Genomic DNA, 64,550 nt, shown 5'->3' with positions numbered 1-64,550 from the left:
AGCGCTGACTATTGCTTTCCCGCGCAGCATTTTCTGCTGTAATATGCGCGGGCAGGTGTAAGTCTTCTAGTTTATGTGAATCCCTCCTTGAAGGATATCTATGCGACCCTTCATTAGGATTATATCTTCCCTTAGTACAATCTTTCCTCATATGTCCTTCTTCTTTGCAATTATAACATCTCAACATTCTGCGTTTCCTGTTATGTGGGTTATAGGCTGGTGGTCGTGTATGCATTCCCTCTATTGCTTGTATACTCACCGTCATCAACTTGTCACTCTTTTCTTCCTTTTTCCTAAAGATATTTTTATCATGCTCCACAGCAGAATCCCTAAGGGAATCTGCCGTGATGAGTCTCCAATTAGGTAATGAGGTTTGTACTCTGGTTTTAAATTTTCCCTAAGACCATCCATTAGTACTCCTACATCTACTTCCCTGTGATGTGGATCCTCACCTATGTTTGATATCCCAGTGAACCGTGTTATCGCTGCTATAGCTCTACTAAAGTAATCTGATGCTGTTTCACTATCTTTTTGTTTTATAGTGAAAATCTTACTCCAATTCACTACTACTGGAAAATAGATGGCTAAATGTTTGACAATCTGTTCTATATTCTCTTGATTAATCTCATCTGTCAAGGTGTCGTCTTCCTCCAACAAACAATCTTTAATAAATTGTTGTACGTTAGTATTGGGAGGAAGACAAGCCCTCAACACTACACGCCAATCCTTATTGGTTGGTTCGTGTGCATTTCTCAAGTCTTTAACAAACTTCTGACACTTAGCCAACTCTTTTCTAGGATCTGGGAATTCAGTCATAATGGAACGTAATTCTGATCTAGTCCAGGGACAATGCATTGTAACATTTCTTAAAGGAACTACACCATCCTTATCCGCCTTCCCATTGGCAACTGATATTGTGCGGACTGGATACGTACCCACTGGTTCACTATCTTCAGGGTTAGCTACTTCAGTACTTTGAATATTGTCTCTCCTAGTGGAAACACTACTATCACCTATCTCAGCCATTGCCCCCTTTCCATACTTACGCTGAACCTCTAACATATTAACAGCATGGGCAATGGCTGAAATTGCCGTGGGTTCATCCTCTTCTTTAGAAACACTTGCTTTAAACTGACTTAAAGTAGGATATAACTTAGCAATTTCCTTTTTTCATTTTTAATAACAACTGTACTTACTCCCCCCGCCACATAGGGTGACGGGGGCGCGCTTGCGCTGAGTTTTCCACGCTTCTCAATGGCTACTTCCGTTGTGCGCGCGCTTTTCGCCACGCCTACTTCCGCTGTGCACTCGCTGCTCTGCCACGTGTTGCCTTCCATTTGCCACAATTTTAAACAGTCATTATGTTTATTTCTCACTTTTGTTGACTTAATCAACCACACTTTATCTTTTACGTTATTTAGTACCTCTGCATTAAAACTCCCTATTTTTGGGAAAGGCCTAACACAATCTTTGGTCATCTTGACCCAAGTGTCGCAATACGCAGTTGCGTATGCACCATATTTCTTATGCATGAGAAATCCCGCTGAACCAATAGGCCCTTCCTTAGGCAGTACCTCGGCCATCTCTAGCGTCTGCTTAGCACCCATGTTGAACAAAAGGGTCCCAGTAATATCACAATATCCTGCCACAAAAATAGGGTTCCAGAAATATCACAATATCCTGCCACTAATTTCAACACTCTGCTACCCGCAATCTACCGCTAGAGATATTTTACTGGCCCGTGAACAGTTTTGCTACAAGTCGCGTCCACTCGCTTCCTCTCGTATTTAAATATCAATGCGGACTAAAGCTCCTCGATTACCCCTGACTCTTCAACAAAATCTGTTAAGTTTATTACGCTGGCAGCATCCGGTAAAGTCAATTACCAGCCTTACCAACGTAATTCCTCCCCGTTACCTCCAAGTCGCAATCACGGCTTTCCTTGCCGTGCGGTGCAATCGCAAAGCTTAAAGCTTATCAGTAAGCGATGCGATTACCCTTGGGTGCACGTCGCTAAAACTCGCTTAGTTTCCGCCCCCGGTATACCTGCCTTGTATACCGTACACCAGTTGGGCACCTGCCTCGCCAGACAGCAACTGACACTCTATTCAACAATAGATCAAACCTTAGTGTATTTAAAGTCAACAAATCACACGACATACACCTTTTCTGCGCAGAAAATCAAAGTTCCCAACAACAGTAATAATGTCCCAGAGGTTTTAACAAGTAATTATACTATGCATGTATAACAACTATCAAAACGATTGTTTAACCACGTGGAAAATCTACTGGAAGTTCGCGTACGCAAAGCAGGAAGTACACTTATGCTAAGCAATGCAATACAGTTAAAATTAGAGATGGTCACTGACCCCCGTGTTTTGGTTTTGGATTCGGTTTTGGATCTGGATTACCGTCGTGTTTTGGTTTTGGTTTTGGTTTTGCAAAACCGCCATTGCGTGTTTTGGTTTTGGTTTTGGTTTTGTTTGGTTTTGTTTTGCTATTTTTTTGGAAAATCCATGTTTTTGGGCCTAAATTAACCCAATTTAGTGCTCCAACTGTTTTAGAGACAAGTAATCTAATTGTTGAGGTAATAAATCATCCAAAAAAACAGTTTAATTCTTCGTTTGTAGGCCTATTCTACACACAAAACAGATTGTCTTCCTCTCCATCTATGCATATTGGCAATGCAGCCATCGTCTTTGAATGTATATTACACCCTACACTTATAGTTAAATATGTAAAGAAATGGAAAAAGCCAGTTTGGTTTCTGTCTCTCAAGGCCCCCCTCCACTTGTATAAAATACCCAAAAATTCAGCCATTATAGACTGTACAATATTAATTGACATGGAGAAAGCCAGTTTGGTTTCTGTCTCTCTAGGCCCCCCTCCACTTGTATAAAATACTAAAAAATTCAGCCATTATAGACTGTACAATATTAATTGACATGGAGAAAGACAGTTTGGGGTCACTCTGTCTCTCTAGGCCCCCCTCCACTTGTATAAAATACCAAAAAATTCAGCCATTATAGACTGTACAATATTAATTGACATGGAAAAAGCCAGTTTGGTTTCTGTCTCTCTAGGCCCCCCTCCACTTGTATAAAATACCCAAAAATTCAGCCATTATAGACTGTACAATATTAATTGACATGGAGAAAGCCAGTTTGGTTTCTGTCTCTCTAGGCCCCCCTCTACTTGTATAAAATACTAAAAAATTCAGCCATTATAGACTGTACAATATTAATTGACATGGAGAAAGACAGTTTGGGGTCACTCTGTCTCTCTAGGCCCCCCTCCACTTGTATAAAATACCAAAAAATTCAGCCATTATAGACTGTACAATATTAATTGACATGGAAAAAGCCAGTTTGGTTTCTGTCTCTCTAGGCCCCCCTCCACTTGTATAAAATACCCAAAAATTCAGCCATTATAGACTGTACAATATTATGAAAAATGGACAAAGCCAGTTTAGGGTCACTCTGTCTATGACACCCTACCCTTAAGGATAAATTGCCCTAACAGCAGCCTTTCAAGATGGTATGTGATATGGAAATGCCACAAGTCCCTTTCCTCTTTGGGGGTAGATTGCACCCTACACTTACATAGAAAGTTTTAAAAAGATGTTATCGGCATCATCTTCAGCTTAATCCTCACCCTCATCAGTGTGTATGTCATCATCACAGACTATCAATTCATCGCTGCTTGAATCCGCCATTAGAGAACAGTCAGAGCTTGAATGTCTTGGATGGTGAAGGCCTTCCTCGTGGAAGATGTAGTTCATTTTTATAAACATCATTTTCTCCACATTTTTGGGAAGTAACCTTCTACGGCGATCACTGACTAAGTTCCCTGCTGTGCTGAACACTCGTTCAGAGTACACACTGGAGGGTGGGCAGCTTAGGTATTGCAAAGCAAGTTTGTACATGGGTTTCCAAATGGCCTGCTTTTCTTCCCAGTAAGGAAAGGGACTGTCTGACATTTCCATATCAACTACCTCTTGAAAGTAATCCTCCACCATCCTTTGCATGTTTATACTCATATTGGATGGAGTTATGGGCAAAGTGACACATTTTTTTGAAAAATCCTTCAAACCAGCCCAGATGTTAAATTGTTCTGGTCTGCCCCCTGTGTCTTCCCTGCTTCTTTTTTGGAAATTTAATTTTTTACGAGCAACAGCTTGAGAAAGTGAAGGAGGACACGTCGTCAAGCCGAGGCCCATTTCAGCGGCCAACTTGCTGAGCAATAGCTCCTTGCAAAAGTTCACATCTCGCTCATTTACAAGTAAAGACTCAATGTAGGTTTTAAACCTTGGATCAAGCACAGTGGCCAAAACGTACTGATCCGAGTTCAAGATCTTAATAACTCGAGGATCATTGTGAAGCGAATTAAGTACTTGATCGACAAGGCCAACATACTTTGCTGAATTGCTTGCTTTCAGCTCCTCCTTGATTTTCTCAAGCTGCTTTTCCAATAGTCTAATTAAAGGAATGACTTGGCTCAAACTAGCAGAGTCTGCACTGACCTCACATGTCACAACTTCAAATGGTTTCAGCACCTTGCACAGCACTGAAAGGATTCCCCACTGTGCAAGAGTGAAATACATCCCCCCTCCTTTCCCAATGTCATGACTTGTGCAATATGCTTGGATGGCTTTGCGCTGTTCCTCCATCCTCTGAAGCATGTACAGGGTGGAATTACACCGAGTTACCACCTCTTGCTTAAGTTGGTGGCAGGGCAAGTTAAACTGCTCTTGGAGCTGCTGTAATCTCCTACATGCTGTGGCTGAATGCCTGAAATGGCCTGAAATTTTACGGGCCACCGAAAGCATCTCCTGCACCTCACGGTTATTTCGTAGGAAGCTCTGCACCACCAAGTTGATGGTGTGAGCAAAACAGGGAATATGTTGGAAATCACCCAGCTGTAATGCTCGCACTATATTGTTGGCGTTATCTGAAATGACATACCCTGGGGAGAGTCCGAGTGGTATAAGCCATGCATCAATCACATCTCTCAGTTTGCGTAACAAGTTGTCAGCCGTATGCCTGTTAGTGAAGCCGGTGATACAAAGAGTGGCCTGCCTGTGACAAATGTTACGTAGTGGTGTACATGCTGCTGCTGTTCCTGCTGGTGAAGGTGAATGACCAACCCAGTGGGCTGTCACAGTCATATAGTCTTTGGTTTGGCCACTTCCACTTGTCCACATATCTGTGGTTAAGTGAACAGTGGGCAGAATGGCATTTTTCAGCGCAATCTCTACATTTTTACACACTTTTTGGTATAGTTGTGGAATAACTTTACGGGAGAAATGGTGTTTCGATGGAATTCTGTAACGCGGACACAAAACCTCAATTAACTGTGAAAAACCAGCTGCGTTTATTGTGGAGATTGGACGCAGATCTAACACTAACATGGTAGCCATGGCGTCTATAATTCGCTTGGCGACTGGGTGACTGCTGTCATATTTGCTTCCCCTAGCAAATGATTGTTGCACAATTAATTGTTAAATGTAGGGCTGCTCTTTTTCTTGGCCTTCTTCTGGGATGACGATTCACCCCCAACAGCAGCAACAGTAACATTGGGACTAACGCTTTCTTCAGAGGAATCAACTATAGTGCAGGAGTCATCCAGCCTTACTAAGTGACTGCTGTCATATTTGCTTCCCCTCGCAAATGATTGTTTCACAGTTAATTGCTGAAATGTAGGACTGCTCATTTTATTAACCTGCCTCTGGGATGACGATTCACCCCCAGCAGCAGCAACAGCAGCAGCAGGACTAACGCTTTCTTCAGAGGAATCAATAATAGTGCCGGAGTCATCCAGCCTTAAGTGGGATGCCGGGCTAACTCCGAGCGCTACTGAGGATATTGATGAGGATGGTGTGGTGGGTGTATTTTGTAGCCGTCGGTATGTCGGTGAGCGGAGGGTCTTAGCTGATGAGGGAGTGCTTGTATTCTTTTGGGAAGAACTTTCAGCTTTTCCCAACACTTTGCCATGAACTCTCGTTAAATGGCGTAACATAGACGAGGTTCCAAGATGGTTAAGGTCCCTCCCTCGACTGACTGTGGCTTCACATACACTACAAATGGCTATACAATTGTTGTCTGGATTTGGGTAGAAATAATTCCACACATAAGAAGTGGATTTTTTTGTTTTATGCCCAGGCATGACAATGGCCTTTTTCTTGTCACGTGCCAGAACTGCTGCCACTGGTGCAGGACTTACACAAACAACCTCATCCTCATCAACATCCTTATTAGCGCCCTCGTCGCCTACACAAATCTCCCCCTCGTCCTCTTCTAATTCCAAAGTGGCATCCTTAATTTGGGTATCACCGGCTACACTCGGGCTATTAAGGCACACATCAGCAGAATGCTCACGATTAGACATCCCACTGTTGGATGGACTCTCCACAGGGATTGTTGTCATTTGTGAATCAGAGCAAATATTCTCCTGTAATGCCTCACTGTTATCTTGCAGCTCGGCTTTGACGCGTAACAGTAGTTGTGCACCAATTGTAGGCTGGGTAACTTTTTGGGATCTGCCACTAATAGCCAAAGGTGAAGGCCTCATTCTCTCTTTGCCACTGCGTGTGTAGAATGGCATGCTTGCAATTTTTTTTTATCGTCACTTAACTTTTGCTCAGTTACACTTCTTTTTCGCTTCAATACAGTAAAAAAAATTTTGTTTTTTGTTTTTTGCACTAATTTGAAAACACTCTGTTGTTTGACATCGCCTTGGCCAGATGACGTACTGGGAACACTAACATCAGGACTGGTGATAGAACCTGGTTGCTCATTCAGATCATATGTGGACTGCTTTGAATCCATTCTGAGCGCAAACCACTGGGGAGTGCTAAAAATTATTTAGTAGATACTGCTGACAGATATGACTTTTGACAGCCAGAAATATTAATGCACAATTAGGGAGGACACCCCAAAAGCACTGAGGTTCGCTAAAAATTATTTAGTAGATACTGCTGACAGATAGCACTTTTGAGAGCCAGAAATATTAATGCACAATTAGGGAGGACACCCCAAAAGCACTGAGGAGTGCTAAAAATTATTTAGTAGATACTGCTGACAGAAATGACTTTTGACAGCCAGAAATATTAATGCACAATTAGGGAGGACACTCCAAAAGCACTGAGGAGTGCTAAAAATTATTTAGTAGATACTGCTGACAGATATGACTTTTAACAGCCAGAAATATTAATGCACAATTAGGGAGGACACCCCAAAAGCACTGAGGAGTGCTAAAAATTATTTAGTAGATACTGCTGACAGATATGACTTTTGACAGCCAGAAATATTAATGCACAATTAGGGAGGACACCCCAAAAGCACTGAGGTGTGCTAAAAATTATTTAGTAGATACTGCTGACAGAAATGACTTTTGACAGCCAGAAATATTAATGCACAATTAGGGAGGACACCCCAAAAGCACTGAGGAGTGCTAAAAATTATTTAGTAGATACTGCTGACAGATATGACTTTTGACAGCCAGAAATATTAATGCACAATTAGGGAGGACACCCCAAAAGCACTGAGGAGTGCTAAAAATTATTTAGTAGATACTGCTGACAGATATGACTTTTGACAGCCAGAAATATTAATGCACAATTAGGGAGGACACCCCAAAAGCACTGAGGAGTGCTAAAAATTATTTAGTAGATACTGCTGACAGATATGACTTTTGACAGCCAGAAATATTTATGCACAAATATGGGGGACACCCCAAAAGCGCTGGGGAGTGCCAAATATGAAGAAAAAATAATAAACCTCTAATCTCCTCTCTGCACTAGCGATTTTGGTTAGAGCAATTGCAAGAACAATATTGTATTCTCTGTCCCTGCTCTAATTAGCCTATGACTACACCCTGCTCTCTCCCTCTGTCAAATGGCGATGGATTGCTGTGGAGGCGTGTATTTATAAAGTTGAAGTATCGCGAGAACCGAGCCCCGAGATCCGACGACGTCACAATGACGTTCGGCCTCGATTTGGATTCGGAATGGGCGGGAGAGTACCGAGCTGCTCAGCTCGGTACTCGGATACCCAAAGTTCGGGTGGGTTCGGTTCTCGGAGAACCGGACCCGCCCATCTCTAGTTAAAATGCACAATGACAGTAAAAAGAAACAGTTTTCTCTTTTGTCCCTAGATTCAGTTAGCGTACCTTAGATAATGCAAAACGGACATTCGGTTTCACAACACAGAGTAAAATTCAGGTTTTGAACATATTGCGTTCTTATCCGTATATAATGCATCTCCACCCTTTGTTGGGGAACCGAAATCCATTGGTCTTGCGTATCGTCTGGCAACGAAACCTCCAAACTCAAGAGCCCCCATATTGTTATGAGCGTTTTGTCGCTATCCAATAACGATTGTCGAATCTCGATTTGTTTTTCCAACGCACAAATATTTATTCTCAAAAAGTAGCAGAATATATTCAAGCGAAATAATAATAAGTACAGCCGTTACTTATCGCAGGCGCTCTGGATCCAGTGAACAGTCTTTTAGTCCTGAAGTCTGTGGTCAAGGTGACTGAACACTACATGAGAGCTACTACTTATATGCAAACAGAGATACAGTGAAACAATGCAGGTGGTATAGCTTGCTTCTATTGGTCCAGGCATCAGGAAGGGTCCAGGGGGTTACACATCATAGGCTGATTCAATGTATGGAATCCAAAGGTGGGGGTCTCTCCAGGGGATGAGCTCTGTTCTTCCTGCCAAACTGCTCTGTTCTTCCCACCACACTCCAATTACAATCAGTCCATTTGCATTTGACAGTTAATATCATATTAAAGGTTTATTCCCTAACATCAATAACTAGAGTATGCAATGTGCAATCTCTTTGCCGAATGCACCGAACAGCTGCTGATGTAAAGGGGACTAATATGATATTAGACATGACACATTTCTTTTAACCTGAACCATATGTATCACTAATATGCATATAACTTATAATATTACACATAAACACTACTATATTTCGACATAAATAACTATGTGTTGCAACTACCATTAATGTGTACTATTTACAAATGTGTGTGTTGGTGCGAATGTATGTAAAAGCGTAAATACTGCTGTTGATGTTGCCACGTGTTGCAGCTGCGTACGCCCTTCCATGCCGCAGCGTGCCATACGCATCTTTTCAGACAAAGGCAACCAAGTTTGCTCGATTTTAATTGAAATGACTTTATCCAATTTACTGACTTCGACAGTACAAATACATTGAGGGTCAATACAAAGAACTTTCATGGCAACATTTTACCCTAAGGACTATACACAGGACATGTGGTCACCCCCTAAGGTTAGAGGAGAGAAAGATTCACAACCAGCAAAGGAAGGGGTTCTTTACAGTAAGGGCAGTCAAGATATGGAATTCATTGCCAGAGAAGGTTGTGATGGCAGATTCAATAGATATGTTTAGGAAAGAAAAAAATTTTTAGCGGGAAAGTGTATCCAGAAATACAACCGTTAATTAAAATGAAGGACAGTAGTGTATATAGGGAAAAAATAGGACTGCAATATTGGGTCTGAAGGGATTTTTCCCGATTGAAACAGATTGGCGGTTGCTTAATCTGGATCAATTTTAAATATAAGTGAGGGATCACAAGAGATCCAAAATAGGTTGAACTTGATGGACTGGTGTCTTTTTTCAACCTCATCAACTATGTTACTATGTTACTGTGACAGGATGGACCGCTTATGCCACCCTGTCTGTTGTTGCTGGGAACCGGCTGGGCTTAGTTTTCCACCGTTCCCTTTTGTTATCCCAAATGCGCCCTCTTTCCGCAGTAGGAGGGGCTTACAAAGGCTGCCACCACTGGACTCCTATACCGGCATCCAGAAACGGGTTTCTTCTGGGTTACTGACGCTGCTAGCTTACCTCGTTGCTAGTGTACCTGGGCTGGTACTCCTGACCTCTCACTATAGATCAGGGTTGCTGTGGATGGATTTCCCCCTGGCATATCACACTGACCAGGCTGCATGAGTAGCAGGCAGAGCGGTGGTATTGGAAAGCTTGGGTCCAAACCGCAGAACAGCCAGTGAACGGATTAGACTTAAGGTCTAATCGGCAGGTCACAGGAATACAGCAATATTGAAGATGATTTCAGCAGGTCTTGAAACAAGATGTTTATTTGCTCTCACACTGGTGGAAGGTACCAGTGTGATCAGGTCAGATGAAAATCAGAAGAACAAGTTTCAAATACAAGCTAGTTCCTTTTATACAGTTCAGACACTGGCTATTTTTAGCATCATGATGTCCTCTATTTACATAAACATGGATTTACATGCATTGGAAAGCTAACAATATTTACACTTATGTGTGAAATTCTAGAAATGCTGTGATGTCCTGCATCTGGTTTTCAGATGCAGAGAATCTAGGAGCCAGTCTTAATTAAAGGTTCCTGCCTTTAATGTTGGACCTTCACACATCAAAAGATCTAATTAGCATGGGTCCTTTCTTCAGACCTGTCGGGGTACAGAGGCTTGGTGGCCCCATTATTGATCTCTGATAGCCTGATTTCCTATTAGCATAATTCTGTTGACAGGAGAGTGAAGAAGTGAAACATAAACAAGGTGTTGCAGTTTCAAAATCAGCTCTGAGGGTCTTTTCAAGCTGGCCCTTTATTTATACCTAGGGTCCAGAATTAACTGGTTAACAAGTACATATAAGGAAATCTCTTTAGCTCAGCAAATATTTCTTTGCAACAATAATACATATAAGGCAACATCCTTTGTTCAGTACTATGTGGTTTTCCTCCCGGCCATTTCCTTCAGTCTGGCGTCCTGCTATTGTCTGTTCAATAGGAAACACTTGTTTTTCTTCAAGACGTAGTCCTGCATCTGAAGTATAGTTTTAAAGTATTTCACACATATATTTGTACATCTTAATAGCTAATAATTATTTTATACTCACACAGACCGTTCGGAATACATATTCACACAGAACAACAAAAACCAAAAACAAGTCAGTTTCCCACATCACAATACACAAAAGTCTTTGTAAACAAAGGCTCATTGTGTCAGATATATACATCAGAAATAGGCATATCCAATAGCAAGGTTAAACAGGAAAAACAAATTTTTACCCTGGTCTCAGAAATAACAATTTCCTAACTCAAAATATATACAATATTAAAAATAAGTGCATTGGCAATTTATATAATTTATATATCTAAGCGCCCTGCGAAATTTCCCTTAAATAAATTGATACCATAAGTTATTTATATGTGATCCACTCACAGTTACTATGTAAAATGGATCATTCTGAAGAGCTCAGTGACTTCAAGCGTGATACTGTGATAGGATGTCACCTTCTCAATAAGACGGTTCGTGAAATTTCATCCCTGCTGCATATTCCACGGTCTACTGTGAGTGATAATATTAGAAAGTGGAAGCATTTAGGAACACCAGCAACTCAGATACGAAGTGCAAGACCACACAGAATCACAGAGCAGGGTCAACGACTGCTAAGGTGCATGGTGCGTAAAAGTCGCCAACTCTCTGCTGATTTTTATAGCTGTAGAGTTCTGAAATTGCACTGGCATTAATGTAAGCACAAAAACTGTGCAGTGGGAGCTTAATGGATTGGGTTTCCATGGCCGAGCAGTTGCATGGAACCCTCACATCACCAAGACCAATGACAAGCATTGGATGAAGAGGTGTAAAGCACACCAACACTGGACTGTGGAGCAGTGGAAACAAAACATCTTGTGGAAAGCCTTCCAAGAAGAGTGAAAGCTGTTATTGCTGCAAAAGGGGGACCAACTTCATATTAAAGTACAGTTGAATACAATGTCATAATGTCATTAATAGTCTCTGTTGGTGTAATGGTTAAGCATCCGATAATACAGCTAACATGGGAATGGTCTGAGAAACACCAACAGGGGTACATTTATCAAGCTGTGGGTTTGAAAAAGTGAAGATGTTTCCTATAGCAACCAATCAAATTCTAGCTGTCATTTTGCTGAGTGTACTAAATTAATGATAACTAGAATCTGATTGGTTGCTGTTGGCAAAAAAGTCTCCAAAAAGTGGAGACTTTTTCAAACCCGCAGCTTGATAAATTTACCTCACACTGTCTTACAATTAACACATATAAACAGCTGATGATGATGATGATGATGATGATGATACACACATTGAAATATGATTAACAAACACACACTGAGATCTGATATACATAACTATACACGTATAGTACTTAATAACATGTATAGAAAAAGCCCATTTACACATAGATAAAGCAGCTGAAGTAGGCAATGCACTGTATTTTATGTAAAATGTATTATGCTTTTTGCACTGCTATTATATGTGTAAAGACTGAAAATACATATTGTTAATAAGAATACATATTATCTTAAATGAGACTTTGTGAAAATCCTTTCTTGAATATGATATGTATTATTTCCTGTTTTATACTGTGGAAATCAGAGTAAATAGAGCAGACATTAAAATAGAATTATCTTTCTGAGAACTGGGTTTAATCTGGAACCTACCATGTGTGAGTAATAATGAAGGTAGTTATTAAATGGTTATTATGACATTTACATTAATAGCATATTTGCCTTACCATTGGACCCTGTTTTTAACAGGGAGTAATAGCAGACTCTCAAGGAAAATATCTCCCACTTCAAAGGGAAACAGACACCCTTTTACACTGGCACCCGAACACAACGTGCTTTAATTATGATCCTCAAAGGCCTAGAGGACCCAAAATTAATTGCAGCAACCCCCCAATTTTAATAAACAATTTATTAATGTTAATTTTAATTTATGAATACTAATATTCATAATGGTGAGGCAAATTGATGTTCAATATCTTAAAAAAAAATTTTTGGGTGATAAATCATCTTACCTGTTCAATCATAGTGTATTTTAGGTTGTATGTAAGGATTAGTACTATATATATGATCTCAAGGTTAAATCATGATAACTGAGATAAGAATGATTGAAAAGTTTGTCTATACTTATAATATATTGTAATTAAGTTATTGAGAAGACTGGTGTTAGAGTAACGATTTGACCCGTTATTGTGGGTTACTTGGTGGGAATGTCCAATCATGTGTTTATATCTGGGCCTGGCCAAAGTAAATAATCGCGCAGAGTAGAGCTCCCAAATTTTTAGCGAGTTATTGCGGGGACTACACTGTCTACGGTTGGTTATGATATAAGACGAAAGTTTAGGGAGTTGTATAGCGATGCCACTTAACAACATAGGAGAATGTCATGGGAAACATATATGTTAGATATTGACTAAAAAGATGTCATGGGTAGCACAAAGTTAGAATTTGATGATAATAGTCATGAAATATCATGGGTAAGGAATTATTAGATATTATCGGAGAGAACTAGGATCATGGGTATTCATTTGTTACATATTGACAGAAATGGCTATGAGATGTTATGACTAATGAAGTATTGACGAAAAGAGCTGAAGGTCATGGGTGACTAAGGGGCAGATATTGACGGAAAGAGTCATGGGTATCTCTTGGTTAGATATTGACTAAATTAGCTATGGAAAATTGCAAATTGTATAATCCAAAATTAATAAGATTAAAATATCTCCTCAAGACGAAAGGTAATGACAATCTGCCTATGGTGAGTATAGACTGGAAAAAAAAATTGTGAGCGGTAAGAAACTCACAATTGGAGTATATGTTGATGAGATCAGTGTAGAGCCCCTTGAAGAGATCCCCATAAAGTCGGGGGGCCACTGCAATTAGGGAGTTAGTTACTCCGAAGGAAAGAAGTTCACACAGTGAGAAGTAGATGGAGTTTGACTCATTCTAACTTTAGAATTACTGGGTGATACAATATGTAAAGGCATCTGCAACCCAGAAACACATACTTGAGAGCTATCTAGTGGGTAATGCAATTGGAATTTTGTGTAGTCAAAGTGCACAGTTCGCCCGGAAAGGCCAATTTTAGCGATTTTGGCTGGGTGAAATCAGGCCTGCAAGAAGAATTCGCCTATCCTTTATAGGATTATAGAGTTCATTCCCATGCAACAGACAGTGAAGATATTAAGAGAGGTCATGGACACTGTCAAGAAATATAACTTTACAGGGAAAATATTGATTTTCTTAAATATTTTAGATCTAACAGTAGTAACAAGAAAAGTGCCTAGTGGTCACAGAGTTGTATTGCAGTCTCTTGATCAGATTTTGGTTAATCTGCAAATGGGCGAGAAAATATAGATCCAGTAACTTTGCATGTTATTATTTTGGAGGTGTTTGATTGCATGTAGCATTATAATTAATGAAACCCCTGGATATTGGTAATGCATTTATTTGATAAGGATAAAATGGGGATCATAATGCACAATGGAATGTCACTCAAAAATGTGACATGGAAATTCCTACTTGTGTAAGGTTGCACAGGATCTGATAAATGCCAACAGAACTGTTGTAACACTACAGAAAGACTAAGTAGAAAATCACACAACTTTATGTATGGTGGTAAATTAGAACCATGGATAAATCCCTGTTTAGTACACTAGTATTTGTTGATAGTAGACACAAATGTTCATAGTTTGTGTCTATAAATACCTGTATAACTTAATTAATTAGAAGATAACCTCCACATTCACCAGGATCAGGGGGTAGGGGCAGATGTAGATCAGATAGTATGGTTTCAATCTGTAGCAGTGATAATTTAACAACTGCAGTAAAATATTATTGTAAATAAAATAACACAAAATGGTAGTTTGTTGGTTTTGTTGTATTGACCTTTGCTGGTCACTAGAGGCACTAATATGCCTAATATGAGTTTTAGAAAGTAAGAAAACCAGTAGTGGATACATTGATCCGCTACACAGCAAAGGTGGTAATGGTCAAAAATGTCTAAAGCTTTTAAAGATTTTTAAACAGGTTCTTCAGGGGGAAATTGCTATGAACAATATACTAAATAAGTAAATTTCTAAACAGTGTGTATCCTTGGAGATATAAGTTGGTGAGATGACGCTGTGTGACATAAAAGTATTATGTATACTAACATTTCTTTCGTTCTCCACAGTTTATTAAGATCAAGAGTCCTCTATTTTTTCCTCCTCAATTAATACACAGATCATTGTAAAAAATAAAAAGGAGGGATAGTGATGATGTAAACAGGCAGGGCCGGACTTGCCATCTGGCACTTATGGCACATGCCAGAAGGGCCGATGGCAGTGTGGGCCGGTACGGCTCCCTGCGATCCCGTTTAAATTAAATAAAATTTAATTAAATACATTTTTTTGAGCCACCATGACGTCGCACGTCATGTCGGCTCTGGGGCTGGCCCTGCTCCAGCGCTTTCATAAAAAATACACTTCCCTTAGCAGCCTCCGGGAATCCACTGTGCGCCCTCTACAGCCAATCCCACGCGGCCACACGTGACGTCATTTCGCGCAGCCGCGTAGGACTGGCTGTAGAGGGCGCACAGTGGATTCCTGGAGGCTGCTGAGGTAAGTGTATTTTTTATTTTCACAGAGAAAATGGTGCTTCGGGGTGAGAGGACAGGACCCGAAAATGTGTGCAGGGGGGGACACTGGACCCAAAAATGTGTGCATGGGGGGACACAGGAACCGAAATTGTGTGCAGGGGGGGGGGGGGACCTGAAATTGTGTGCAGGGGGAGGGGGGGGAGAGGTCCTGAAATTGTGTGCAGGGGGGAGGGGGGGGGAGGACCTGAAAATGTGTGTAGGGGCTGAAAATGTCTGCAGGGGGGAAAAGAGGGGCTGAAAATGTCTGCAGGGGGGCTGAAAATGGTTGCATGGTGGGGAAGAGGGGCTGAAAATGTCTGCAGGGGGGAAAAGAGGGGCTGAAAATGTCTGCAGGGGGGGGCTGAAAATGGTTGCATGGGGGGGGAAGAGGGGCTGAAAATGTCTGCAGGGTTAATAAAATGTCTTGCGTGGTATTTAAAAAAAATAGAATAGCTTTGGGGGGCATGATATCTGTTTTGTGTGGCAGTTACATGGCTGCACTCTGGTCTCAGCTATCACTAGAATATGAGATGTGGCTGGTAGAGGTAAATATTTTATTGACCACAAATGTTCAGATATTATTTATATATGCCTGTACAATGGGGTAGTGTTATCTGTCCATAATGGAGTGCTTTTTTTTTAAAGAGCCTAATCATTCAATGTTTATTAACATTTTGCAATATAGTAAACTTTCTGAATTTTCAATACAGGACTCCAAATTTCCAGAAGCCAGCGAGAAGACAACAAAGCAGCAAGAGAGAAGAGCAAGAACAGGTAAGAGACAATGACACAATCAATCTAAATTTGAATGGTGAAGAATGTTTCAGAATATTTATATTTTGGAGTATTCCTATACATTAGAGGGGGGGTAAGGGAGGCGCTGTTGGTGTATTTGCCTACGGTGCCCGAAACCCTTAATCAGGCCCTGGGTTTACTGTAGTCGTTTTATATTTTCGCACACAGTAGGAACAGTATGCTTTTGTAATTCAAGCAAACTGATTTGCACAACAAGGGAATTGATCAGGGTGGGCAGAAAGCAAAGTGTGATACACAAGTTTGTGTTGCTGCTTAACATGTTGGACTGCCCCAGCAACGCCACTTCAGCACGCAACAATATTGCGCATGGAGCCCACAGCAGGTGGGCCTGTGTGTTTTTTAAATGCCAGGGCTGATTTTTCGTCCCTGTCCGGCCTTGCAAACAGGGTATAGAATTTCCCAGTTACAGGGAAACTTTGGAAACATTTTTATGGGAATGTTGAGAAGACAGTCTACATATCCCTGATGCCACCTAGTTGTTGAAATTGTGAGAGGTAAATTCAATCCTAAATACTTGCAAAGGATAGCAAAATATGATTTTCCAATTCCAGAATGGAAGTGACACTTGGAATAAATTCTTAAATCATCAGCAGGCATGGTGGGATAATTAACCCTGCTCGGAAGGGTATAATTCCCAAAAAAGTTTCTTGTTTTTCTTCCCATATTAGGAACTTATAAATGGAGAAGTGCAGAATTTCAGAAGAATTCTACAAGCTGACAGGATGGAGAAGACAAAAGATGGGTAGGAGAAAGTAAATATTTCAAAATAACTGATATTTTTTTTCTTACTACTAGATAATGAGAATAAAGACGGTGCCCAGTTGTGACAGACGACACCTCCAGCAGATGAAAGAGCGGATCCTAAGACTGCAAGGCATGGACAAAGATGAGACCAGAGCCAGATGTCTAAAGATGATATACAAGATCCCCTTCGTACTTTGCAAAGATGATATTGTCACAAACACGCTCCCAGCTGCCATGACTTTGGGGTGTTTGCTGTATGAGGTCACACACAATTTCAGACCGCAGTCTCTCTCTACCTATCACACAGGTTATAGACCTACGGAATCGCCCCCAAACAGACACTTCAGGTTTTGCCACCACCTATTGAGTACGGGCAATAGGACCCCAACACTGGCACACAGGCTTCTAGTGGTTCACAAACTAGCAAGACCAAGACCAGCACGCACAGGTTTAATTCCTCACACCTCCAGACTGTTACACAAATGTAAAGGCAAGCACACACAGCTTGTTAATCAAATGTATCAACAAATCACACACTGGCATTCCAAGGTTTAACTTGGTCGAGCAATCTCTTCCAATAGGCTAATTGATTCGTTAGAGTATCAAGGACGCAACTTATTAAATTATAGATTTAATATACAAAAATACAGGGCATTCAGATATAAAGAAAAATAATTAATAAACAATTAATTGACTGACAGAACAAGCAAAAGCAGTTTAAAATAAAAAGGGGTTACATTCAGATTTGCACTTACATAAATTGCATTCTGGCCAAGGGAAATTTGGCTGGAAGACGATGGACAGCTTATCAATGTGAATTGATTTCCCAAAAAGTCTGACAGTTTGTTCCTTCAGAACACAGGTTTTTAAGCAACATGAAATGGGATGGTCTTCACAGGGGCAGCGTTTAATGCTAATCGGGGGTTGTGGCCTGGGACCCTTTTTCAATCACCATTTACATGTTGCCTGATTTACTAACCAATTCTACTATGTGATATATTTTTTCTGTAGAACGTTACATCGATCCAATTTTATCATTAATAAATCCCCTATGACTTTGTCCATCTTTTGATATCAAACACGCCTAACTACAGTGCATTCGCAGAGCTTACACTCCTTTTCTTCATTTCTTTGTGGGCAGAATTCTTAATTTAACATATGAGCTGCCCTTCATCATGCTATTGAGGAATATGTGGTTGATCACTACTTTTATTGATTTTAAGGGGCATATTTTAAAACTGAATTCTTTTGGTCTATATTATGTATAGCCTATGTCAGCTTTGAGCCAGACCACATACTGAGCGGTACCTAAAAGTCTATTCAAGTGCCACAAATAGTTTAGATCTCACCCCGGGAGTTCTTTGAAGCTGCCCCTCAGGTGACACTTTTATCTTCTCACACTGGGATGTGCAAAGCCATCCAATAAATTTACATCAGACTCTCTGACTTCAAATCTTACACTTTAACTTATCAATGGATTCATTTGATATCACCTATTCACACTGCAGTTATGAATTATCCCTTTTAAATAACTGCAAGCTCTCTATGTTCACGAAAGACATAATGAAGATACAACGAAGAAGAAACAACTATAGCATATATTTAATTGCTGAGGGATAATTTAAAACAGGGTTTTGTTGACAGTGTGGGATTTTTTTTGCCGTCCGTAAGAAAAACACAGGTTTGTTCATCCCGCCTGCCTTAGCAACTTGAGGTCATTTAGCGCCTCTCCTCTTTATTATTTGATACTTTGTACTAAAAATTGCATTATCATAATAATTCCAAACTGAATACCTTTCCATCTGTTCACTTAAACACACTCTGAAACACTATTACACCAACAAGGAAAAATATGGATTTTTGTCAGCTTAACTCTAATATCAGACACTGACAAACAGGGAGACTGTGAAGGAACGATCATTGTAACATGATATATGTGATATTGTTATATGGAGATTGAATTGAATTGTCTGAGTGCAGATTGTATGAAGTTTGTGTTTGATGAAAAGGCAAAGCTTAAACAGTATATCAGGACTTAAACTGTTACAGAAAGTGAAATAACAGGTAATTGTGTGGTTATAGTTTTTTGGTGATTTGTATGTGATATTGTTAAAATGGTTGATTTAGAAAGTTAATAGTGTTAGGAACTCCCAAGCCAGTACAGTGAAACTCGGGGACTACTCTGAAGGCCCGGTGTTCGCTGGAGCCCCTAGTGGTGGGGACAGACTGGGCTGCGGGCCGACCGAGGGTTGAGTAACGTATACTGGCTTAAAGGAGTACCCAGGAGTGGAGTGATTGGCGGGCTGCAGTTAAGAAGAATCCTAGGTCAAAGGGTCTCAAGCACAGATGCAAAATCCAGAGACAAGCGAAGGGTCAGACACACAGGCAGAGAAGCAAAATCCGAAATCCAGGCAAAAGGTCAAGGTCAGAAGAGAAGGGTCACAGGTCCAAGAACAAGCAGGGGTCAAAACACGGGTAGTCAAATCCAAGGTAGCAAGAACCAAACGGATAGCACAAGCAGGCAGCAGGACTGAGGACCGAACGCTATAAGTGGCAGTGAGGCTGCAGACCTCACTGCCTTAAATGTACAGGTGAGCCAATCAGAGTCTAGCTCTGCAAATACTCCCAGGAGCTGACTAATGAATTAATTACAGCTTAATAGCCAGCAGGCTATTAGATCCCTCTGCGCACGCGCCCAGCTGTCCCCTGTTGCCGGGACGCGGCGCTACACTGCTGGGCGTACGGCCGTTGCCTTAGCAACGGTCGGGAGTTAGAGGGAAGTGACGTCCTGGTCGTCATGGTGACGGCCGGGACGCTGGGGCAGGCAGGAAGCAAGCCGCGGCGGCTGTGAGTACCGCCGCAGCTCGTGACAGTACCCCCCCCTTGAGGAGGGGTTAAGGAACCCCGACATCAAGGCTTAGTGGGAAACTTCCTAAAAAATTCTTTAATGAGTCTTCCAGCGTGCAGACGTCTCTGTGGTATCCAAGAACGCTCCTCAGGGCCATAACCCTTCCAATGTACGAGGAATTGAACTTGACCTTGAAGCCTCCTAGAGTCAAGGATTTTTTCAATAGCAAATTCGTGGTCTCCGTTCACCATCAGAGGCCTGGGCCTGTTAGAGAGAGACCGATAAAACTTGCTGGGAGCAGCGACTTTCTTCAGAAGCGAACAATGAAAGGTCGCAGGTATTTTTAAGGAAGTGGGTAGTTTTAATCTAAATGCCACTGGATTACTTTTCCTCTCAATTGGAAACGGTTTAATGTATAGGGGCCCTAGCTTCCTACAAGGTTGCCGCAACATGATGTTCCGTGTGGATAACCAAACCTGATCCCCCACTTTCAATGAACAGGGTCTACGGTGACGGTCAGCGAAGATCTTGGATTTTCGGCAAGCTTGATCTAGTGCAGCGTGCACCTTTTTCCAGACGGACCTTAGCCTGGCCGTAAAAGCAGGCGTTCCGGAACCCCCACAGGGAACAGTAGTAGAGAATGAGTTGGATTTTGGGTGAAACCCGAAGTTGCAGAAAAACGGGGATGTATGAATAGTGGAATGGCAAGAATTATTGTACGCAAATTCTGTCCAGGGCAAAAGAGAGGACCAATTATCGTGGAATTTAGACACATAGATGCGCAAAAACTGTTCCAGAGCTTGGTTCGTCCTTTCTGTCTGTCCATTCGACTGGGGATGATATGCTGAGGACAGACTGATAGAGATCCCGATGGACTTACAAAAGGCTTTCCAAAACCGGGCAATAAACTGGGATCCTCGATCTGATACGATATCTTCAGGAGTCCCATGAAGACGAAAAATATGCGTCACAAACAATGTGGCCAGGGTCCTGGCATCCGGTAACTTGGGCAAAGATATAAAATGTGCCATCTTACTGAACCGATCGACAACTACCAGTATGGTGTTATGTCCTGCGGATACTGGTAGGTCGACAATGAAATCCATCGACAAATGGGTCCAGGGCCTGCTCGGCGCCGGCAAGGGTAACAATAGCCCAGAAGGACGGTTCCTATCGGGTTTTTTTTTAGCACACTCAGGACAAGCCCAAACATAATTCTCCACATCATCTGACAAAGTGGGCCACCACAACCAACGAGAAAGAACCTCAATAGTCCTACGGATTCCCGGATGGCCAGCAGAGCGGTTGTTGTGGCCTTCAATGAGAACAGATTTCCTTAAATGGACTAGGACAAATAATTTGTTGACCGGTGTCTGAACTGGAGCGATTCTCTGGAAGCGCCGGATAATTGCTCCTAGATCCTGGGTGAGTCCGAGATGAACAGTATTTGTAGGAACAAGTCAGGAGACTGAGGATGATGGGCCAAAAAACTTCGAGACAAGGAATCGGCCTTAGTATTTTTAGAACCTGAACGGAATGTAATAATGAAGTTAAATCTGGTGAAAAATAAGGCCCAGCGGGCCTGCCTAGGATTCAGGGTTTTAGCGGTCTAGATGTATTGGAGGTTTTTATGGTCCGTGAAGATGGTGATGGTATGAGTAGCTCCCTCTAACCAATGTCGCCATTCCTCCAGTGCCAACTTAATGGCCAACAATTCACGATTGCCGACATCATAATTACATTCGGCAGATAATTTTTTTTTAGAAAAGAATGCACAAGGATGTAATTTTTTGCTCCTTGGGTCTTTCTGAGAAAGGATGGCGCCAGCACCGATATCAGAAGCGTCCACCTCTACAATGAACGGAAGTTCCGGATCAGGATGTCTCAGCACTGGAGCAGAAATGAAAGCAGCTTAGAGTGCCGAGAAACTCGCCAATGCCTCCGAAGGCCACTTTGCTGGGTTAGCTCCCTTTCGAGTGAGGGCAGTGATAGGAGCCACTAACGAGGAAAAAGAATCAATAAACCTACGGTAATAATTTGCGAATCCGAGGAACCTCTGGATCGCCTTCAGATGAGTAGGGAGGACCCAATCCTGGATTGCTCGAACTTTGGCAGGGTCCATTGCGAATCCTGATGAGGAGATGATATATCCCAGTAATGACACAGTGGCCACCTCAAATTCACATCTCTCCCTTCTTGCATATAGGTGATGTTCCCGTAATTTCAGCAGAGCTTGGTGAACGTGCTGACGGTGCTGAAGTAAAGACTAAGAGTAGATTAAAATATCATCCAGATACACAACTACTGTTTTACCCAGGAACTCTTGTAAAACGTCGTTGATCAGGTCCTCGAAAACCGCCGGAGCGTTGCATAACCCGAATGGCATCATGAGATATTCATAATGTCCCGACTGGGTATTGAAAGCAGTCTTCCATTCCTCCCCTTTCTTGATTCGAATAAGATTGTAAGCCCCTCTGAGGTCAATCTTCGAAAATATAGTGGCAGATTTTAATTGATCAAACAACACCGAAATCAACGGTAACGGGTAAATATTCTTAATAGTGATGTCATTCAGTCCACGGAAATCAATGCATGGTCTAAGACTGCCATCTTTTTTTGACACGAAAAAGCAACCTGCGCCTACGGGAGATTTAGAAGGACCTTTTTTCAGGTTTTCCTCCACGTATAGCTCCATGGCCTGAGTCTCTGGAATGGACAAGGAGTATAACCGCCCTTTGGGCAACTTGGAACCCGGGACTAAATCATGGCGCAGTCATATTCTCGATGTGGTGAAATGGAATCAGCTTTCCTTTTGCAGAACACATCAGAGAAGTCCTGGTAGGGTACCGGCAACAAGTCTGGACTAGGCTGTAGGATTCTAAGCGGCAGGGTCAAGCAAGACGTGGAACACTCGGGACTCCAACGAGTAATCTCTCCACTTTTCCAGTCAATAAGGGGATTATGACTGCGAAGCCAGGGATACCCCAATATCAAAGGAGCAGAGGGACAACTAATAAGATAGAAGGAGAGCTCCTCCCTATGGAGGACTCCTACAGACAACCGAACCATTGGAGTCCTAGCGAGAATCCTTCACCCAGGCAAGGGGTTACCATCCAAACCACATGTGGTGATGCTTGATCCTAACTTGATATGCGGAATATCAAGCGTCTGAGCCAAATGTATATCCAGGAAATTACCAGCCGCACCACTGTCAAAAAAAGCTTTCAGGTCCATGGATCTCCCACGGAAAGTTAGACGTCCAGGGACTAATAAAGAATTTTCTGAAGAGGTAATCTGAAGACCCAAGCGCACCTCTTCACCTGCACTTAGGCTTTGGAGTTTCCCGGCTTGTTGGGACATGAGCGAACTAAGTGGCCTGGTTGACCACAATACATACACAGGCCTAGTGAGCGTCTTCTGGAGCGTTCCTCCTGAGGCAAGCGGTAAGCGCCCAACTGCATGGGTTCAGAGGAATCGGGCAAAGTGTTATCGAAGCTAGTGAAAACGTCCATAGGAGCAGAGGACTCCCGTTCAGCCTTCCTCTCTCTGATCCGACGATCAATTTTTATAACAAGTTGCATCAAGTTCTCCAGCGTGTCGGATATCGGATACTGGACTAAGGAATCCTTAATCTGCTCGGTAAGTCCTAAGCAAAATTGACTTCGCAATGCTGGGTCGTTCCAGGCGCTATCAGTGGACCATCGCCGAAATTCCGCACAATACTCTTCCGCTGAGCGACGTCCTTGCCTTAGCGTTCGGAGATGAGCCTCAGCTGAGGCTACCCTGTCTGGGTCATCGTACAATAACCCCAGAGCTTGGAAAAAGGCATCCACTGACTGCAAGGCTGGGTTTGTTGAAGGCAAGGAGAAAGCCCAAGACTGAGGGTCACCCTGGAGTAAAGAGATGATGATCCCTACCCTTTGTTGTTCAGAACCAAAGGAACATGGTTTCAAACGAAAGTACAACTTGCAGCTCTCTTTGAAATTACGGAAGGCTGGCCTGCTTCCAGAGAATCGGTCAGGCAAATTCATCTTAGGCTCCGGTGTGTCACCAGAGGGAACTTGCTGGAGCTGCAGGTCTCTAGAAGCCCCTTCTTGGACTACCAGGCGCTGGGATAAATTCTGCACCACTTGGGAAATCGCCTGTATCTGGTTGGCCAGAATCTGGGCTGGGGACAGATTTGACTCCTCGCTGTCCATGGCAGTATGATACCAATCTTCCTTGGCCGGTTATAATGTTAGGAACTCCCAAGCCAGTACAGTGAAACTCGGGGACTACTCTGAAGGCCCGGTGTTCGCTGGAGCCCCTAGTGGTGGGGACAGACTGGGCTGCGGGCCGACCGAGGGTCGAGTAACGTATACTGGCTTAAAGGAGTACCCAGGAGTGGAGTGATTGGCGGGCTACAGTTAAGAAGAATCCTAGGTCAAAGGGTCACAAGCACAGATGCAAAATCCAGAGACAAGCGAAGGGTCAGACACACAGGCAGAGAAGCAAAATCCGGAATCCAGGCAAAAGGTTGAGGTCAGAAGAGAAGGGTCACAGGTCCAAGAACAAGCAGGGGTCAAAACACGGGTAGTCAAATCCAAGGTAGCAAGAACCAAATGGATAGCACAAGCAGGCAGCAGGACTGAGGACAGAACGCTATAAGCGGCAGTGAGGCTGCAAACCTCACTGCCTTAAATGTACAGGTGAGCCAATCAGAGTCTAGCTCTGCAAATACTCCCAGGAGCTGACTAATGAATTAATTACAGCCTAATAGCCAGCAGGCTATTTGATCCCTCTGCACACGCGCCCAGCTGTCCCCTGTTGCCGGGACGCGGCGCTACACTGCTGGGTGTCCGGCCGTTGCCTCAGCAACGGTCGGGAGTTAGAGGGAAGTGACGTCCCGGTCGTCATGGTGACGGCCGGGACGCTGGGGCAGGCAGGAAGCGAGCCGCGGCGGCTGTGAGTACCGCCGCGGCTCGTGACAAATAGTAAGTAATTGGTTTATAGTAAGTGATTGACACTGTAAGCATAGAAAAAGACTGTTTAAAGCAGTTTAATGTAAATGCATAGCAAATGATAATATTGTATAATAAGTAATACAGTTTAATCGTTTGAAATTAACAATACCTTAGGAGTTTGAGCATGCCAATACAAAAGACATCATGTCCCTGCTAGATATGGCAGCAAGATGATATATAAAGCTATAAGCCATGTATAAGTGATTGAATAGTATTATATTTGACTGTGCCATTAGTGTGGCTTCTCTGTGAATATCTGCTAGATAAAGGTATATTTGTATAGCTAATACTGGCTGTATAGTCTTACAAGTTAAAATATGTTACTGTGGCTATGAAGATTTCACACATATATAGTGCAATTAGGATTAAGATGGAGATAATGCAGCTAAAATGGGAAATACACACATTGTCTTACAATTCACACATACACACACTGAAATGTGATTAACATACACACACTGAAATTTGATCAACACACACACACACTGAAATCTAATATACATTCATATACACATATAGTACTTGTCACCGCCAACAGGGACTATAGTAGTTTATGCCCGCTCCTTCCTAATTAGGGCAAGCCATTTCCTACGGCTTGCCCACCTTTACAGGTCTTCAGCATTTGCCTGTCTTGCCCAGACTCTCCTCCATCAGAAGTCTGGTTTGATTTCCATTGTTGCTTAGCAACAATCAACAGCAGTTCTGAGCATGTGCAGAACTTTCTCATTTACACTGAAAGTTTCCTGCGGAGGTCATCAAGAAGCGCCTATTGTCACTATAAAAGGGATCCTCTGTCATATAGGCTTTGCTAGGTGATTCTGTTAACAGCCAGTCTAAGTACCTGATACTGACCTCTTGCTTTGCACCCTGCTTTAGACAAAATGGACCTGCTTTTTGCCTTAACCCTTTGGTATCCTGTTTGCTGACCTGCTATACCTTGTATTGACGTTGCTTTCAATTCTGGACTCGCTATTGTTTATTCCTTTGGCACCCCGCTTCATAATTTGGCTATTACTGTGTACCATGCGTTCTAGAGATGTGATAGACGCAAATCTAACAGCAATAATATTGGTCTCGTAAGAGCTGCTTTCTGTATTAGGGTTAACCACTTCCTTCGTTCGATATGATATATAGCGCTCTAATTGCAATCAGGTAAGAATATGGATCATGAAGTGTATTGGAATATGTATGGATATGCACCTCTTTAATGGAGAGGATTGTGTTATTATAGGTCCCTGTAATATTCCTTATTGTACCATGACACATTTACCATGTAACACACTCAATAATTGCAATGAGTGGATAAAGCTTATGGCACTTGTGATAAAATACAAATGAAGACAAATAACTTCAAAGAAACTTCCAATGTGAAAAGTCAGTGTCATGCGTAACGGGTATAATGACCCTGTAACCTGAGTTAACCAATAGTCCCAATTTCGATGTGGCTCTATTGTGTGATAAGATCGTCAGCTGTATAATACTGTCACATTAGGAGTGCACAATGGTGATTGATCCCTCTAAGTTCACCTATTAGTCTCCAGATAGTCCTGTGGAATTGTGCTCAATGAACCTCCCGTTGAGGGGTGTACAATTACCTTATAGGTGTACCATTCGCGTATGAGTGCGATACTGAGTAGCTTACGATTCTGATGGTGGTGTGTTATCTGGATATGGATCTGGATGGTCAGGCTGATTCTTCCCTTCTGCCGGATGAGTTGTTCTGATCGCGCATGCACGAGTCAGTGGCTCGCTCTTGTTTATTCCTTTGGCACCCTGCTTCCTAATTTGGCTATTACTGTGTACCGGCCCAGCTAAGACAAGTGGACTTGCTTGTTTTTTATACTGTGGAACTTGCTTACTGACATTTACTGTGTGCATACTGTTCACGCTGCAGTCTGTTTCCAGGGAATCTCCTAACTTGTCCACCGCTACATTTATCTGTACACACATATTGCATTGTGTAGCCCTGGACATACAATCACCAGATATTAGCCCCATTCAGGCTGTACTTTCTCCAAGTCTCCTCAGTATTGGCCAAACCAGCTGGGACTCTGGATAGTGACTTTATTATTGTAACATTAAGCCTTCATTCACATCTGTTTCTGTGTCTGGAAACTGCCTCCCTGGGATCATCACCTCTTTAGCCTCACAGATCACTTTTAGCTAAGCTTCATCAAGAACTCTTTTCTGACCAGTCAACTTCCAGCCTTGGGGATCCGATTCCCAGAATAAGGTAACAAACATTATTATAGTACTTTTATCATTACAGAATCACCTAGCCTAAATTTATGGATTCAGCTGGCACTCAGGTTCAGCCTATGGAAATTACTTTAATCCAAGCCTTCATTCTCTCCAGGAACAACTTACAGCAATACAGGTTTGCATTGATGAGATACAAGCAGCTCAAATTGTACCCCCATCCACTGCTCCTGCAGCGGGACTGCTACCTCCCACTATTATTTCTGACCCTGAGCTACTGATCAAATTACCTGAAAAATGTGGGGGAGACCGTACCTAGTATCGTTCCTTTATGGCTCAGTGTTGTCTAGTTTTTCAAGAGCACCTTTAAATTTATTCCACTGACTCATTTAGAGCAGGACTAATTCTCACTCTGCTTAAAGGAGAAGCCTTAACCTGGGCCACCCCTTTTTTGGAAACCCAATGCCACATACTGGATTCTCTCCCATTATTCCTTCAGTCTTTTACTAAATAATTTGATGACCCTCATCGGGCATACACGGCTGAATCATTCCTATTTAATCTCTAACAAGGTTCACAGTTGTCACAGCAATAGGGTTTCTGGGGTCCATCTTGGGACCCTTGGGACTAGCTGTGGCACGGATGAAGTGGAAACTAGAAGACCAGATGAAAGTCTTGCTTAATTTAGGATGTGCTCTACTCCTGTACATCAGATCTTAGGAGGAGGAATGCTGGACTGGACTCAGGACTGAATTAAATGACTGGAATCTGGACCTGCTGGACTGGAACCTGGACACAGGAACAGAGGGACTGAACCCACGTCCAGAGACTCAGTACCTCCAAGGATCCAGAAACTCAGATGAATATAGTACCAAAACTGGGACTGGGAAGGCTCAGAACTCAGACAGCTGATTATCAGGGGTGACTACCTCCTGAGCTGTATAAGCCTGGAATTGGCTCAGGCAACTCAGAACTTGAGACAAGCATGAAACTGGAAACTGGTACCCAGAAAAACAGAGATGGCTCCAGAAGTTGGAAGACTCAGAGCAGTAACCCCCAAATAGCCAGTAGATGAGACAGGAATAGGCTGAAGAGAGCAGGATCCACATTAGGGATGAGCTGGATCCACACAAGGGGTGACAACTGGATTCGTACAGCAGCAGTTAGAATGAAGCTGAATCCACACAAAGGCTTAATGGTGGAAATCTGTACAGCAGCAGGCAGAATGAAGCTTAATTCACAGGAAGTGTTAATGGCAGAAATCTGTACAGCAGCAAGCAAAATGAAGCAGCAAACAAACAGCAACAGTGGTAAGCTGGAACTAGGAAAGTGTTGCACTGGCAATTAGCTGAGTGTAGGAGGTGACTTTTATAGTCTGCAGAGGAAGATAATTGGTGGCTAAATTCAGGTGCTCAGAATAAATAGGATGTAGCAAAATGTCTCACAGTAAAGCAGATAGAAGCAGACAAAAGTCACACTTTGTCCAAGGATTTAGAATGTTGCATTCCGACAGGAGGGAGATGCACGGTGATATGATATTGCCAAGTGGCGTAAACAGGGCTAAGACCCCGATTCATGACAATGGTCAGTCTTACATTATACTATTGAATTTCGCCAGTGGATGGGGGACACTGTGTCACTCACCGGAGTGTGAGTGCCTCCACTCTGGTACGTGGTTCTCCATCTTTCCCGCTCACACCTGTGTGGAACCGCGGCCGTCCGCCATCCTGTCGCACTGGGCATGCGCAGGTCTCTTTAACTACACCTGACCACTAATGTGATTGATGGATCAATCACCCCTCCCTAATTAAGGCACCTGCAGCCTTAGGTAGTTGCCTGATCTTGAAGTCTCACTCCCAGTGAAATTCTATAGGTGTGTGCAGTTTCCAAACTGCTTCCAGCTCTACTCCTGTGTGCAGTTTCCAAACTGCTTCCAGCTCTACTCCTGTGTGCAGTTTCCAAACTGCTTCCAGCTCTACTCCTGTGTGCAGTTTCCAAACTGCTTCCAGCTCTACTCCTGTGTGCAGTTTCCAAACTGCTTCCAGCTCTACTCCTGTGTGCAGTTTCCAAACTGCTTCCAGCTCTACTCCTGTGTGCAGTTTCCAAACTGCTTCAAGCTCTACTCGTGTGTACAGTTTCCAAACTGCTTCCAGCTCTACTCGTGCTTCAGCTTCCACGCTGCTCCCTGCTCAACTCAGCGGTGGTTCCCATACCGCTACAACGCTTCTATTCTCAGCTGATTCCGGATCTACACAACTGGGTATGCTCTACTGACTATTGACTATTGCCTATTGCTCGCATACCAGTTGTATCCATTGTTGTTTGCTGCACAGGGTACAAGTACCCATATAGACTGTGTTACTGCATTGCTTCATTTAGGACAAGCTTTCACTCAAGCTATGATATCTCCTCACGCTACTACTTAGCGTTATTGTGCATATCTGCTGTGACCAGCTTCTCCTCACTGCAAGGCATCTACTCCATACAGACTATTCATTGTGCCTTCCATCTCTGCCTCACAAGACATTGCTCTACTCGCGCTGTTTCCATACAGCCACAGTATGCCTTTCAACTTCACTCTCCTGCACCTGGACAAGTCCTCATTCCTTCTCACAGCAGTGGTACAACTTGCTGCACGCAGACCACTGACTTCCCTGCTACCTACCCGCACCTGGACAAGTCCTCCTATCACAGTGGTGGTACAACTTGCTATACGCAGACCACTGACTCTCCTATTACCTACCTACACCTGGACCAGACTCCTCACCATAGCGGTGGTACAACTTGCTGTACGCAGACCACTGACTACCCTGCTACCTACCTGCACCAGTACTATTCTTCCCATCACTGCAGTGGTACAACTTGCTGTACGCAGACCACTGACTCCTCCTCTACCTACCATCACCTATCCACGTCCACTCCTCGTGTCTACATTATCTTCAGCCTCCAGTTTACTGCTCCAAGTCGCTGACTTTCCTCTAACCATAGCTGCAAGTCGCTGACTTCCTCAGACTACCTCTATTCTCCTGCTGTTGTGTCGCTCCAATCATTCACCTGCCTGCTTTGAGGTGCGTGCCATAACCCCGCCTCTCTAGCAGATTTCCATCTGGTGAAACTCGGGTAAGCAACTCCTAGTGCCCGTGACAGTAAGATCAGGCCATGACAGACCCAGGATTGGAACCAACAGCTAAGGAGATGCTGCAGCATCTGATCACCCGGGTAGAACAACAGGATGTTCGGCAGCAACATCTGTTCCAGTGTTTCCAGACTCTGGCCACCCGAGGAGTTCCTCTACAAACTGTTTCAGCGACTGTTGAACCTCAAGCGCCTTTTCCTTCCCCAGTGCCATCCCAGGTGTCTACTGCTTCCACGCTACACCTGCCTACTTCCTCAAAATATGATGGAGATCCCAAGACGTGTAGAGGTTTTTTGAATCAGTGCTCTCTCCATTTCGAGCTTCAACCTCACCATTTTGCCACTCACCTGCCAAGATTGCCTACCTCATTTCTCTGTTTTCCGGACAGGCTCTTGCGTGGGCCTCCCCTCTGTGGGAGAGAAATGACCCCCTATTGGAGGATAGTGCACTCTTCATTTCCACGTTCCGCAAAATTTTCGATGAACCTGGCTGCGTTGTCTCTGCGGCTTCCAGCATTCTCCGACTATGCCAAGGATCACACTCTGTGGCCCAGTACGTCATTCAGTTTCGGATACTCGCCTCTGAACTACAGTGGAACACCGAGGCCCTGTGTCACGGGCACTAGGAGTCTTTACCCAGGGATCACCAGGTGATAGGCTTACCAGAGCAGTATAGATGGTAATATGGTACTCTGGTAGCAGGGTGATCACGGAACAGGAAATAGTAGATGATAGAGATGCTCAGGAAAGTCTATGACTAGCAGCACTGGTAATATGGATGTAGTAATACACGAGGAACTGTATGGACAAAGGACACGTGAGGGTAGTCAGTGGTCTGCGGTAGCAAGTTGTACCACTGCTATAGTGAGGAGGAATGTCCAACAGAAACGAGGAGGTGATGAGAGTCAGCGGTCTGCGGATAGCAAGTTGTACCGCTGTCTGAGTGAAGGAATGAAATCCAAGTGGAGGTATCCGGGGAGTCAGTGGTCTGCGTTAGCAAGTTGTACCACTGCTATGTGAGAGGATACTGGAACAGGTGACACAGGAAACAGGGATCAGTGGTCTGCTTCTAGCAAGTTGTACCACTGAATATATATGTGAGGAGGAGCACGGGGAGAGACTGCAATACAGGGGATACACGGGCACCTTAAACTTGATCCACAATAACATGCACAATATATTAATGACTGAACAGCACTGCAATAATAGAAAGTCACTTGAGGTAATCCGGCACAAGATAACACAGTCAATGATGGCAATAGTCTCAGCGGATAGTAAACTCCAGAGGAGAACAAACTCAGTCCAGCAAGATATGCAATACACCAGCACAGTCAATGAGAAGTATGCATACCGTGGTTCAGAAGCAGGCTGTCAGACAGGAGTGCAGAGATACCTGAACGGCTGGAGGCCGGCAGGATGCGAAGTCCCTGGAGGGGTGAAGCGGTAATCAAGTAGGTGCAGCGCACAGGTAGGTAGACCAGCAGGGGAACAAATACTCAGGAAGCAGTAGTATGTAAGACTGGACTCCTGGAGGACCCTGAAGAGTAGCGATGATCTAGATGAGATGAAAACAGTGAGGCGCAGATCCGATGCAGACTGGCGAGTAGAGACCAGCGGGAACACGAAGAAGCACGGAGAGCGGGTCAGCTGTTGTAGGACGAGTAGAACTGAGAAGTAGCAGCAGCAGGACTCTGCAGATACACGGAGGTAGCGGATAGCAACCAGCAGGTGCAGCAACGATGAAACACGGGAGAGCAGAGCTGAGCTGGAACTGTTGAGCACGGAGAGTAGCGGATAGGAATCAGCTGTAGCAGTCTCGAGGAAACACGGGAGAGATGAGATGAGCTGAAGACTGAAGCGCACGGCGGCAGCGGATAGGAATCAGCCAAACAGTCACGATGAAACACAGGTGAGTTGAAGTAGATTGAAGGCTGTAGTGCACGGAGGCAGCGGATAGGAATCAGCTAACAGTCATGATGGCACACAGGTGAGTTGAAGTAGATTGAAGACTGTAGTGCACGGAGGCAGCGGATAGGAATCAGCTAACAGTCACGATGATACATAGCAGAGTTGAAGTGGCTTGAAGACTGTAGTGCACGGAGGCAGCGGATAGGAATCAGCTAACAGTCACGATGATACACAGGAGGGTTGAAGTGGTTAGGAAACCACAGGAGTAGAAGTGGTCTGGAAACCACAGGGGTAGAAGTGGTTTGGAAACCACAGGAATCAGCAGCGCTGAATACACGAGGAAACACAGGAACACCTTCAGAGGCTCATGGGGAATGAGACTCCAAGATCAGGCAACGTGGTATTGACCACAGGTGCTTAATATAGGGAGTGTTGCCTGATCTGCCAATTAAGTTAAAGGAACAGGTACTGAAGGGTTTGAAAGGGCTGCGCATGCGCAGACCCTCAGGATGGAGGACGACCACGGTTCCTAAATATACGGGAAGAAGCACTCACAGTCCGGTGAGTGACACCCTGATAGCTGCCTTCTGGCAGGGTCTGACTGATAAGATCAAAGACGCACTGACCACACAAGAGTTACCCTCCTCCTTGGACGATCTAATTTTCCTATGTCATAGGGTAGACATGAGATTCCGTGAGAGGGAGTCTGAAAGAACAAGCACCTCTAAGGGGTTCACTCGCCCATCAACTCAAGTTCGTCACCTTCCCCCTTCAGTGGAACCCATGGAGGTAGGACGTTCTAAGTTAACATCTAGAGAGAGAGATCGACGAATACAAAATAGACTCTGCATCTATTGTGCTGACCCTACTCACAGCCTGAACTCATGTCCTAAGAAGTCGGGAAATGCCAGGCCCTAACCAGTTCTGGAGAGGTAAGGTTAGGGTCCCTGGACTCCTCTCCATCTTCTATGGATTCCAAAGTGTGTGCATTTGATGTTACCATCTTCTCAGCCACCAAATCTTTTATCTCTCAAGCACTTCTGGATTCCGGCGCTGCCGGCAACTTTATCTCCAGTGCTCTTGTTAACCAGTGGTCCCTACCAGTGGCCCCGTTAAAAACCGCCATAGCGGTCACCGCTATAGACGGCTCTCACATCATTAATGGACTTATCACCCACTGTACGACTCCTTTGACCCTTCAAATTGGAGCCTTACACCGAGAGAAAATCTCTTTGCTGGTCCTTCCTGCTACTACTAGTCCCATCGTTCTTGGCCTTCCATGGCTTCAGCTTCATTCACCACAAGTTGATTGGAGTACTCCCCAAGTCACATCCTGGGGCCCGGATTGTCATCATAGATGCCTTACCCGAGTGGCACCACTCAAAATCAACAGATCATCTATAACACCTGGTCCTCCGGGTCTTCCTCCACAGTATGCCCCGTTCGCTGACGTGTTCGATAAGGCGCAATCTGAACGCCTGCCACCTCATCGGGCATGGGATTGTCCCATAGATTTACTACCTGGCAAAAACCTTCCTAGGGGCCATGTATACCCTCTCTCGCTACCAAAGACACAGGCTATGTCAGAGTATATCAAGGACAACCTTCATCGCGGATTCATTCGACCTTTCAGCTCTCCCGCTGGAGCGGGCTTCTTTTTCGTGAAAAAGAAAGATGGGACCTTAAGACCCTGCATTGATTATTGGGATCTCAATGCCATAACCGTAAAAAATCGGTACCCGATTCCTCTTATCACCGAACTCTTTGATCGTATAAAAGGTGCTCGGATTTTTACCAAACTTGATCTCCGTGGCGCTTACAACCTAATCCGGATCAAGTCAGGCGACGAATGGAAGACAGCATTTAACACCAGGGATGGGCATTACGAATACCTAGTTATGCCCTTTGGACTGTGTAATGCCCCAGCTGTCTTCCAAGGATTCGTGAACGAGATCTTTCGGGACCTATTATACGTGTGCGTTGTAGTCTATCTGGATGACATTTTAATCTTCTCTCAAGATCTTGTCTCCCACCATCAACATGTGGCAGAAGTTCTCTCCAGACTACGAAAGAACCTCCTATTCTGCAAATTAGAAAAATGCTCCTTCGAATTATCCCAAATTCCATTCTTGGGATACATCGTGTCCGGAGTAGGTCTGGAGATGGACCCAGACAAAGTTAATGCCGTTCTACTTTGGCCCCAGCCAACTACCCTCAAGGCTATACAACGCTTCCTGGGGTTTGCGAATTATTACAGACGTTTTATCCTGAACTTCTCATCTATTGCTTCTCCTATTGTGGCCCTGACCAAGAAGGGCGCCAATACTAAACACTGGTCCTCCGAGGCCCTTCACGCTTTCCAAAGCCTTAAAGAAGCATTTTCTACCGCCCCTGTTCTTCGGTAGCCTGACGTAAACCTTCCCTTCTTTCTCGAGGTGGACGCCTCCAATGTTGGACTAGGAGCTATTCTCTCCCAAAGATCTGAGCAACAGAAATTCCATCCTTGTGCCTTCTACTCTCGGGGTCTTCTACCCGCGGAAAAGAACTACACCATCGGTGACAAAGAACTGTTGGCAATAAAAGTCGCATTGGAGGAGTGGAGATATCTACTGGAGGGGGCTTATTATCCGGTAACCATCTTCACCGACCACAAAAATCTCCTCTATTTACAAACAGCCCAATGTCTAAACCCTCGACAGGCGAGGTGGTCACTTTTCTTTTCTCGCTTCGAACTCATAATAAGGTTCAAACCTGCTGCAAAGAACAGGAAAGCAGATGCTTTATCCCGGGCATTTGCTCCTCCTTCTGACATCTTGGATTCTTCCGATCATCCTATACTGGATCCCAAATGTGTGACTTTGGCCACTTCGTCCACCAATGTGCTCCCGTTTGGGAGAACTCTTGTTCCGCCATCTCTACGCAAGAGAATATTGTCATGGTACCATTCTTCACGCTTCTCTGGACATTCTGGTGAACGAAAGACTTTAGAGATCCTTTCCCGGAGTTATTGGTGGCCTTCTATCAGAAAGGATGTCAGAGAATTTGTGGCCGCTTGTGAGATCTGCTCTCAATTTAAGTCTTCCCGCAGAACACCAGCGGTATTGCTCCAACCACTACCTATCCCTACCAAACCTTGGACCCACATAAGTATTGACTTTGTCACCGAACTTCCTCTAAGCAAGAGATGTAATACCATCTGGGTAGTGGTGGATAGATTCTCCAAGATGGTTCACTTCGTCCCTCTCACCGGATTACCATCTTCTTCTACCTTGGCTGACCATTTTATTAAAGAGATTTTTCGAATTCACGGCTGTCCGTACGAGATTGTGTCCGATAGAGGAGTGCAGTTCGTCTCCAGATTCTGCCGAGCCCTTTGTAAGAACTTGGGTATCCGACTGTCTCTATAATCGTCTTACCATCCCCAATCAAACGGACAGACCGAAAGGGTCAATCAAGATCTCGAGACCTTTTTTAAGAATCTTTTCCTCAGCCAATCAAGATAATTGGGTAGATTTACTCCCGTGGGCTGAGTTTGCCCACAATAACATGTACCATGAGTCTTCAACAAAAACTCCTTTTTTTGTGGTTTACGGTCACCATCCGTCTCTCCCAGAGTTTCCTGCCCTCCCTCCCACCCAAGTCCCTGCGGTGGAGAGACTTTGTCAAAACTTTAAAACCATCTGGACTCAGGTGAGATCATCCCTGAGGAAAGCATCAGCCAGATACAAATTCTTCGCAGATAAAAAGAGGCGAGCCATTCCACCACTCAAGCTTGGAGACCGTGTATGGCTTTCTACAAAAAACATCCGCTTGAAGGTTCCGTCCATGAAGTTTGCGCCACACTTCATCGGACCATACAAGATCACTCAAGTCATAAATCCGGTATGCTTCAAGCTACTATTACCAAAGAACCTCCGGATCTCCAATGCCTTCCATGTCTCTCTGCTCAAACCTCTTGTTATCAATCGTTTTTCTGCTCCTCCTTCTGTACCTAAACCAGTACAGATTCATCAAGAAGAGGAGTTCGAGATCTCTCAGATCCTGGATGCTAAAATTTCGCGAGGAACTCTCCGATTCCTCGTTCATTGGAAGGGCTTCGGTCCAGAAGAACGCTCCTGGATTCGCGCTGAAGACCTCAACGCTCCAGCCCTGCTTAAAAAATTCTACCAAAAATTTCCGGGCAAACCCGGTTCCAAGTGTTCTGTGCCCACCTTTAAAAGGGGGGGTACTGTCACTCACCGGAGTGTGAGTGCCTCCATCTTTCCCGCTCACACCTGTGTGGAACCGCGGCCGTCCGCCATCCTGTCGCACTGGACATGCGCAGGTCTCTTTAACAACTACACCTGGCCACTAATGTGATTGATGGATCAATCACCCCTCCCTACTTAAGGCACCTGCAGCCTTAGGTAGTTGCCTGATCTTGAAGTCTCACTCCCAGTGAACTTCTATAGGTGTGTGTAGTTTCCAAACTGCTTCCAGCTCTACTCCTGTGTGCAGTTTCCAAACTGCTTCCAGCTCTACTCCTGTGTGCAGTTTCCAAACTGCTTCCAGCTCTACTCCTGTGTGTAGTTTCCAAACTGCTTCCAGCTCTACTCCTGTGTGCACTTTCCAAGCTGCTTCCAGCTCTACTCCTGTGTGCAGTTTCCAAACTGCTTCCAGCTCTACTCCTGTGTGCAGTTTCCAAACTGCTTCCAGCTCTACTCCTGTGTGCAGTTTCCAAACTGCTTCCAGCTCTACTCCTGTGTGCAGTTTCCAAACTGCTTCCAGCTCTACTCGTGCTTCAGCTTCCAAGCTGCTCCCTGCTCAACTCAGCGGCGGTTCCCATACCGCTACAACGCTTCACTTCTCAGCTGATTCCGGATCTACACAACTGGGTATGCTCTACTGACTATTGACTATTGCCTATTGCTCGCATACCAGTTGTATCCATTGTTGTTTGCTGCACAGGGTACAAGTACCCATATAGAATGTGTTACTGCATTGCTTCATTTAGGACAAGCTTTCACTCAAGCTACGATATCTCCTCACGCTACTACTTAGCGTTATTGTGCATATCTGCTGTGACCAGCTTCTCCTCACTGCAAGGCATCTACTCCATAAAGACTATTCATTGTGCCTTCCATCTCTGCCTCACAAGACATTGCTCTACTCGCGCTGTTTCCATACAGCCACAGTTTGCCTTTCAACTTCACTCTCCTGCACCTGGACAAGTCCTCATTCCTTCTCACAGCAGTGGTACAACTTGCTGCACGCAGACCACTGACTTCCCTGCTACCTACCCGCACCTGGAGAAGTCCTCCTATCACAGCGGTGGTACAACTTGCTATACGTAGACCACTGACTCTCCTATTACCTACCTACACCTGGACCAGACTCCTCACCATAGCGGTGGTACAACTTTCTGTACGCAGACCACCGACTACCCTGCTACCTACCTGCACCAGTACTATTCTTCCCATCACTGCAGTGGTACAACTTGCTGTACGCAGACCACTGACTCCTCCTCTACCTACCATCACCTATCCACGTCCACTCCTCGTGTCTACATTATCTTCAGCCTCCAGTTTACTGCTCCAAGTCGCTGACTTTCCTCTAACCATAGCTGCAAGTCGCTGACTTCCTCAGACTACCTCTATTCTCCTGCTGTTGTGTCGCTCCAATCGTTCACCTGCCTGCTTTGAGGTGTGTGCCATAACCCCGCCTCTCTAGCAGAGTTCCATCTGGTGAACTTCGGGTAAGCAACTCCTAGTGCCCGTGACACACTGACTGGAATGTTGCAGCCAAAAAATTTAAATTCTACAAAGGACTTAACAATGACATTAAAGATGAATTGACTCGTATTGATCCTCCTTTAAGTCTTGAAGAGTTTATGGATAGATGCATGATTATTGACAATTATCTCACAGAGCGCCGGAGGGAAAGGCGTAAGATCCAACATCCTAATGCATTGATTTCTCCCTCAGCCTCTTCTTTCCAACCGTTGGCTACTAAACCTGAACAATCTGAGCCTGCGCAAATGCAGATCGGGGGGATTAGAGGACCTCTCTCTCCTCAAAAAAGGACAAGAAGAAGAGAATTTAATATATGTCTGTACTGTGCCAGTCCAAAGCATTTCTTGGCAGAGTGCCCAATTCGAAGAAGACCTCTGGGGTCTTCAGGAAACTTCCAAGACCCAACTTTGTAAAGAGGGGGGAACGGGGTCAAACTTTCTAGCCTCTTACAAACAATCAGGTTAATCTCATCAAAATTATCCCCCACTGTTATATATCCCTTCAATTAGATTTAATCTTCAGGGATATGCACAGTGTCGGACTGGGGCATTAAGGGCCCACCGGGAAACTTCAATGCTAGGGGCCCACCAGAGGGGGTGTGGCCAGCCATCATAGAGGCGGGACCTGACACTAGAGGGGGAGTGGTCAACCCACAAAGGACAGCTCGCACCATAGAGTAGTATATAAAGAATGCAGTGTGTATAAAGAGTACACAGTCTTGACCTGCCCCTTAGATTGGGCAGAACAGTCACCAAAAATCGGGATTGTCCCACTAGACCAGGCTTGGCTAACCTGTGGTACTCCAGGTGTTGTAGCACCTGGAGTGTCTGCAAAATCCTGAAACTGTCATTCTATAACTCTTGTCTCTAGATGATGACAGAAGAAAATGGTAGTGACCATCTTTATTTTAAATCAACTTAATTGTCATGTCTTCTTTACATTGCACAAAATACCACTTGGCATTGAGAGAAGCTACCTGCTTCCAGAGGTACATAACGAAGTATGAACAAACCTATTCCAGCATCAATACCGAATACTTTTTCAAGAGATTTCGCTGCATGCTTCACCAAATCAAAGCCATAAATGGCAAACTATAAATGAAGCAGGAGGAATATAAATGTTAAAATGATAGCTGTAATTTTGTTTATGCAAACAAGAACTGTGCACTAAACTTACAGGAAAATAAGGATCTGCATTATAAATCAACCGAATCCTGGATTTGGAGCATCCCTATAATAAAGTAATGAGTATAGAAATTGCATCTGGATGGTGCAAAGTTTGGGCCTGGCTGTTCAATCTCCGAAACCTTCAAGGATGGATTGGCCTGCAGGCAGCTTTTCAACCAAGTACACCCCTGCCTAAACATGCAATTTTCACACCTAAAAGTTTATTTAAGTATCTTGTCCTGCAACACAAAATCTAGATTTGAATGTGGACGTAAAATAAGGTGTTTTCCTGCACCTAGTAGTTGTTCTGCCAGCTTCACCCATCAGGAACTACATTTTCCACCACCACAGTTGCCACTACTTTGACCTGTTAATCTAAGCATAGGAGAAATTAAATCTACTGATCCCTACATAGGCTACTGCCGGCAAGCTATACTTTATTGTTCTATTACTAACAGAGAAACGTTCTTCAATACAAAGTTTAAAATCGCTTATTATCACGGTCAGGCTTAAGCTGATGTGTGGGAAACTCAGGTCTGGTGGTAAGATAAAAGATCCTCCTGACCTTCACGTATGCAATAGTCGCTACCTTTCTGATTGGTTTTATAAATTCCATAATCAGAAATGAATCATTTCACACAAATTACCTAGATGAAAGGAGAGATCGACAGCTTCTGAACCTAGATTATTATCCACAATACAAACATGCATAAACACAATGGGGAGATTACTGCTAAAAGAATGAAACATAGCTGTAAAAGAATATATAAAACCTTTGGTTGAACTGACAGACATACATGAAGAACGGCGTTGAGCTCTCCTACAGTTTCACTGCCAGTCTGCCACTAAGTTGGTTATAACAGGTAGAGCCGCGTCTGGGCTCTCTGCACCTGCGCGTGGTTACAGAGTCTCCCCGCCGCCGTCGCAGCATGTGTTGATCTGTTCTGCAAGCTCCGCCCTAACGCCGGAGGGGGCTGAGCTTAATCGCGGCCGGGCCTACCGGTTGTTAGTCCGGCTGGCCGGCAGGCCAGTCTGAGGCTGGATATGCACATCAAGACTTTGGCCTTATTTGACTCTGGCTCTATGGAAAACTATATTGATCGCGGCTAAGTTATATTTTATAACATTCCCAAATCCATCACAATACCCTTGGAAACTATTGATGGAACTCCTATTGCTTCAGTATCTGTTGATACAGAAACGGTGCCCATACACCTCAAAGCGAACCAAAAACATCAGGAAATCTTAACCTCATATATCGTTCAGTCCCCTAAATTTTCATGGTTAACCAAACATAATCCTAAGATTAACTGGTCTAAAAAGGAGCTTATATTTCCTTCTGAATTCTGTACCTCCCACTGCCTCACTGTTCAAATGAGCGTCCCCATTAAGGTGGCCCACCAGAGATCCCCGATCCATACCTGAAATTTTCTGAAGTCTTTGACAAAAAACATGCTGAAGTCTTTCCCCCTCATCGACTCTATGACTGCCTAATAGACTTGGTTCCAGGGGCTCCAATACCTTTTGGCCGTATTTACTCCTTGTCTGAGCCCACACTGAGTACCTTGAAGAATTATATTGATGAAAGCCTTTAGAAGGGGTTTATCCATCCCTCCACCTCACCCACTGGTGCTCCCATATTGTTTGTAAAAAAAAAGATGGAAGTTTACCTTCTTTGTGTTGATTATAGGACCCTAAATGCCATCATTGTTCATAATTGCTACCCATTACCACTTATTCCTGAACTATGTGAAAGACTTTGTTCTGCACATATCTTTACTAAACTTGATTTGAGCGGAGCATATAATTCGCCCAGGGGATGAGTGAAAAACTGCTTTCCGTACCCTCTATGGTCTGTCCGATCTGTAGGCAATTTTCTTTGTTGCGGGAGGAAATAGCCAAACTGCAATCTGAGGTGTGTAGGATGTCTGTATCTTTGAGTCCACCACTGCCTCAGAGAGTCCCCAGAATACAATCTGCCTGGACTACTATAAGTTCTGAGAGGGGGAAATATCCAGAGGGACACAGAAACATTCCATAAACTGTGCCATTGAAAAACTCATATGCTGCTCTTGCAGTGCTGGAATGTACAACTAATATAAGCAATACACAACATGAGGATATGAGGACTTCTACAAGCTATAGGAACAGGAAAATAAAATCTTCAAAAAGAACTACACTTCTCTTGGGGGATTCCATTATGAGAGGCATACATCTGGGAAAAGCTACTGATGTATAGTAACAAGTAAGATGCTTACCTGAAGCCACAGCTCCAAGGAATAAAGAACGCAGATTAAGAATTGTGACAGCAGCAAGAAAAGATGGGGAGGTGAGTGTCATTGTCCACCTAGGGAAAAGCGAGAGATAAACATAGAAGATAGAAACAGAAGATGCACACACAATTCTTAGAGCTATGTGTGCTAATGCTAGAGGCTTAGGAAATAAAATTCAAGGACTAATTGCTTTAATGACAAGGGATGATCTGGATATTGTGGCTAGTACAGAGTCATGGTGCAAAGAAAATCATGACTGGGACATAGCTATTCATGGTTATACTTTATTTAGGAAGGACAGAGTGGGAAGAATCGGAGTTGGGGAAGCAATGTATGTGAAAAAAAGCATAAAGACTACTTTAATACAAAGTATTGAAAAAAAAAAACAACTGAGGCTCTTTGGGTGACCATAGAAACAGGGGACAAAGCTATTCTTCGTACTGGGGTGATCTATAGACCACCATGTCAGGAAAAAGAACTGGACAGGAACTTACTGCAGGACATCAATAAAATGGCTTTAAAAGGAGCAGTAATAATCATGGGAGACTTTAATCTACCTGATGTGAAGTGGGAGGAGTCTTCTGCAAGTTCCACTAGAAGTAGGGACATTCTGAATTTCATGCAAGGAGCATCCCTCAAGCAAATTGTGAGGGTGGCTTCTCGCAAAGACGCAATATTAGACTTAATTCTTACAAATGGTGACAGAATATTTCATGAAAATGCGGGTGAGAACCTGTACTTGGACCAGTGCTTTTTTATATCTTTATTGGAGACATTACAAATGGTATTGAAGGGAAAGTATGCATTTTTGCAGATGACACAAAGATATGCAACAGGGTAGACACACCGTGGGGTAAATGTATCATACCCCGGTTTTCTCAACTCGCGGGAGATCGGCGTCTTCGCATTCTGATCTCCCGCGAGTTGAGAAAACTGGGGTATGATACATTTACCCCCAGGAAGGGTAAAATAAATAATTGATGATCTAGGTAGACTAGAGGAATGGTCAAGAGAGTGGCAACTACAGTTTAATGCCAAAAAATGCAAAATCATGCACTTAGGTCTCAAAAACCCAAAGGCTAAATATAGTATTAAGGGCACTATAATGGAAGCTACTGAGGAGGAAAGGGATCTAGGAGTCACTATTTCAGATGACTTAAAGGCAGGTAAAAAATGCAACAAAGCAATGAGGAAGGCAAATCAAATGCTTGGTTGCATAGGAATCAGTAGAAGAAAGAAAGAAGTAATAATGCCACTGTATAGGTCATTGGTACGGACTCATCTAGAATACTGTGTTCAATTCTGGAGGCCATATCTCCAGAAGGATATAAATACATTAGAAACTGTACAAAGAAGGGCAACTAAAATGTTGCATGGCCTACAGCACAAAACTTACCCGGAAAGACTAAAGGAACTTAATATGTATAGTATGGAGCAGAGAAGGGAAAGGGGGGACATGATAGAAACTTTCAAATATATCAAGGGTTTGAACAAAGTACAGAAGGGAAACTTTCTTCAAAAGGAAGAGAAGTGCTAGAACACGAGGACATGCAATTAACTGAAGAGAATTAGGTTCAGAGGAAATTTGAGGAAATACTACTTCACAGAAAGGGTAGTGGATAAGTGGAATAGCCTTCCATCAGATGTGGTAGATGCTAATGCAGTAGAGCAGTTTAAACATGCTTGGGATAGACATAAGAATATCCTTATAAAGAACTGGGTTTAAGGTTACCATAGGTTAATAAAACAATGGGCAGACTAGATGGGCCAAGCTGTTCTTATCTGCCGTCAAATTCTATGTTTCTATCTTTCTATATTTTGAGTATCTTGTTATGCCCTATGGATTCACTAATGCTCCAGCCACCTTTCAGCACTTAGTCAATGACATTTTTCGAGATATCTTAGACCAGTTTGTTGATATATACCTAGACGACTTTCTCATATATTCTCAAAATCTATCTGAACACATAAGACATGTAAAAGCTGTTCACAGCAACTCCGAACCCACAGTTTATATGCCAAACTCGAAAAATGTTCATTTGAAAATACATTTATTGAATTCCTAGGGCATATCATTTCCAACCAGGGATTGAAAATGGACCCTAATAAGTTTAAGGCAATTGCACAGTCACCAGTACCAACGAGATGTAAAAGCAGTTCAGCGTTTCTTAGGGTTCACAAATTATTACAGGTGTTTTATTTAAAAAAATTCAGAAAAAGATCAGTCAAGCCATTTCCTCTCTGGCCAAGAAAAATACTCCTTTTCATTGGACTTCTTCTGCCAAGGAGGATTTTGATCAGTTAAAGAAATCTTTTCAAACAGCTCCCATTTTGGCTCATCCTGATCCGGCAAGAGCATTTATCCTCAAGGTTGATGCCTCTGATACTGCAATGGGCTCAGTTCTGTTGCAGCAGAAAGGAACAAAAAAATTATTACACCCTTGTGCCTTCTACTCCAGGAAACTAACCCATGCTGAACAAAATTATTCTATAGGGGATAAGTGTCACGGTCGTCTGAATTTCTTGATCCGATTCGGGACCCTTGGGCCTAGCTAAACAGCAGGAATGAAACAGAAACTAGCAGCCTGGATGATCTTCCTGCTCAAGTTCTTGCTGAATGTAAAATATAGCAGGGGAATGAGCAGTCTGGAAATGCTGACAGGAACAGTGCACTTTGTAACGCAGACAGAAACACTGCACTTAGTAATGCAGAGAGGAACACTGCACTTAGTAATGCAGACAGGAACACTGCACTTTGTAATGCAGACAGGAACAGTGCACTTTGTAATGCAGACAGTAACAGTGGAACCTGGAGCCAAGAACTATCCTCTGGAGAGAAGTGTGGAGGACGGGAATGCAGCAGATGACCAGAAGGGACCCAGGTAGCCGTGATATGACAGCGGCGGTTGAGGTAAGTGCGGCTAAGATCCTGATTTGTGACAATAAGGAATTACTTGCCATTCTCTTAGCCTTAAAAGAATGTCATCACTTTCTTGAAGGGACCTATCACGATTTATACCGATCACAGGAATTTTGAATACCTTAAAACTGTCGAGAGGCTCAATTCTCAACAAGCCCGCTGGTCCCTGCTGTTCTTCACATGGTTTCATTTTATAGTAACCTATAGACTGGGGTCTCGTAACAAAAAAGCTTATGCCCTGTCTAGGGTGTATGAAAAGCCTTCAGAACATACACAAAGGGACTTGCCTGTTCTACCACTAGAAAAGATTCTAGCTGTCATTTCTCCTCAGTCTCTAAAGAAAAGAATTGCCATGGCAGCCAAAAAGTTACGAAACATTCATAATCAGATCAGAATCCTGCACCCCGAATTACAAGAAGATCCTGATGGGTACGTGATGCAATCTCTTCAAGTTCTTGTACCAACCTCAGTTTTACAATTAGAAGTTCTAAAATTGTGTCATGATTCTAAGTTGGCAGGTCAGGTTTTTCATCAAACTCTGAATCTTGTCTCTAGATATTTTTGGTGGCCTGAAGTTTCTAAAGACATCAAGCTTCATGTTACGGTCTGAAAAATATGCGCCAGACACAAGACCATTTATTCACTGCCCACCATACTCACGGGCAAGGAGTTACCTCCATCACATAATTTCACTACCATCTTCGTTGTGGTTGACCGATTTACTAAATTAGCACATTTTGTTCCTCTCACCAAACTGCCATCTCGGTTCCACAAACATCTTGACTATTTCTCAAACACATTTTCAAATTACATGGTTGTCCTGATTCTATTGTGTCAGATAGAGGGACGCAGTTTACATCTCGTTTCTGGACAGCCTTCTGCAACTCAGTACACATTCATCTGCATTTGTCTTCAGGCTACCATGCACAAACCAATGTGCAAACAGAAAGAGTTAACCAGTGTCTAAAACAATACCTATGGCTTTTCACTAGTTTCCAACAGAATGACTGGGCTGAGCTCCTGTCAATTGCCTAATTCCCTTACAACAATGCACTTCATTTCTCAACTCTAACTAATTTCGCTAATTATGGATACCATCCGCAACTCCTTCCTAAAATAGACACTAGAGATGACGTTCACATGGTTAAAGACTTACATCAAAAGCTATGCAACTTATGGAAGCAATTATCAACCAACATTGCACAAGCGCAAAGAAAATGCAAGTACCATGCTGATCAACAGAGGCAACCTGCTCCGCTCCTCTTAGTAGGGTAAAAGGTTTTGGATCTCCACAAAGAATTTAAAATTAGGGCCATCACAGAAGTTGGTTGATCGGTACATTGGACTCTTTGTAATACTAGCAAAACCCTCACTTTCCATTGTTAAATTACAGTTACCTAGTACTATGCATAAAATTCATCCCATTTTCCACGTCACAGATTAAGCCAGCAAAATTTCCTCCGTCCAGAATATTCACTCCTCCACCTGTAAAAGTTCATGGACACAACAAATATATTGTAAAATAAATATCAGACACCAGTATTAGTCGAGGCCGTTTACAATTTATCATTAAATGGAAGGGTTATAGCCTAGAAGAATGCTCGTGGGAACCCGCAGAAAAAGTTCATGCCTCAATATTACTTAAGACATTCTTTCTTCAGCATCCAACCAATCCTGGAGCACCTGGAAGTTGCTCACAGAGGTGGGGCATACTGTCACCGCCGGCGGAGACTATAGCAGCGGCATGCCCGCCCTTGGCCCGAACATGCCGCTCCTTCCCTATTAGGGCAAGCCATTTCATACGGCTTTCCCCCGTTACAGGTCTTCAGCATTTGCCCTTCTTGCCCAAACTCTCCTCTATCAGAAGTCTGGTTTGGTTTTCTTTGTTGCTTAGCAACAATCCACAGCAGTTCTGAGCATGTGTAGAACTTTCTCATTTACACTGAAAGTTTCCTGCTGAGGTCATCAAGAAGCGCCTATTGTCACTATAAAAGGGACCCTCCGTCATATAGGCTTTGCTAGGTGATTGTGTTAACAGCCAGTCTAAGTACCTGACACTGACCTCTTGCTTTGGACCCTGCTTTAGACAAATTGGACCTGCGTTTTGCCTTAACCCTTTGGTATCCTGTTTGCTGACCTGCTTATTCCTTTGACCCCCTGCTTCCTATTTTGGCTATTACCGTGTACAGACCCGGCTAAGACAAGTAGACTTGCTTTTGTTTCATCCTCTGGAACTTGATTACTGCCATTTACTTACCATTTACTGATGTGCACACTGGTCATGCTGCTGTCTGTTTCCAGGGAATCTCTTAAATTGACCACCGCTACTCTGTACACACATATTGCATTGTGTAGCCTTGGAAATACAGTCTCCAGATATTAACCCCTTCAGGCTGTGACATTAAGCCTTCAGCCTTCCTTCACATCTGTTTTTGAGTCTGGAAACTGCCTTCTTCGGACCATCACCTCTACAGCCTCATAGATCACTTTCAGCTAAGCTTCATCAGGAACTAATTTCTGACCAGTCAACTTCCAGCCTTGGGGATCCGATCGCTAGAATTAGGTAATAGACATTATTATTTACACTGTTATCATGACAGTACTACCATGTTTACTTAATAACATAACTAAGAAAGGCACATTTATACATAGATAAAGCAGTTGAAGTAGGCAATGCACTGCATTTTATGCAAAATGTATTATGCTTCCTACACTGTTATTATATGTGTAAAGACTGTTACTGAAAATACCTATTGTTAATAAGAATACATATTATCTTAAATGAGACTTTCTGGAAATCCTTTCTTGATTATGACATGCATTATTTCCTGTATTATACTGTGGTAATCAGAGTAAATAGAGCAGACATTGAAATAGAATTATCTTTCTAAGAACTGGGTTTAAACTGGAACCTAACCTGTGTGAGTAATAATGAAGGTAGTTATTGAATGGTTATTACGCTACTAACATTAAAAGTATATTTGCCTTACCATCAGCCCCTCCTGATAACAGGGAGTAATAGCAGACTCTCAAAGAAAATTGCACCCTCTTCAGGAGCAGAAAAAGACACCCTTTTACAGTTTTATCTATAGATAATGAGATAATGTGTGTTTGTGGGTATAAAAGATGGAGTAGGTGAGAGATGGTGAATATTGATTGTCAGGTATGGTCAGTGTGATCGTAGAGAGGTAGCAGAGAGGAGGTGTGAGTTAGAAATTGAATAAAATAAATTAGGGTTATTAATAACTACAGATGCAAAAATTTGTCTGGGGAGAAGGAAATATGTTGTAGAGCAGTGGTTCTCAATCTATTTTAAGCACACAGAACCCTAGAGAAGCTGCAGAAATTACGGAGAAACCCCTACCTGTGCATATCCCATCCCCTCCAAAGGTGGGCTACAAATTTCTGGTACATTAAGTAAAAAATAAATATTTGAGTAGTAGGTAAAAAAAATACCAGAATTAATTTTTTGTCTTTTTATGTCCACTATGAGGCATTGTCATCTGCTACCGTTGAAAAGTCAAGAAATCAAAACTTAGCAAAGCGTAGAATTTTCTGCATTTGGTGATGAATTTTAAAGGATGGTACTAAGAATCCTCTGGAGTGAAGCAATGGTGGATTGTCTGCATGCTATCAGTGGAAGAATAGTTGGTGTGGAATGTGGCCACACAAATTTCAATTCATAGATACAATTATAGACCCAATACGTTTTTTTTATGCAGTTTTGTCTAGAGAAACCCCTGACATCCCTTGATGGAACCTTTTAGGTTCCTGAGGAACCCAGTTTGAGAAACACTGTGGGAATGTAATGTGTGTTTTGGTGGTGAAGGTATTGAGTGTGGTAGTGGATTAGTGTTAAATGAGGCATGGGTTTTATTTATCAGACACTATGTAAAATGTTGTGTTTTCTGAGGTGTGGTATGGTAGAAACGATCATGGAGAGATGTCAGTCAAAGTGTGTAAATTAATAAGAGGGTGTAGTAGTAAAGATTTAACTGGTATGTTATAAATAATTGCGAGAAGTTATGTAGTGGTATGTGTACACATTAGAGTAGGTGAAACAATGCAGGAATGTGCTAGGTTTAAATTTAGCAGTGTGTGTGCGCAATTATGATGACATAAGTAATAGCAAGACAAGATAATTAAGGATGAATGAGTGAATAAGATATTAGATTAAAAAGACAGAGATTAGAGAACAAATATAGAATAAAAATGTAGAATGTATAACTAAATATAATATTTAAAAATAGTTCCTTAGTGAGGGGTAGTAATAAAATAATGCTACAGGCCTTAAATGCAAGTAAATAAAATAGATACATATTAAATAATAAGCAGTAAAGTATGAAAATAAATAAACGTAGTCTTGAGGTACATGTGAGAGTGTCCAGCATCATAATTTCTAAAGATTTTTGTTAGAGGTTTTAAACCTCATATTCGCATTAATCGATTATATCCTGCACCCTCTGGCACCATCTTTTGATTTAATCCCATAAATGAAAATAAAGTATCTACTCTCTTCTTCTTCTTCTTCCACTCTCCACTCAACCCTCTCCCCTCACAAAATGATCACTGGCTCCTGTTCTCATCCCAGGCTTAACTAATATCTGCAATTTCTCTCTTTACACTAGTATGTTTTTATCATTATTCAAGCATGCAGTTATTACTGTTAGTAAGTAAAAAAAATCATTCAGACCCAAGCTCTCTCAGATTACCATCCCATCTCTCAATCTTCATGCATTCCCAAGCTTATTAAGAGGCTTGCCTACACTAGACTCACATGCTTCCTTCCCTTACATAGTGACGCTGAGGTGTTCAATGATTTGATCACTGCTAAATTTAAAGGACACTACTTGCTTCTAATTCTCCTGGACCCTTCTGCTACATTTGACACTGTTAACCAATCACTTTTCGTAAAAACGCTTCATTCCCAAGGACTTCAGTACACTGTCCAATCCTGGTTCTCGTCTTACTTTAAAAAAATCCTTGAGTGTTCAATTCTAGGTACCCATCTACTCTCTGTTCCCTCTATTGGTTGGAGTATCATAAGGAATGGTCCTAGCTTCTTTTCTATATATATTTTACTTATTTTGGAAAAGGAATATGCTCCTTCTGATTTCAGTATTGCCTCTATGCAGATGACATCCAAATGCATCTATCCTCTCCAGTGTAAAGAAATGTGGCGATCGGTGCTGCACATCGGGCCGGTTGAGTAGCAACAGCAGCTGGCGTCCTCTTCCTGTCAGGTGGCAGCAGGCCGTGCCTTGACCTAATCTGGATGCCATGTAAACGGCAACTAGCATCCTCTCTCTGCAATTTGCTGGCTTCTAGCTAGTTGCTAGGAAATAATTTGTGTTGCTACACTTGTGCAGCAAATCACCTGTTTGACTCTCATTGGTTCCTCTGGCTTTATAAACCCCTTCCTGTTTTTGCACCAGTGGTGCTTGACCTAGTGTGCTATTGTATCCTGACTGTTATTGAAATTTGCTGCCCTCCCCTATTTCTGACCTTGGCTTGTTAAACAGATCTGCACTTATCTTAGAAACATAGAAACAAAGAATTTGACTGCAGATAAAAACCACTTGGCTTATCTAGTCTGACCATTTTTTAACCTATGGTAACTTATGATACAATTTAATTATTCTTCATCATCATCATCATCATTTATTTATATTGGGAAATTAAATTGGGAACAAACATTAATAAAACAATACTGGGTAATACATACAGACAGAGAGGTAAGAGAACCCTGCTCGCAAGCTTATAATCTATGGGATATAATTCTTATATGTCTATCCAAGCATGTTTAAATAGTTCTACAGTATTAGCCTCTAACACCTCTGAATCTATTCAATGATCTGTTCTCTGCCTGCCCTGAACTGGCCTGTTAAACGGAATCACATTAACCTCTGTCTATCCTGACCTTGGCTTGTTAAACCGATCTTAACTTATCTCTGCCAGCCCTGACTTTGGCCTATTGGTACAAATAAAAGAAAAATCTTGTCCGGCACTCAGAAACAAACATTTGCAATTGCACGTTGGACTTATTTGTCCTTGGCTGCCGTCTCAAATGATTTTATTCACTTGTACACATTTCATTCATTTAAAGAAGCGTGCCTTTTTCTCTTTCACTACTTTCTAGTTTGTTTTTTGGGAGTTGACCACTCCCTCCAGGTGCTGCAGGCTTTATAAAATGGAGGTTCTGGGGAAGGTTCTATATGAGACAACCTAAATATAAATTTGTATCACTAGCTTAGGGACGCACCTACAGGAGATGCCTTGATGCTGGCAGGTGAGCTTAACCCCAATATAGCTATATTGTGCACAAAATTCTCCTTTATGTATACGCTGACACAGTGATTTTTTTATATTGTTTGTTTCTGAGTGCCGGACAACATTTTTCTTTTATTTACACTTGCACATTATTTGTCCTTTGCTGCCGTCTCAAATTATTCTATTCACTTATACACATTTAAAGCCTTCCAGTCTCATGCCTAAACTCCCACCGGTCGGCTACCTCTCTTTCTCATCCCTTCTTCCCTTCTCCCCCTTCGTCGACTCCGTCTCCGTTTCTCCCGTCTCTCCGTCTCATCCATGTGTCTGTCTGTCTTCCCCTCCCTTTAGTTTGTACGCTCCTTTAAGCAGGGCTCTCCTACCTCCTGTTTCCATCACTTTTAACTGCGCTCTCCAGCTACTCAGCTCACCTCCTCTCGGTCCCTCTGCCCTCTGTCTCCTCTCGCTTCTCTCCGCTCCCCTCAGTGACTCTCAACCTGTCATTCGTGCCCACCCTCTTGGGCCATAGTTACCTGCCTATACTCACTTTTCCCCTCCCTCCCTCTCTTTCATGCTGTGCCTGAGCACTCAGAGTTATAGTGCTTACTGTTACTTGTACTTTGCTGTTTCACCTTGTACTGTGCCATTGTTTGTCCTTGTACAGCGCTATGGATACTTTGTGGCACCCTATAAATAAAAATTAATAATAATAATAATAATAATTTTATTAATTTAAAAAAGCACACCTTTTAATCTTTCCCTTTAACCTATTGGTATGTTTGTTAAAACCCAATTGTGTTTTATTACTTTGCCTGTTCCGAATTGTAAATTGCTGTGGACTATGATGGCATTATATAAATAAATTGTAATAATAAAATAAATAAAAGTTCATGTGAAAATGTCAAGACCACTGTCACTATATGCTGCTTTGTGATACTGTACAGAATAGTGATTCTTAAATAAAATGTGTGTACCAGACCTTGAATGTTCTTAGCTAACTACTTACTTGCAATTGTAAGACCAATGACAACTGCTTCAATTAGAAGGAGCGCTATGTGGAGTGGAGCGCTAGGTGGAGTGGAAATTAAAAATTCTTAGTTAATATTTTACAGAGGAAACTCCTAGCACATTCTATAAACATTCCATGGTGAAAGGTTATCCTATGTCAAAATGATACTTAATTCCAATATAACAATGGTGTTGAGAAGAGATTGTTCCACTATGAATCATGCACAGACCTACTGTAATTGAGACCAATTGAGCCTGAATTGCTAGTAACAAAGTTCTTGCTCTTCACTGCATTTGTCGTCTGGCAGAAAGCAGGTAATTTAGTTGCCAAAACTCAATATGTTCTCAGAAGCTAACAAAAGGGTGATTGCTTTATCACAACTGACAAGCTGATGTCAATTAATATCAGGGCCTGATTAAGAGTTCTGGTCCCCTAGGCTAACACACCTATAGCACCCCTCCCTGCCTTTCACTCCCCTTCCTATTGTATAGCCATACAGGAATACTCCTGAATATGAATATTCAGGTGTATTCTCTATCATTCAAATGTAGACAGATTGTGCAGCTGTCTATTACATGTTCTTCCTATTCTTTCTTGCTTGTTCTTGCAGCTTTGTTGTCTTCTATGAAAGTTGGGTTCTGTTTTAATTTTAAAATATTAAAATATTTTATTATAATGCGAAATGTTTACAACCCCTGAATGTTTAGGATCTTTAGTTCAAACACAGCACTCCATTATGGCCAGATAAAACTACCCCATAGCACAGGCATATATAGGTAGCATGAACATTTATAATCAAATACAAACCTTTACCAGCCCCATTTGACTAGAATTTGGCATTCTAGTGACCTCAGACACCACAGAGAGCATTATTGCAACCTCAACACAATACAGAGATCATGTACCCTACAAAGATGCCCTGTTTTTAAAATACCTCCTCAGCCTTTTCATTTCCAATTTCAGTGATTTTCATTGCCCCCCTCCCTGCTGCCATTTTCATTACTCCCACTACTGCCATTTTCATTACCCCCCCCCCCCCTTGCAGTCATTTTCATTACTGCCCCCTCGCAGCCGTTTCCATTACCCCCCTGCAGCCATATTAAATGACCTCCAGCCATTTTCAGTACCTTCCCCCCTGTAGCGGGCATCATTTGAACTTTTTCAGTATCCGAAAATGTCCACATATTTATCCCACGTTGGATGTGGCCATAATCAGAACTTGCTCATTACTTTCAATTAGACACCTTTGCTTAAACTAAACGCATGTTATATAGGGAGCACATTAACAAGAGCACATAAACTAAAACAAATATATTTAAATGTAAAATTATGATGCTTGAAATAAAGGCAGTCTTTAGTGCACTATATAAATTACAGCAAAACAAGAACTATTTTGAGAGAAAAAAGTAAAACATGATAGGTTCAAATTCATTCAGCAGGTGGTAACATGTAATAGTCATATTTTCAAGTGATTTAAATCATCAATACCAACATTCTAAAAAGTGTAGTGGAATAAATAACTAAATTAATTAATAAAGAAAATGCAAACAGAATGTTCAAAATTCACAAAAGTTACCATCCAATTGTTTACAATCAAATATCGATCCCTACTATGTAGATCCATCACCTGTACTTTTTAGAATTATAGCAGTGAAAATTAGCTGTAGTTATTTAAAAACATTATGTTGTAAGCAATTATAGTCACACGTCGTTCTCAGAGGACACCGTCATTCCCGTCAGTATTTTCTGATAAGCTTAGACAACTTCTACTACGGGCTTAACACATTCCATCTTTACTTGTATATGTGGATTTAATATTGTTAAAAAAATATGTCATGACGTCATACAATCTATGCACTACCATACAAGTCTATGGTAGTTCTCAATGAAGCTTAGGACCACAAAAAGATTTATACATGTAAATTGTGACCTTCCATTGCTATGCATAATTCTTTTACTTGAATGTTACCCGCCCTTCCCATTTCTTATTCCCTTAATCCCACATAAGTGCCCAGAAATATGTGACCGAATGAGTGAACCTTTTCTATTCACAGGAGGGACTGAATATTAATTTCCCAGTTTTGCTCCAGATCATTGAAATTCCTGTTGTGTTTGCAGAGTCAGGGTGGGGAGGAGGCGAGAAGGTCACAATCTTAGTTGCTACAATACCTGACATTGTTACAGATGCCAAGACTACGCCTTAGGGTGAGGCCACAGAGAAACAGGTGAGCGATAAACACTAAGGAACAAAGTTACATACCATTGCTGTCAGCTTAAGAGACTACATCAGACAGAGAGCAGTGAAATCCATGTGAGAAATTCATTACATGGGCAGGTCCGGCAGGGTGATAATGAGATGTAGTGTGTGGCAAAGATGTACTAAAAGTTTATTGGCTGTGCTTGTTGCCTTCCACATGGTGTTTATACCACTGTGATTACATTTAACTTAATATAACTCACATGTACTGTAATTTTGTTTCCTCAAAATGTTATAGTTATTTTATTCTATTATATAGCAATAACATATTATACAGCGCTGTAAAGAGTATGCATTGATTCACATTGATCTCCTTGCCCAAATGACACTTGCAAAGCACACAAACATACACACATCAAGGCCAATTTTAAAAAAAGCTAATTGACCTGGCAATATGTTTTTAAAATCTGGGAGGAACCTGGAGCCCCCAACAAAGTAGGTTGGCTGAAATTTATCCATGGTGAATTACCGTAGTGCCTTTACACCAAAACCAGGGTAAACAGAATCACAGCCCGTCACCATTGCTTTAAAAACCTATTGCAAATGCTATCCTAAAATCCTTGTGTTTCTGTATGTATTGCAGCCACTATTGTCAGTCACGTCAATATATAGTTAAGGCCTTCTCCTATCCTCCATATTAGGCGCACCTCTGCCCAAACCTTTCACACTATTGCTAATGTCTTAAACTAACCTTCAATCAAAATCTCGAAACCTCTGTTCTTTAAGTGCACCAGTCTGGTCTATACAGATGCGCATATCTGAAATGGATCCTGCTTGATAAAACAGCCACCTTCTTCAACAATGAATCTTCCTACTGCAGCATTAACTTTATTAAGCTCCTCTTCTATAGCCAGCTTGCCCAGTAGGTCATGCCAATTTTTCCTGGGCCCTTTACCAGCCCAGAGTATCTTGTTAATAGGCCATTCCTTCTTGATTGCTGCAATTTCTGCTTTTATGCTTAGAATTAAATCTACTGACTGTTTTGAGGGTTGAATGTAAAACCACCAGTGATATGTGGCGGTTTAAGAATATCTAAACCAGTGTCTGTTTAATCAAAATCACCACAAACCACCACAAAATCACCAGAAAACAAGACAACTTATTTTAATACCAAACTCTGATAGGCTAGTAAGTTCAAACATACTGTTTGAGCAATCTTGTCATTCATAACATAAGAGTGGGCAACACACTTACTATTTCATGATGGGTGCACGATTTATTTTGCACACATTTTGTAGTGCCACATAATAAGTCTTGCCTTATCATAGTTATTGCAATTAATTATTTTATTGCCCCTTATATAAAAATAAATTCATATTGCCCATAATATAAAAACAATAATATTGTCCCTTAATATAATGAAAACTAAAAATTGCCCTATAATCATTCAATAATGATTTCCACAATAGTTCATAAGTCAATGCTGCCTCCTCTTATGTTATAAATGGCAAGATAGTTCAAACAGCATGCCGTTTGAGCAATTTTGTCTCTCTCAACCATCTTTTTCATTCTTTTCTGTTTTGCACTGTTTGTGAAACCGCCACTTCATACATTTGACCTTTTGTATGTTGTTAAGGTTAAAAATCGGGATGGAGATGCTGAACACTTTGCTGGATGAAATAGCTGTTTTAGGGTAATTCGTCAGCGGTATTGACTTTAATATATCATGTGGTTTTAAACACGCCCATAAAAATGCCTCATATCAGCATTTAACAAAACTGCCAATTGGTACATTTAGCCCATGGCATATTTTGGAATATGTTTTATCTCTGCATGTATTTTGAGTACATTGTATGCCCCATTACATATGTATGTACTGCTTTCCCCACTGCCTGGCGCTGTGGAGTAATGTGGCACCTGTCAAATCAACAACAATAATAGTAAACAAAGTGTGACCTAGCCAAGAAAAAAGAATGGAAGAGGTGATTCAGAACAGGTAACATCTCCCAATAAAACCCTAGGACTAACGGTCAAATTAGGGACGTTAAGAAGGAAAATCCCTACTTGCCCACACTGTCAGCGTTGACATTTTTCACTATGGATTAGCCCCCCTAAAAAGCACAATCTTGTATATATGTGCCTATTGCCCCCACTACTGTCATTGGTTGCTTAAGTTATGGGCCTCCTATCCTCATTAGGTTCACTTTTCTTCAACCCTGCAAACTCTTTACTTTCATCCTCTAGCCTTTTCAATTTGCTAGAGAAAGATATCCTTGCTAATACTGTGCCTGTTGCTGCCCTTAACCTCCCATTCTTGTGCATATACCATATATTAGATTGTATACGTTGCTATTGTCCCTTACCCATATTATCACCTATTCTCTTTAATTCCTCCAAATCCTTCCATGCTGCCCTATAACTTCTCAAAGACATTAGCACCAGTGATCTCTTTGCTAATTCCACTACCACAGCTTGATAATCTGCCAAATATGAGAAGGACATTTTATACCTATGCAGAGTCTATAAAATCCCTTAAACATAATGTGTGAATGTACAACTGCAATTCTGTTTTCCAGGCACGGAACATGTTTAAATTTAAAACAAACTTTATGACATAGACATCTGAGATGTCTAATCAGCCATCCTGCTGGAGCTGATGATGCACATTGATTGTAAATTGCTTGCACCTCCCCTAAGTTATCACACCAGAAAACAATTTCCCATTTTTAAGCCTCCTGATCCATACATTTAATGCCACAATAATTGGATATAATTTTAACATTAGCAAGGTACTTGTAAACCCTTGATTCACCCATCAGCCCCCAGCATTTTTCTGGTCTCCTTTCAAATCTCTTTAATTCCCCAAGACCCACCCTTTAATACCCCTATCTACAAAGAGATAGACAGAGTAGATAGATTAGATATTAGACTAATTATTAAAATACAAGCTGTAGTTACTACTTATGTTACAAAACAACACACACCAGGGGGTAAATGTATGAAAGTCCGTTTTTTTCAACTCGTCGGAAATCGGCGAGTTGAAAAAAGCGGCGATGGCTTTTAAAGGCAAACTTGCCTTTACAAGCCATCGCCGCTTTAAATTTTAGCTGCAAAGTCGCCGATTTCCGGTGAGTTGAAAAAAACGGAGCATAATACTTTTACCCCCAGATAGATGACAACTAATTTTGTTGAAGGTGTACATAAAACTTGCAATGGAGCAGACGGTTGGAACCCCAAAAGTAGTATAAGGAAGGATTCTACAGGCCCGGTGGTATGGTAGAGAGGCGAAGGTCTCCCCAGTAGTGTTGAAATAAAACAAGGAACACAGGGCTAAAACTGTATGAACTTGTGGGTTTATTCTCTTTGCTTGTGGCATAAGGCTTTACCACAGCAGCAGATCAGTAGCGGTAGTGTAGAGAAGTAATAGCACAATACCATCAACATGCAATGTTATGCAAAATGTCACAAAATAAATCACATTTTAAGAATCTTGGTTCAACAGTATGCAGACATAAATCACAATCTTTTTAGTGCAATTATACCGATTATACTTATCAGGCAAAAGTCAGCAGATATGCCACAAGGATTAATCCAGCTTGTTCAGGTTAGATGCCTTCTGGGTTGACTGCAAACATCCCTCAGGACAACAATTCAGCCATATATTCAGTGGCTCTTTATGGGAAGATGCTTCATTAGTTCATCCAGCAGCCACATACATCACTTCTCTCTCTAGCCAGTCCGTTTTTGACTTCTCCCCTTTTTCCAAAGAATCTTCCTGTAGCTTTCTAGTATATTCTTGGGCTCTAGTCTGTCCACCCAAAAAGGGCTGACACAATATGCATTTAACTTCCCAGAGACACTCTGGGGTACTATAGTTCAATGAGTGCATACAGTAGTATACCTTTGATTTGCAGGGTATTACAAACTGTGTTTACACTTAATTAACAAGAGTAGAATAAATATTATTTCTATTTTGATTAAATGAAAGGATTTAGAACTGTCAAGTTAGCTATTGATATCTGCACTAAGTTTCAAAGGCCAACGTTACATATTAAGATGCGTATTTAAATCTCAGCAAATAAATATATCAATGGTGCACTGAACTGTAGCAAATTATAAAAATAAAACTTGTAAACCAAACAAATGGGTAATGATCCAAATGGGCATATTTTTTTGAAAACAAGAGAGGTATCAAAGTCCAGAAATTAAATTTGCAATGATTCACCCGCAAGTGGGAAACAAAATCACTCTGAATTTCACAAATCATGGTTCCTTCCAGAGACTTATGAAGGCATTCTGGTTTGCTGGTTCGAAAGAGTGAATCACGATTCTCTGCGTCCACTTCTCACAATCCAACAATTTTTGCAGACTATAAATGACTGTGTGCCTTTCCATAAAGCACGGAAAGCCCATAAAAATGAGGACTTTCCACTGCTGTATTTTAATAATGTCACTTTGCAAGATTAAATGTCATTTTTGCATGGGTCCATAAAATTAGTCTCAGTCTATAATTAGTAAGAAATGCCCTCACCTCATTCAACTCCTCCCCTCAGTCATTGCAAACTCCACCTCTGGTCCTGCAAGCCCATGAACTTTGGTACAAAACCAGAGGCACCAGTGTAAATCAGTGTCACCAAAGATAATTTTGCGTTGTGCCTTGCCAGTTATCCATGACCTATATTACCTTGTCAATATATCACAAGAGAGTTCTGCTGGTACGTTACACAAATACATACAAAAATGTGTATTTGCTATTTAAAATCCTATGGAATCTATCATAGAACTTTATGGTTTGTCCTTGTGAATCTCGCCTGGTGGGGGAGAGACTATTTAGGGGTTATTCAGGGGTTAGTGGTTATCCAGTGTTAGATAATTTCTTCATTTTGGTGTGAAACTGACTGATCTGGTGCTTTGGTTTATAACCAAGAGCAGTACAGAGTACAAATTCAGACGATACACTAGAACAGGCCTGTCCAACCTGCGGCCCTCCAGATGTTGTGAAACTACAAGTCCCAGCATGCCCTTTGAGCTATCAACTGGTTGTCTATTGGCAAAGCATGCTGGGACTTGTAGTTTCACAACACCTGGAGGGCCGCAGGTTGGACAGGCCTGCACTAGAACATGGGCAGAAAAGTGTTTTTTTAAAAAGCAAATATGGATAATTGATCGTTGGTTGCATAGATATTTTGGATTATTAAAGTATTAAATCTTTCCCTGGAAGGGTATTTGTTGAGAATTTGATAATATCGTTATAATGTTCATTACCTTTGACACTGATGATCTTTTATTCTGAATGCTCAAACTACTCCCCTATGAAGAATGGGAGGGACTTCCTCTTGACTCCCAGGAAAATAACCCTTTCCTCAGATGTGGCAGTTTCTCACCCTGTTACAGTATCACACTTCCCAAGATATACCCAGACAAACTCTGGGCAAAATGAGCACAGACCCCAATCCGCACAAACATCCCCCAAATCATTAAACACGTCCTAAGCCACCCAATGCTACCCTTTTGCTAATGGATACCACACACTTTCCATAAGCCCCATGCTTTTCCGGGCTGTCTCGCAAAATGGACATTTCATCATCATCATCATCATCATCATTTATTTATATAGTGGCAGCAAATTCCGTAGCGCTTTACAATTGGGAACAAACATTAATAAAACAATACTGGGTAATTCAGACAGACAAAGAGATGAGAGGGCCCTGCTCTCAAGCTTACAATCTATAGGACAATGGGAGTTTGATACACAAGGGCACGTGCTACATCATATTACACATTGGACCAGCTACAATGCAAAGGTAAAAAGTATTGAGTGGGCTGTGTGGTCATTCACACAGCAATGTTGGTCAGAGGGTTGTTATCTTGTGTTAGCTGTGTAGAGGGTGATAATTGGGTAACCAAGGGAGATTAAGATGCTGGGATGAGGAATATCATAAGCTTGTCTGAAGAGGTGGGTTTTTAGAGAACGCGTGAAGGTTTGAAGACTAGAATAAAGTCTTACTCTGCAAGGGAGGGAATTCCACAAAGTGGGTGCAGCAAGAAAAAGGTCCTGCAACTGGGAATGGGAGGATGTGATGAGAGTGGAAGAATGACATAGATCTTGTGCAGAACGGAGGAGTCGAGTTGGGAGATATTTTGAGACAATTGTGTCGGTGCATTTTTATTGACGACCTTTCATGTTAGTAGAAGAATTTTATATAGGATTCATTGAAAAACAGGCAACAAATGTAGAGACTGACAGAGTGGCTCAGCAGAGGAAGAATGGATTGCAAAGAAAAATCTAGCCTCTGCGTGTAAAATAGATTGTAGAGGTTCAAATCTGATTTTGGGAAAACCAGTAAGGAGGGATTTGCAATAGTCGATACAGGAATTAAGGTTTTTGGACTGTCTTGTGTGAGATATGTGCGTATTCTGAAAATATTATTTAGATGTATGTAGCATGATTTAGATATAGAGTTGATGTGAGGAACAAATGATAGTTGTGAATCAAGGATTACACCTAGGCAGACATTTGGGAAGCATGATTTTATATTTGTGCATGTACACCTAGTGGCTCTAATAACAAGTGCTGGAAAAATGGTTATAGGCTAAGATCGCTATGAATTGTCGGTATATTTATATACCTATAGTAGAGAGCATCAGGTTTTGCCTTTGTACAGGGTTTCCTAAATCCAGTCCTCAGTGAGACCTAACATGTTTTCAAGGTCGAAATTGAAAGATATATGGAAAACATGCACTGTTGTGGTTACCTGAAGACTGGATTTGGTAAACCCTACCCTAGTACAATCCGGGCAGTGTGAGATGGTGTTAATACAAAATATAGAAAACAATTGTATTTTGCAGCGATCGGTGTCTTGTAGTAGGGATATGTAATGTGTAACAAAAAAAGAGAAAAGATACGAGTAGGTAATAATGCAGTACTCTTTACGTAGCTATTATGTAATCTTGACTACTAGCATACCCCCAATTGTTCCAATGACAGCAGGACAATTCCAATTTGAGGGTACAGTCCCACTGTCCCACAGTCCGAACGCTTGTCTTGACTAGCGGGAAGTTGGTGTTACATCGCCTTCACCATAGTGAGAGGGTGCCGCTGAGGTGTGCAATAATTCATTGGTGTTTGGTGGGAAGGGGTGTGGGGTGGCCTAGCACTTCAGAAGTATTATACACACCCCTGGAGCACGTGACCACCCTTTTCAGGATGTGTTGTGTCTCTTGGTAGGTATGTATTAATTGTTACAGTCAAGAGCATCAACAGAGGTTTTCACAATCCGGTCAGATTATAAGATAAGACACTTTTCGATGTCTGCTGATTGGTTCTTTTCATGCACTGTGGTTGACCTGATTCTCCAGTAAATAATATTTAGTGAATTAGGAATGATTTGCAAAATAATTTAGCAGCTGTAGAGCTCTGAAATAAAGAATAAACTTCAGATTCTACCTAATCTTATTTCCTATCACTATTGAATACTATTAATGGATATGAGTGTGTAAACTTGGTGCACATTCATCTTAACCACCCCTTTTCTGTTCTAAAGTGAAAGTAAAGACAAACTAATGAAATATATTAACAAACATTTTTAGAAAATGTTTTATTTCTGCCTTTGCTTGATAAATTAAATTTGTGTTAGTGTAGTATTGAAAAGTTACAACTTTTTTCTTAGCCAGTAAAACAAATATGCCCCTATGATGTGTCATACTGTATCTGTTTGTGTGTCATGTATATAGTATGTCACATTAATTCTCCTGTTTCATGGGAAGTTCTTTACTTAATGCTATTTAGACAAGGTGACACACACTAGTTGTATGTAATCTTCCATAACAACAATTAGTGTATCAGCTCATAAGAATGTATTTGTAACCTCTGTTGCCACATTTCTTTAATGACAATTCTAAATGATTCTTTGTTATAGACCAAACAGTAAACTTAATGGAACCAGGCCCGGCGCTCCAATTAGGCAAGGTTAGGCACTTGCCTAGGGCGCCGGGCTCTGGAGGGCGCCTGGAGGGCGCCACAGAACTGGAAATTAATTTTAAAACTGTGCGGCGACCGCTGACCATACCTGTCACGGCCGCCGCACAGCATTCAGATGCACGGGGAGGGGGGGAAGAGGCTATTGCTCACCACCGCCGCCTCTCTGCTCCGTCTCCTCCCCTCCACTCACTAGTGTCAGTGAGTGGAGGGGAGGAGACGGAGCAGAGAGGCGGCGGTGGTGAGACAAGGTAAGAAAAGACGGGGTGAGGGGGAGGAGGGAGGAGGGAGGAGGGCGCCGATTTTTGCGGGGGGGGGAGAGGGCGCCGATTTTGCCTAGGGCGCCATGGACCCTAGCACCGGCCCTGAATGGAACAAGGATTAGCATAAAAATTGGTTGCAACTACTGCCCATTCTTCCTGAAACTCGAGTGCCTAAGAGTAGAGATGCTCACTGACCCCCGTGAAGTGGTTTTGGCTTTGGTTTTGCATCTGGATTAGCTTCGTTTTTTGGTTTTGGTAAAACCATCCTTGTGTGTTTTGGTTTTGGTTTTGGATCTGTATTTTTTTAGACAAATTGCTAAAATCACATAATTTTGCTCTTTTTTTGATCCTACATTATTATTAGCCTCACTAACACTAATTTAAAGTCATTTGCAGTCATGTTTTGACCACCTCATAGGTCACAATATTATTTTCATACACTTTCAAACAAAGATTGCAGCAGTTCTTGCCGGTGATAATAAAAAAAAGGCCATTGTCATGCCTGGGCATAAGACCAAAAATCCACCTCTTATGTGTGGAATTATTTTTACACAAATCCTGACAACAGTTGTCTAGCCATTTGTAGCGTTTTTAAAGCCACACTCAGTAGAGGTAGGGACCTTAACCATCTAGGATCCTCATCCATGTTACGGCATTTGAAGCGAGTTCATGGAAAGCTGTTGGGAAAATCAGAAACTTATGTTAAAAAAATAACAACAAGCAGTCCAGCTTCATCTACCTCCCTTCTCTCATCTAGATCCCCCAGTACCTGCAATCTACACCCCCAACACCTCCATCATCAATATCCTCACAAGTGATGGGAGTTAGTCCTGCATCCAAGTTGCTAAGGCTAGATGACTCATTCACTAACCATGATTCCTATGAAGAATTATTGAGCGTTAGTCCCACTGCTGCTGCTGCTGGGGGTGGTTCTTCAACCCAGAAGAATACTACTAGTAGTTTACAACAACTGACTGTTAAAAAAATCCTTTGCGAGAGGGAAAAAGTATGAAAACTGTCACCCAGTCACAAAGCGGATCACAGACGCCATGGGGACTATGCCAGTATTAGATCAGCGTCCAATGTCCACTAATAATGCAGCTGGTTTTAGACAGTTACTTGAGATCTTCTGTCCCTATTACCAAATTCCATCACCACACCATTTTACTACAAAAGCTATTCCTCACCTCTACCAGAAGGTTCATAAAAATGTAATTATTGGGATACAAAATGCCATTCTACCCACTGTACACTTAACCACTGATATGGGAACAAGCAGAACTGGGCAAACTAAAGATTATATGACTGTGACAGCCCACTGAGTTGGTGATTCGCCTTCACCAGCAGGAACAGCAGCAGCTGTTCCCAAGTACGTCACATTTTTCAGAAGTAGGCTACTCTGTGTATCACTAAGAGGCATACAGCTGACAATCTGTTACAAAAAGTAAGGAATGTCATTGCAACATGGCTAAACCTGCTTGGACTCTCCTGAGAATATGTGATTTCTGATAACGCCACCAATATTGTTAGAGCATTACAGCGGGGGAGAATTCCATCACATTTTCTGTTATGCTCACACAATCAACATGGTGTTACAGAACTTTTAAAAAATGACAATGACATGCAAGAGATGCTGTGTGTGTCCCGAAAAATTTAGGGTCATTTTCGGGATTCTGGCAACTGCTTCCTGGAAAAAAATTAGCTTTCCCAAGACACACAGTGGAGATGCAGATGAGTCAGCACAAAATTTTGACATTTCCTCTGCTCTAAACTAATTGCCCAAAAATTGTGTCAGCACTGCCATAAAATGAACTACAAATTCCACGAGGAAGGCCATTATCAGCAATTACATCAAAGTACACAGACTTCTGTGATGGTGGATTCCAGTGGGGAGGAATTTGTATTGTTTGAGGAAGATGTACACATTGATGAGGGTGAATATGATGACAGTGTAGAATGCAGGTGCTGAAATCTAGCTAAGAGAAGGGATCTACTTGATGCAGGTATGCCTGCTAATATTTTGGGTAGAATGGTATCTTGGCAATGTTATGCTTTTCTACAGTAAACTTTCAGCTTTTTTTAGAGAGCTTTTTCTTTCTTTAAAAAGGTACAAGCTTTTTATTTACATTTTTGTTTCCCTGACTTAAAACCACTATGCACTTGAACATAGGCTTTAGCACATGAGGTAGAGGGACTAGTATCATCATGACTGAAACTGGAGACTGACAACAACAATGTCACCCCTCCTCTTTCTGTATGAGCTATAGCACAATACAATGGCACTGGAGACTTTGAAGAACACTGACAGCCCTATTATTACAATTTCTGTTTTAGCACTGAACCCTGCCACCTCTCCTGTTTCTGAGTGAGCTATGGTACAGTAAAATGTAACTGCAGATTTAGAGCAAGCCAGCCAGCCCTATTATTTCTATTTCAGCAATGACTCTTAGCAATGGAGCACTCCTCTTGTCTGTTGCCTATATAAAGCAGTAGAATTTGCCAGCAAATTCAGAAGACATGCCTGCTAGTCCCCTATTTGTATTTCAGCAATGACTCTTAGCAATGGAGCACTCCTCTTTGTCTG

The 64,550-nt window shown here is 42.2% G+C and overlaps 1 long non-coding RNA gene across 1 annotated transcript; it reads right to left on the bottom strand.

Annotated features, from left to right (window-relative positions):
* Window positions 1-10,635: 10,635 nt before the first annotated feature.
* Window positions 10,636-53,848, bottom strand: LOC142100130 (uncharacterized). Its single transcript, XR_012678725.1, has 3 exons — window positions 53,789-53,848; window positions 46,507-46,802; window positions 10,636-10,849 (listed from the first exon to the last, which is right to left on the bottom strand). It is a non-coding gene; the product is annotated as an uncharacterized LOC142100130 (long non-coding RNA).
* Window positions 53,849-64,550: the final 10,702 nt, after the last annotated feature.

The sequence above is a fragment of the Mixophyes fleayi genome, chromosome 8 (assembly GCF_038048845.1).
Source record: "Mixophyes fleayi isolate aMixFle1 chromosome 8, aMixFle1.hap1, whole genome shotgun sequence".
Taxonomy (NCBI): Eukaryota; Metazoa; Chordata; class Amphibia; order Anura; family Limnodynastidae; genus Mixophyes; species Mixophyes fleayi.
Note: the sequence above shows the minus strand (reverse complement) of the source record. Positions and strands in the feature narration are given on the sequence as shown.